Source organism: Artemia franciscana, chromosome 4 (assembly GCF_032884065.1).
Source record: "Artemia franciscana chromosome 4, ASM3288406v1, whole genome shotgun sequence".
In the NCBI taxonomy this organism is placed as follows: domain Eukaryota; kingdom Metazoa; phylum Arthropoda; class Branchiopoda; order Anostraca; family Artemiidae; genus Artemia; species Artemia franciscana.
In genome coordinates, this window is record NC_088866.1 from 7,889,853 (window position 1) to 7,961,941 (window position 72,089).

Below are 72,089 nucleotides of genomic sequence, written 5' to 3' on the forward strand. Positions count from 1 at the left end.
TTTTTAATAATGCTAGTAAATCCTGCTCTCCCTTCATGGAAATTTTCTTCTCCCATTACAAATTCTCGAAGGAAAGTTCCCCCAGCATATCCCCCTCTTCTCAACCCCTCCCCCAAACCAAAAAAATCCTCCTGAAAACGCCTGTATACTTCCCATTAACCATTACTATATGTAAGCACAGGTCAAAGTTTGTAACTTGTTGCCCCTCCCACGGGGACTGTGGGGGAGTAAGTCGTCCCCAAAGACATAGTTATAAGGTTTTTCGACTACGTTGAATAAAATGGCTATCTCAGAATTTTGATCCGTTGACTTTGGGAAAATAATTAGCGTGGGAGGGGGCCTAGGTGCCCTCCAATTTTTTTGGTCACTTAAAAAGGGCACTAGAACTTTTCATTTCCGTTAGAATGAGCCCTCTTGCAACATTCTAGGACAACTGGGTCGATACGATCACCCCTGGGGAAAAAAAAAAACAAACAAAAAAACAAATAAACACGCATCCGTGATCTGCCTTCTGGCAAAAAATGCAAAATTCCACATTTTTGTAGATAGGAGCTCGAAACTTCTACAGTAGGGTTCTCTGATACGCTGAATCTGATGGTGTGATTTTCGTTAAGATTCTATGACTTTTAGGGGTCGTTTCCCCCTATTTTCTAAAATAACGCAAATTTTCTCAGGCTCGTAACTTTTGATGGGTAAGACTAAACTTGATGAAGCTTATATATTTAAAACCAGCATTAAAATGCGATCCTTTTGATGTAGCTATTGGTATCAAAATTCCATTTTTTAGAGTTTTGGTTACTATTGAGCCGGGTCGCTCCTTACTACAGTTCGTTACCACGAACTGTTTGATTAAATAAGGCGTGGCTTCTTGACTTAGATATAAAGAATTGTCAATTCATTCATATCAGCAAAATGAATCCTTGTCAATTCTATTTTCTTTGAAGCCATCCAATCCTCTTTGTAAGTAACGAGTGAGCTTTTTATTCACAGTGAACTAAATTTCAGCACCCATGCTTAGAAATCTGTGGCTAGTTAAGTATAACCTTTCCAATCGGTCTCCAAAAGCCATAAGCCATCCATGTGACGACTTGTTGGTTTTAAGCTCGAAGATAAAATTTTTATATCCTCCTTTTATTAAAAAAAAGCATACAACAGTTTTGAAAGACGTGCCACCAAACTTATATCCAGGGGGTGGAAGCCTTTTTACCCTTGAAGACTAGCTAAATTAGTTCTCCAAACACTTGTACAAAGAAGAAATAGATATGATGCCATGCAGCCAATAATAACCGATGACCTTTGCAAGAAACGGACAATCAAGATAAACTAATAGTTTTCCCGATGTTGAATTTTATTCAAAGGAGTTTTGATACGGGAATTAATAAATTGACATTATACGTTATGGTTCGGCCTCTTTTGATAGCACTGAAATTTTCAAAGTGAAGTAAGAATTTAGCAAATGACTGGGTATTTAAGTGGTTTGGAACTATTGCAAAACTAAATAATCTGAAAACATTTTTTACCCTTTCAGCAAATGTCAAGCTAATACTACCTAAGTCCCCAATTTCGTAGTTTACCGCCCAACCGATGTACCCTATATTCCGGAAGTGGCTTACTCTCACCTTTCATCTAAAGGTAATACGTGGGAGCAACTTCTTTATGTCGTTTCGACTCAGTTGGCTGGTTACGTTGAATACTTTCCTAAACTTTCATCAGCTGCGATGGTGAATTCTGTAGTCTCTGATGACGTTACTGTTGCAATAAAAAAGTTACCTGCTGAAGTGAAAAATCCAGCAAGGTGTAAAAAGTTACTTGATAGCATTTCTGGTCATGAGTCAATGACTAGTGTTTAGGCAAATTGGGAAACATTAGTGATTAAGCAATATAAAACCGTCTCCAAATGTCTGTGTAATGTCTTACAGAACATATTGGAAAACGCTACAGCAAAAGTCACCGTTTGAATGTACTTTGGCTTGCTGTCTATTTCGACACTTACTTTGATGTTTTTCTTTTTAAAGAATGGCCAGGAGTCGAAGAGACTGTGAGGTTCAGAAACTCTCGTTCTGTAAAGAAAAAGTTTTGCTTATGCTCAATCGCTGGAGCTGTTACTAAGAGATGGTGTGAAAGTCAAAAAATTTTGTCTACAAGTGACAATCATTACAATTATGGGTGGCATAAATAAAGTGAAAAAAATCATTGAAATTACAATCTAAAATATCACAGCAATGGATTTATTGTTGCTACATCCAATTTTATTTATTGGAATTTTTTGAGTATATATAGGTTAGAAAAGCTATAATAGTGAACAAAAATATTGCATAACTGTAAGAAATATATGATGGCAACAAATTTATTTTCTATAAAAGAAAAAAAAAGAGGAAACATGGAAAGGATTTACATTTCGATTATCTCAGAATAGAACAATCATCACTGATAAAAGAAAAAAAAAGAATTAGACAAGAAGTAGAGTAATTTTTTTTTTGAATAATATACCTATCTATAAAAAACCCTCTTTCAATGATCATTTTCGGCAATATTTAAGAATACTTGTGCAGGACACCCCTAGTTTTTCGCTAAAATAATCTAGAGTTCTTTTGTAGCATAGTTGAAGCTCTTCTATAGTATTTTCATTAGCTTTTCTATCTTCAGCTTTGAACACTTCTCCGTCTACCCGATTCTATCACCAACATAAAAACACTGTATACACAAATACGATGCTATTTCAAAAAGAAAAAAATCGATCAAATTAAAATTATGCTTTCTTTCTAGCATAAAGAAGACACAATTTTAAAAATTACGAGCATAAATGCACTCTTGTAAGTAATCAAACTGAAAGAATCGATTTGCCAATTAACTGCACTATAATTATTTTTGAAGTAAGAGACTATTTATTTATTTTATAATTATTAATCTATTAATTTAGCAGTATAGATTAAAGAGTGCTCTTTAATAACTCTAAGAACGTGAAGTAGTAAGTATATGATAAGCTATAAGAAAACGATATAATAAAGTTCTACTTAAACAAGTTTTTCAATTATTGTTAAATTAAAGGAAAAATAAAATGTCCTGGATTCTTTATTTTTTACTGTTTGTTGAATCTAAAAGCGGTTTCTTAGCTTAGGAAGACCATACAATGAACAAAAGGAGCATACAGGCCATACAAGGAGCAAAAGGAATATACAGGCCCTATTAGGATCAAAAGGAGCAAACAGGTCATAAAGGAGTAAAAGAGCTTGGATGAGCAGTAAATTCTTTTAGTGAGGGGAGAGCAAAAAAGATAATTTATTCCAAAAATGTAAAGAGTTCTGTTTCTTTTAAAATTTGAGAAGGGGAGAGAAAGGAGCAAAAACAAGAATTTCACAGATAATTTAATGAAATTAAGATTGAAAACCCTTGATTTTTATTTGAATTTTAGAATTACTTGATGCCTGTTATGTTGCAGCGACTTTTTATGTAAAAATAAATGCCATTACACAAAAAGACGGCAACAGCAAACAGTTTTCCATAGAGTTCGTTATAAATTACTGCTCAGCTCTAAAATTCAACATAGAAAAGGAAAAGGACGTCAATCGATTGGACATAAAAGACAAGGAAAGAAGTGATAAAAAAGAAAAAAAGAACAGCTCTAAAACTTAAAACCGGCCCTATATATGGAGGACACAATTAAAATCTGCGTTTGTTTTAGCCATCCTTCGTTTTTTGTTCTACTAAGATGTCCTCACTAGAGGATCATTTGTTGATACTAAACAAGAATGGAGGACAATAAAATCGTCAAAAAGATCTTATTGTCTTTTGCTAGGCAAAAACAAAGCATTGGGCAGCAAACAGATGTTTACTGAGTTAAGTAACTGGTAGATGAAACCGAGAAGCCATAGAAAAGTACATTATAATCTGTATTTAAGACAAGAAAAGGCTAAGGAATTCCGGTCAGGTTAAAAAGCTTAAAAAAGATACAAAATGTCAAACATAATGTCAACTCATCATATAAGGAACGAAAACCGCATAGTTAAAAAGTGGGTAAGAATTTTGCATCGTCAATACATTTAACACAAACAAAACTTAACCTGTGATACCATAAATATTAATTAGCACATTTTCAAAATGGAACAAAAAAGCACCATTAAGTAACAGCATGAGTTCATTTGATCTGCAAAAAAAAAATGTCGTTAGTCATTCGCTTGGACGGTAAAAGACTAGAAACGAATTTTAGCAAAGCAGGTTCAAAAATTATATCGATTCCACAAGGTTCATTAGGAATTACTTCTCAGCTCTAAAATTCAACCTAGAAAAGAAGCTCATTTTGGCCATCCTTCGTTTTTGGTACTGCTAAGATGTCCTCGCTTTTATGCTTATGATGTGTTTTATTTTAGAAACGTTTAGACGCACGCTGAAATAAATCAAAACGAACATTGATCATGAATATTGTCAAGAGGTAGACAAATTAATATCTAAAAAACGGCTCAGATTATTAAGTTAGACTTTTCAGGGTAAGTTTTGGCAGATTTTGAACTCAAAAGAAGATGCTAAGTGTATACTTTTAAAATCGTTCGATATTTCAAACAACTTCTTATATTTCAAAAGTACAAGAGAAAATATTACAAGAGTAAAAAGGAAGATGGTGTAGTAAAGCTGACTAATTAAGTAGGAATTTGATTTTAGTAAAAATGTTAAGACACAAAATACAAAATGCAGCATTTTGAAATACCACTTTTTATTTTGATATAAGCGCACATCCTTGTAAGTATAGGCTTGTAAAGGAAATTGAGAAATAACCGCTTCTTTGCTTATGAACGTATGTAATCTGAAATGACACGGTTGACTTATGATATAAAAGACACATTTTATGGGATCAAGCAATTTTTTCTATTTAAATTATCGGACTGACCTCTGTTGAGTTTAATTAGGAATACCTTGGACATTTGTAAGTGTTTTGATGTTTATGTTTTGTAACTGGAATATTATTTTTGTTTTAAACTGTGGGACGTTTAGTCCCAGTGCCGTATATATAGCCATTTTCCTTATGCCGTTTGTATTGAGTTAAATAAAGTAATTGTATTATACCAAACTTCTCTATGAAACATTATTTAAGCTTCTCGTCAATTCCCAGTAGGGACTCTTCAGTTAATAGGTCAGGCCGTCCCTATGGAAACACTAGCCAAATTTTTATCACCTTAGGATCTTAATCACAACCCTTCCAAGGGCAAGGTTAACAACCGTTACAGTAACAGAGAAAAATCTATCACAAAAATTACTTCGTATATTCGCAGAAATTACTTCGTATATGATAGGGCTGCTTCTTCATAAACAACCCGCTTGACTCTTAACTCTACTTTTTAAAACAGTAAAAAACTTTAGCGTAAAGAGCGGAGCGTTGATGAGGAAGCATCTCCTTTCATATACGAAGTAATTTCTGTTCGTTTTAAGTCTTAACGTCGCTCCTTACTTTCCGTTAAAAAAACTTTTTTTTTTTTTAATTTAATTTCTGAACGTTTTTGAATCAATGCATGTTTTGATTTTGGCTCTCCGCAGATGAATAATTAAAGCGAAATTTGCATAGTTTTTTTTTTCGCTAAATAGCTTTATCATAGTTTTGATCGAATGATCTTGAGAAAAAAAGGAGTGGGGGAGGAGGCCTAGTTGCCCTCCGATTTTTGGTTACTTAAAAAGGCAACGTGAACTTTTAATTTTTTTATGAATGTTTTTATTGGTAAAAGATATACGTAACTTACAAACTAGCTTACGTAGCGAACTTCTGTATTCTCATGTTTTTAATTACGTATACAAAGGGGTTCACCCCCTCGTCAGAACCTCGCTCTTTACACTAAAGCTTAAATTTTGTACCAATTTCTTAAGAATGACCCCTGAATCACAAAAGTCGTAGAATAAATAGTTGAAATTACTAAAAATACTTTAGCTTTAAAAAGAGCGAGGAATTAGGAGGAGGTGAGCCCATCATATATGTAATAATTTCTGTTCGTCTTAAATTTTAATGCTTCTTCTTACTTTCAGTCGAAAAAACTTTTTCATATTTATTTTTGCATTGTGTACTTTTAAATAACGCTAGATAATCTTGCGCTCCCTTCATGAAATTTTTTTCCCCCATGACAAAATTCCTCCAAGGAAAGTTCCCCCAACATATTCCCCTCTTTTCAACACCTCCCTCCCCCCCAACCTAAAAATCACCCTGAAAACATATATATAACAAGACATAGTTATAAGGTTTTCGACTACTTTGAATAAAATGGCAATCTCAGAATTTTGATCTGGTGACTCTGGGAAAATAATTAGTTTGGGAGGGGCCTAGGTGCCCTCAAATTGTTTTTTGGTCACTTAAAAAGGGCACTAGAACTTTTCATTTCCGTTAGAATGAGCCCTCTTGCAAGATTCTAGGACCACTGGGTCGGTACGATCACCCCTGGGAAAAAAAACAAAAAACAAACAAACAAACAAATAAACACGCATCCGTGATTTGCCTTCTGGCAAAAAATACAAAATTCTACATTTTTGTAGATAGGAGCTTGAAATTTCTACAATAGGGTTCTCTGATACGCTCAATGTGGTGGTGTGATTTTTGTTAAGATTCAATTACTTTTAGGTTTTTTTTCGCCTATTATCTAAAATAAGGCAAATATTCTCAGGCTCGTAACTTTTGATGGGTAAGACTAATCTTGATTAAACTTATATATTTAAAATCAGCATTAAAATGCAATTCTTTTGATGTAGCTATTGATATCAATATTTCATATTTTAGAGTTTTGCTTACTATTGAGCCGGGTCGTTCCTTACTACAGTTCGTTATCACGATCTGTCTGAAAGGTTCATAGATAAGAGTGTTTCTGAGAGGCTAAGAGCGGAGGTAGTTACTTTTACAACTCAACTAGTATTCAGGAGTATGCAGACAAGATTTGTCGGCCTTTAAGCTTATAGCTATGAAAAAGCGGAAGTGAAATCTCAAGCAGGCTATAAGTTTGGCAGAAACGGAAGCAAAAATTAATGAAGTTATGACAAAAATTTTATCAGATGTCAATAAATAACACGGTAATTATATATTACTTTAACCATGGAAGAGGGTAAAAACGTGTCAAATTTGGGGAGACAGATCGTGAACCTAAGAGGCACGAAGGGGGCCAAGGGTCATCTTCTAAGGAAATAGCCGACCGATTCCACGACCTTGAATCCTTAGCGGCATGGAACTATAGAAAATATGGGTGTCCACCACCACGGACAGTATGATAATCAATAATGATAGGTAAAAGACATATAAAAGTAATTATACACTCCGTAGAGGTCAGAAGACTAACGGACAATATAGAAAAGATTTCGTTGGCATTATTATAGCAAACCAAATCACCATGCGGCAATTTTTGGCATAGAGCCAACATAAGGAAGGGCCAGCATATAAAACGAGACACCAGTTCGGAAAACAGAGTGGTACAAATTTAAATAATGATTTACTATAATGGTTAATGATAATGATTTAATAATGATTAATGATAATAATGATTTACCGATTTTACGCTGTTTTAAAATTGAGTGTTTCCAAAACATACCGTGTTTGCTTGATACAGGTGCGTCAAAACGTTACTTAGAAAGAAGGTTCTTAAGAGGTTTCCTTCTATTGTACAAAATCTCTGTTTCTGTTAAGCTGTTATTAAGCTGTTAAGTTTCTGTTAAGCTACATTATCACAGATGCTATATATGCTAGAGTGTATAGATATTCAAAGCTTACTTATCTAGATGCTCCCAACCGACTTTTACCCAAGTAATCATTTATTGTTGTTTCAAAAGAATACCATTTGAAAAAAAATTGAAAATAGGTATTAAAAAAAGAAAGAAAGTAAAAAGTGTTGAAAGTCTAAGTAAAACAAGCCAAATTTCAAAATTATTCACTCACCGTAAAAAGACGTTCAAAAATTACTTATGAGTAGCTAGGGTGTCAAATCATGCAAATAGAAGGGGGAGGGGGGTAAAATTTATTATATAAAATATAGGGAGGGGGTGGACAACTATGCTCTACCCTTTTTTCACAGAGCTGAAAATATTTTGGTTGATAAAACCACTTTATCAAACTACCAAACTTTGACAACAAAGTAAAATGAAATAATATTATAATGTGCCCTAAACACAATGTGCAAAAACAGCTACTATCCATCCCAAAAAATTGCTGCCCCATGACCCTTATTTCTTAAATAGGAATTGTAAATAAGGAATAGAAGAAACAGAAATAGGAAAAATAAGAAGTCGAATAAGAAATAAGAACATGAAAAATCCTATACCTCATTACATAATAATATTTTCCTATACCACATTACATGAATAAAACCTCAAAATTGACGTCTAAGAGAATTTCTCTGTGACCAAAAGAGGAAATGGTAATAGAAAATGAGAGCAATAAGCAGCGCTATCTAGCTAAAAAAAAAATCAACATCATACAAGTTTCATCAAAATACTTTTTTTTAAAGTAGTCTTTCCGGTTTGCCTTAACCTTGATCAAGGATGATGGAGGTATTTCTCCAAGAAATAGACCCATCTGTGCCGCGTTTGTTCTTTAACTAACATAGTCCTTCCCAAATTTACTTCTTCAACCGCCCCTTTTCATGAAAAAATATAACTCAGGGCCCCCCTGCGGATTATTTATTTTCAAATTTTAATAGCAAATAAACAGAAAAGAGTAAAAAATAATAAATCTAACTTTTTCGTAAATCATACTAAAGAAAGGAAGAAATTAGAAAAGCTGATGCTATTACTACAACAATTTTTATTAAAAAGTATAACAAAGTGTCAAAATTATCTACAATGAGATTTGTTTTTCGACAAAATCTTTAAACTAGCTGTCGAGCTTAGAATAGAAAAGTAATGCAAAACAGTTCAAATATGCAAAATCGTCTCATTGAGGAAGATGAAACTTGTTTGCTGCTAATTTAGTTAGCCTTGGGGCAATAGTAGTCTTACCTATTCTGAAAAATCCTTTTTTTTTCCGTTTGAAAAACAGACAATAAAATATAATTACAAAAACAAACAAGAAGCATTTTCTCACCTCATCAGAAATTATTAGTCCATTATAAACATGAAAAAAAAATCTAAAATTTGTAATTTCATATGCTTAATAAGATTTATTATTTAAATCTGTATTGTTTAGGATAAAACTAATTTATTCATCTGGTTGCATATTATTTTTTTGGGTTAGAAAAGGTGTGAAAAATAGCAACAGACAAAAGTGCTATAATAAAGATATGATGGAAATTGTCAAACGAATTTAGGTTGAGTAACAGAGGAGTCTGAAGTTATTATTATCTCACCATTATTTACTTTTAAAAAACCAAAACATTTGTAAGGTTTCACCCTATGGGGTGAGTATTCGAATACTAGTGCTTTGAATTATTGTAGCGTGTCACTAGTATTCAACGTGGGAATAGATTCATTTTTCTATCTACTATGGCAACAGTTTATCTGTTTCCTAAGGCCTATTATAAGTCACAATCTCTCAAGACAAGGAATTTTATTTTAGAAGGAGTATGTTAAAACAGGTAAAGAAATATAAAGTGGAAAGGAGTTGAGCTGGAGAGTTCTTTCTGGTTGATGAAAAGTACTTGCTTGGGCGAAGAAGCATAAACCTGGAAATAAAAAACTTACGTTAAATCTTGTAAATACAAACGACAGGCTGTCCCTCGTATTAATTGAAAAGCTAGTATCCTAGAAAAAATGCTGATCCAAGAAGAAAGTAGATAAGCCAAACAAAAGTAGCAGGGTTGTTATATCTATATGTCGTCCAGAAATTGTGAATCAGAACTCCCCGAATATTGTTCTAATATTCGCTTTTAAGGGCCGTCATCTTCAGTCCCGTTTTGTAATAAATTAGAGATTTGAGTTTGACCGTATGTAAAGGTTATGTAACGGTTGAGGAAAACAAAATTGTAAAATAAAAGCAGATAAACAAGAATTTGAGGATGCCCGTTTTTTGTAATAAATTCGAGATTTGAGTTTGACTGTAAGTAATTTCGAGGAAAACAAAATTGGTAAATAAGAGCAGATAAACAAGAATTTGAGGATATCAGCCTGTCGTATAGCTATGTCGTAAATTGTATGCCATATTACTGAATATAATATAAGGCAATAAATAAATAATAGAAAGGGACTTCTCACACATTTCTTAAAATAAACTAATAGTTTTAAAGGAAAATGGAAAAATAAAAGAGGCTTAAACAATGAATAAAACGCATCATAATTATGATTTAAAAACTAGGCTTTTTTAACCTAAACTTTAATTTACGATTTTTTATGGGGTAGCCAAACTATTTTTACTATATTTTGATTAGCGTTTTTTGATAACCAAAAAACGCTAAAGTTTTTTAGTTCTTTGAAAAAGTCGTCTTGCTGCTCTAATTAAACGACCCCAGTATTTCAGGAGTCATTCTTAAAGAATTGCGAAAAAATTCAAACTTAAGGGTAAACAGAGGTTTTGAGGTGGCAACCTCCTTCGCATAGAGAAGAATTTCGATTTGTTTAATTTTTAATGTTACTTCTTACTGTCAGTTGAAATAAACTCATTTTTTTTACTATATTTTTGATCATTTTTAAAATATTTTCAGAAAATGTGACCCCATCTCCACGCAGGAACCCCCTTACCATGGAAGTATCCTCTAGATAATTCAATCCCAGTGAAAATTTACCCCGGACAGTTACTTTTAACCACTCTTGGCGTAAAATTGAGACGGAAAAGAGAAAGCAAGACCTATAAAAAGAATTTTGTATAAGAATTCTGGCAAATTCTCTTGACAAGTTCACTCCCTGGAAACTTACCTTCTTATGGCATATTCCCCTGCGGAAAAACCCCCAGCAGACAATTCGTCCCCTCTCCACCTGAAAATGTATGCATGTATCTTAATAACAAATACTATGCGCAAACAATAGGTAAATATTATGACTTAAATACTTTCCATGGGGCTGTACGGAGAAGTTCAAGTTATGCCCAAAGAATAAGCTATTAGGTCTTTCAACAACGATGAACAAAATGACTATCTCAAAATTTTTATAGGACGATTTTGGGAAAAAAGTAGCGGGGAGATGGGCTAGTCGCCCTTCAATTCATTTGCTCACTTGAAAAAGGTACTAGAACGTTTAACTTTCACTCGAATGAGCCCTTTCCCGATATTTTAGTACCACTGGGTGAATACGATTACCCCTGGGGAAAACAAACCAAAAAAAAAAAAAAACTAAACACACTTCCGTGATTTTCTTCTGCCAAAAATACAAAGTTCCAAATTTTTGAAAACAGGAGCTTGAAACCTATCCATTAAAGGTGTCTGATACGCTGAATCAGAGAGTGTGACTGTGTTGCGAGAGCAACACTTTGGTTCTGTCCCGGTTTTCTTTTTTTTTTCCTATGCCGCCGATCTCAACTTACTCTTGGAAACTGGTAAGAGTTTAACCTGTGCGGTTTTTACGGAAAGTGTGCACCTCGGGCGGGAATGATGAATATGACATTACATTTTGGGAAGCTCTGCAGAACTCTTGCCTGGGGCCAAAAGGGATGGTTTCTGCTTCTCCACCAGCCAGAGCTTATGGTGTGCGAAGTAAAGTGGAGTTATATAGTCTATGTCAGAGAGAAATATCTGCAGTTGTGCAATCAAGCTTTCGTTTCATCAAACCATGTTTCTGCTTTAGAGTGGAAAGCTCCATTCTAGCTGGCAAGCAGGCAGGCGCCAATTTCAAATTGAAGATTGACTAAAATCTGTAAGTGTTAAATATATGTGGCAGTTACCCGGCCACACAGCCAATATATCTTCTTTGAGTGATAAATAGAAAAATTTACAGAAGCTAAAATGGGGCATTTTCCCACGGGTCCGAAAGTGGTGCCATCAAATGTTTCTACCCATTTCTGGTCGTGATTTCAGCTGAGTTTATCATTCGGTTTTTTGGACTTGGGATTGGCGTAGAGAAATGTTATCAGAAAGGCACATTAGGCACATGTAAAGTTTATTAGGCACATTATGTGCCTAATAAACTTTAAAAGTTCTCTCATTGCTAAAGAAATTGGAGTTTATCATTATCTCCTTTCTAAGTTGAGAAAAGTTGAAAGTTAAGTCTAAGTTGAGTTGACGTTAGAAAGTTAGCCTACGGCAAAAAAAAATCAACTTTTGAACTAAGACAGATCGAATATTTTTTCGACGGCAATCGATAGCTTTTGATGAGCTGATCAAAGTATATGGCATTCATTTTTTGGTACAAAAATTCCTTCATGAGGTACACCAGTTTGAAAGTTTCAAGGGGTTGACAACTTCTGTAGTAAGGTACACACTGAAACAAAATCTAGACCGATACAAATTGTGAGACATATAGAGGACTCGTCACCAACAGGCGGCTGTTAGGTATTAATCACCTTCGGCAAAGAGGGGTTAGCAACTTTTGCTAGTTGGTGTATCTATTATTTGCTTCCAGTGTATTGGATGGTAAAACCAATTTGGTTCCAGTGGTAAGACATGTAGGTAATAATCTGCTGTTAGGCTACAGTCAACTTCAGCGATGAGGGGTTTGCAACTATACTAGCTGGTGTACCCATTTATTTGTTTCCGGTGAACTTGATGCCTATTATGGGAGAGGGACTTGTAAGTAAGAATCTGTTCACTTTGGGCTAGAAATTTGTGCAAATTGGTGCACATTGTATTCGATCTCTTTAATTCTGACAGAATTAAGTGTTTACGCAACGGGTACAAACAATAACATAAAATAATGATATAAATTCGTAATAATTAGTGTTATCTATGGTATTTTAATCCTGAAATTTACGGATAGCTTTATAATACCAAATAGATTATATAAGAAAATATTCCAAGTTTTCATCAGTCACGATGTCTACGATTGAAAAGGATAAAGTTCAACTGGCTGCAAAGTCAATTTAGTCCCTTTTTTCGATACTATTGTTGTTGTTTTTTCAACGCTGAGGAATAGCCTTTGATCATGTGATTACTGATCGATAGCGAAGAAACAAAATCAAAGTGTAGCTCTCACAACACTTAAGTCGGCAAAGCCGGACAAAGGTTGCTGCAACACTTCACGTTGCCCGGGCAACGTAGGTCTAGTTTTTATTAAGATCAATTGATTTTTAGGGACTGTTTCATTGTTTTTTCAACAATCAAGAAAATATTCTCAGGCTTGGAATCTTTGATGGATAAGACTAAATTTAATGAAATTTTTTATATTTGAAATCAGCATAAAAATTGTTTCTTTTGATATACATTTTTTGATCAAAATCCGTTTTTATATAACCGTTATTTAGAGTTTTGGTTACTATTCAGCCGATTCTATGATTTTTAAATGAAGTGTATTTTATGGTGGAAATAACAGTTTTTAGCAGTTCCTAGCCATTATGAGATGGCCTGAACCGTAATTTAAGGGCTTAGAAACCTATTTTTAAGTACGTTTTGTTTAGAATGTATTATATGGTAGAAATAAAACATTTAGCATTCATTAGTCATTACGAGACACCCTGACCCTCTAAATTAACCGCCGATAAAGTTATTTGTAAGTACCATTTGTTAAAAATGAATTGTATTTTATGTTAAAAATGAAGTTTTTTTTAGCAGTACTTGGCCATTATGAAATAACCAGAACCCTAGAATAATGGCAAATATACTTATTTGTAAATACTATTTGTTTAAGATGAAGTGTAATTTATGGTAGAAATTACGATTTTTAACTGTTCTTAGCTATTATGAGATAGCCAGGTCCCATAATTAAGGGCTTATAAACCTATTTGTATATTTGATTCATTCAGAAGAAAGTATATTTTATGAAAGAAATAAAAAAAATTAGATATCCTTGGCTATTACTATATAGAAAGACCCTTAAATTACGGGTCTATAAACTTATTTGTAAGTACAATTGTATAATTGAAGTATTTTTTCTGGTAGAAATAACAATTTTTTTAGCAGTCCTTAGCTAATACGAGATAGCCAGGCCCATTAATTAAAGGCCTATAAACTTATTTGTAAGTATGATTTATTTACAGTAAAGTATATTTAAGGTAAAAAATAAAGATTTTTAGCCGTCCTTAGCCATTAAGAAATAGCCAAGTCCATAATTTAAGGGCCAATAAACTTATTTCTAAGTACAATTCAGTTTTTGGGCCTTTCAACTAGGATGAAGAAAATGGCTATCTCAAAAAAATTATCGCAGCATTTTGGAAAATAAAATTTGGCAGGGAGGTTGCATAATTGCCCAATAATTTTATTGGTCAATTAAAAAGGGTAGTAAAACTTTTCGGTTTTCTTGAAAAAGATTTTCTTGTCATACATTTGCGGTGGCCATCTTATTACCCCGTATTATATTCTGCTGCCTATCTGATTTGAAAGTCGTGACCAATCGTAGTAGTTGCGATAATATATCTTACACAATTGATTTTAAGCGTTGATTGGGTTAGTTTTCGATGCTTGGTTCTTTTTCAAAGTCAAACATGGACCTCATGGTTACCTCAACAACACCACCTGATACTGAAAAAGTGCCAAATCATGGACAGTGCAATAGATTTTATAGATATCTATAACAATCTTAAAGGATTGATTTACCTGTACTGCTTTCTGGAACTGTAGTAATAAAGAACAGTCTTCAAATTAAAAACTTCGGTTTGAGGAAAACAAACTCGATTCTACATTTTGAGTAGTAGGTGGGGATGAGTAAAAGAAGGTAGAGATAGGAAAGAGGTCCGAGTAGAATCATTCTTTAAATAATTTCATCTTGTGACTGACAAACGAAGCAACAACATGATTTAAGTTAAAGTGGAGGAAATTAGCTCAGTATATGAAGTTATCTTTCTTAGGCCACTTTTTTAAGAAACCTGACTAAAAGCTTGCACACAGACGCAAATCGTCAATCAGATTGTTCTTGTTATAATTTGTAGGCATATACACGTTAATTACTGCATGAGCTTCAACCTTTGCTGAATCAACCTTTTAATCAGGGTTCCTTAAGTAATTACAAATACAAACAAAAAGTTTTTTTAACTGCAAGTAAGGAGCGACATTAAAACTTAAAATGAACAGAAATTATTCCGTATATTAAAAGGGTGGTTCCTTCCTCAACACTCCGCTCTTTACGCTAAAGTTTGACTCTTTGTTACAACTCTACTTTTTAAAACAATAATAAATACATAAATGATGAAACCTAAATATTTTAAATCAGCAAAATCAGTATATTTTAAAATTTTCAATTTATTTTCTTGACTCAGGATGCAATTTCTTGGTTGAGTAGACTTCACGAAGAGCAGAAGAGCTAGGATGAGCAGTAAATTCGCTTAGCAAAGGATGAGCAAAAATATAATTAGTTCAAAAATGTTAAGGGCTGGATTTCTTTTAAAATGTGAAAAAGAAGAAGAAAAAAGGCACAAACAAGAATTTTACAGAGAATGAAACGAATTTAAGGCTGAAAGCCCTTGATTTTTATTTTAACTTTAACATTACAAGAAGCCTGGTCTGTTGCAACACCTTTCTCTGTGAAAATTAAGGCTATCACACAAAAAGACGGCAACAGTGTACAGGCTTACACAGTTTGTTTTTTACTGCAAAATTTACTGCTCAGCTACTGCTTGGCCTAGAAAAGAAAAAGGACGTTAATCGATTAGAGATAAAAGACATGTAAAGAAGTGATAAAATAAATAAATAAACAAAGACCAGATCATTACTTTAAAGGAGCAATTAGAATGGGTCATCGGGTTAAGATCATAATTCTGACCCGGGTGCAAGGAAGACTACAACCGCCACTAATCATTTTTAGGCAATCTTTTCAATTAACCTATTATTATGCTAAAAAAACTGTCATTGTACTTTCTCCTTCTTAATTAAGCAGAATAGATAGCCTAGATTTTATTTACCCCTTGCTGGTGAATCAATCACCTATACTCATCTCTATTTTCCACTGAACCATGGCAAACTTTTTGAGCGGTTTTAAAGTTTCCCTCCTTCAGTGATACAAAATAGTTGGTCATTATTTTAGAGAATTATAGAAAATAAAACTTGAAGAAGAGGACTAGAAATGGTTGATTCTCCGGATGTCAGTTTTTGCATGGCGAATTGAAAGTTGAATACGTTGATAAGTGGGCTCTAGAATAGTAAAGCAAGGAACTTATTTTGATATTTTTTATACTTCAAATAAAACTACCATGGCTGTGGAATCGGTAAATTATGAATATAGGTTCCAATTTTATTGAGTTTTCAATTGTTATTTTTAAAAGACAGACTCTGACTTTCAACCCTGAATATTTTTGGGACAAAAATCATATCTAACTTGTAAAAAAAATTTGTAGCACAGAATATTTCAATACAATTTTTTCTTTTACAATTCTATGTAATGTTAGAGATAAGATATGAGGGTAAAACTGTGAATACAAGTTCAAAGTTTCTGAATGTCAAAGTCGAACACCAGCTTCAGCCAACTTACCCTTTGGGTGAGCCATTTCTCCATAAGGTACGAAATATCAAATTTTATAAGCATTTGATTCAATTTCCTTCAACACGGGGATTCCCAGCGGCAATAAGTGAGCAAAGGAATGTCAGGTCGTCTTAATGGAGGTTGGGTTAATAAACACTCTAAACGATCACAAATAAAGTGCCAAACTTACAGTAATCACTAGACGATTCTCGGCGATTACCTCCCCCCTCCGCCGCGGAAAATTGACTTTTCTAAATTTGAGAATTCTATTTGATTTTTTTTTTTTTTTTTTTTTTTTTTTTTTTTTTTTTTTTCGTTGATAAGTCTTAAGGAAAGAAATAAAGAGGAATTAAAAGAACACATCATAATTATGTTAAAAACTTAAATGAACAAAATAAAATATGTTAAAAAGAAAACAATCAAAAATGGGGTTTTTAAAGACCCAATGAAAATACTGAAGAAAACACAGAAAGCTAATATTTCTAGAGATCAACCGCCTCTCTATTCTTCAGCACAAACAAAATAATATGATAAAGGAAAACACAAAAACCAAAAAAAAAAAACGCGGAAATTACAAGAAAACCATTGAAAAAGAGTCTAAAAGAGGTGCACATGAAATGCAATGGTTAAAATCAGAAATCAGGTGACCTAGTTCTCAAATTTATTCAATTGCTGATTCGTTTGTTTGAGTGAATTAATTTTAGGATTTTGTGCAAATCGCATATATTGGCGAATCATTCACTTTATTGTTGCTAAGTATTAGATTTCGATTCTTATAATTTTAGGTCTTTTATTTAATTTTTTGGCGGTTTTCTTCATTAGTTTTGTGGTACTTTCCGCGTTAGTTTTTTTGTTTTGCTTTTTCCTTGATCATATTATTTTGTTCCCACTGAAAAAAGAAGCGGTCGTTCTCTTGAAACGTTCGCTTTCAGTGTTTTCTTCAGAATTTTCATTTGGCCGGTTAAAAACCCCATTTTTGATCGTTTTCTTTGTTTACGTTAAGGCAGGTCGATCTGGTTTAAGAAATTAACAACAACATATGGGCGAAAATTCATCAAACTTAACCTAAAAACATATGACCACAAAAATTTTAGGAAAGTTCATCTCTTTTGAAAGCAAAGTTGGCTATGGGAACCTACAAATTCTTATTGTTTAAGTTTTTGCAGACAAAACGTTTTCAAATTTTACAAGCTAGTTTTTCTAATCTTCCAAGTGTAAAACTACCACAAATCACCATTAATAAATGAATGAAACCCAAAAGATCCAAAAATTACATTAGATATATTACTCAAAGTCAAGACGAGCAAATATTAAAAGGAATAGGGCTGATAATGTCCGCCGTTCTTACTAGACAAATGACCCAGATCTACAACCAGTTAGATGTCTTTATGAATCGTGAAAATTCCAATATGCCCTCCCTGGCCCCTAATGTAGATGACCTTGAAAAGCCATCCTATGCAGTTATAGTGAAAAGCCTCCTCATAACCTAGACAAGCCCGGTCTTAGAAAGGAATTTTTTGAAGAAGGTGCGTAGGAATACTTGTGATAAAATTGTCGAGCTAAAGCCGAATGAAGTAAACTGGCATGTCCTCACTGCTTTAAAAGCTGATGCAGTAGTTGTGGTATGGGCACTCGCGAGCAGTAGCCTGAACGTCGAGGCCAAGACTAAAAGTAGTGCCTACTTAGTAATCATCAGAGGTATCCCGGTTGACTTTTGAGAAGATGATAAACTATCGCTAAGTTCAAAATGCATTATTACCGAGCAAATTGGTCACTCCTGTTTGTTCTAGTTACAGTTCGAGTCAAAAGTGATCTAATGAATATGGTTGTACATCCACAAGCGGTTGCTTTCGAGAAAATCCGGCTTTCAGAATTTTTGTTTCTTCCTCCAAGATGTTACAAATGTCAAGCCTATTAGCATATTTTTGGCACGTGCAAGCTATCTTGTTTTTGTTAAATTTGCAGCGAACGAGGACACTCTACTTCTAAAGATGATCTCTGTTCTAGACCGACAAAATGTGCACTATGTAAGTCTACTGATCATCCCTGCTATGGCTACAAGTGTCCCATAGCTAAATCTCTGCTAAAACAGATTTCGAAATAATGCTGCGACCAACTTCGATTCTATCATGGAAAATTAAATAAAAAAAAAAAAAGTATTTTATTACTGCGAGTAAGGAGCGACATGAAAACTTAAAACGAAAAGAAATTATTCCGTAAGCAAGAGGGCTGTCCCCTCTTGCACACCTCACTCTTTACGCTAGTGTTGGACTCTTTCTCACAACTCTACTTTTTAAAACAAAAAAAACTTTAGCGTAAAAAGCGAGGTGTTGAGGAGGGGATAGCCTGTTTCATATACAATATAATTTCTGTTCGTTTTAAGATTTAATGTCGCTCCTTATTTGCAGTTGAAAAAACTTACTTATTTTTTATATATTCAAATTCTGAACATTTTTGAATTGATGTAAGTTTCAATTTTTACTCACCATACATGAAGAATTTTGTCCGAATTCTTTAAGAATGACCCTGAATAAAAAAAGCCGTAGAATAAATAGTTGAAATTACTGCAAATACTTTATCGTAGAGAGCTAGGTATTAAGGAGGAGACTATCCCCCTTCTATAAGTAATAATTTCTGTTCGTTTTCAGTTTTAATGCTGCTTCTTACTTCCAGTTGAAAATACTTTTTATTATTTATTTTCTCATTGTTTTTATAAGTAATACTAGAAAATTCTCTCCCCTTATGATAAATTCCTTCATGGAAAAATCCTCCCACGTAACCTTTATCCCCCAGACCTACTCCCACCCAAAAACACGAAAAAGTCCCCCTGAACACGTCTGTACACTTCCCCATAACCATTACTATATGTAGACAATGGTCCAAGTTAGGGACTTGCAGCTCCTTCCCGGGGTTGTGGGGGATTAAGTCGTCCTCAAAGACATAGATATTACGTATTTTTACTATGCTGAACAAAATGGCTATTTCCAAATTTTGAGCCGGTGACTTTGGGATATCCTTCTAAATGTCAAATTTTATTGAGATCTGATCATCCGATTTTCTAATTTTCCAGAATTAACCCCCCCCCCACCCAACTACCTCAAAGAGAGCGGATCTGTTCCGGTTATGTCAATCATGTATCTAGGACTTGTGCTTATTTTTCCCACGAAGTATCATCCCGATCCCTCCACTCTTAGTATTTTCCGAGATTTTAGGTTTCCCCCTCCTAACTCCCCCCCCCCAATGGGACCAGAACTAGTCGGGATTTATAATAGCAGCTCTGAGACACGATATCCTTATAAACATCAAATTTCATTAAGATCTGATCAACCGTTCGTAAGTTAAAAATGCTTCATTTTTTTCTATTTTTTGCGAATTAACTGGCCCCCCAATCCCCCCCCCCAGATGGTCAAATCGGGAAAACGACTAATTTTAATTTAATCTAGCCCAGTCCTTGATAAGCCTGCCAAATTTCATCGTCCTAGCTTACCTGGAAGTGCCTAAAGTAGCAAAACCGGGACCGACAGACAGACAGACCGACTGAATTTGCGATTGCTATATGCAATTTGGTTAATACCAAGTGCCATAAAAACAAATAAACATGCATCCGTGATCTGTCTTCTGGCATAAAAAAATTCCACATTTTTGTAGAAAGGAGCTTGGAACTTCTAGAGTAGGGTTCTCTGATATACTGAATCTGATGGTGTGATTTACGTGAAGATTCTATGACTTTTAGGGGGTATTTTCCTTTATTTTCTAATATAGGGCAAATTTTCTTGGCTTGAAACTTTTGATGAGTAAGACTAAACTAGATAAAACTTATACAGATTTAAAATCAGCATAAAAATACAATTCTTTTGATCTAACTATTGGTATCAAAATTCTGTTTTTTGTAGGGTTTTGGTTAATATTGAGGTAACTCCTTATTACAATTTGTTACCACGAACTGTTTGATGTAAATGGAAAAGTTTCTGATAAAATTCCTGTTTTGACCAAGTTGCTCAAGGAATATGATATTATTTGCCTCCAAGAACATTTTTCGTCAGCAGACAAAAGGGAATTGATCAAAATCTCGTCGGATAGCTCTGTGTTTTTCTCTGCGGCAAAAATAATGGCAGCGTGTGGACGCCCCTTCGGCAGTCTCGCAATTTTGACTCGTTTACCATGTAAATTGATCAGAAGAGGTGATCATATTCTTGCATTACCATATCTGAATATGTCAATAATGACTGTTCATCTACCAACAAATTACTGCAACGAGAAATCCGACGCAAAGTTTATGAGGGCTTGCAAGAAAGTGTGTAAGCTGATCAAGAAAAACACAGAATCCGCAGTCACTTATTCAATATTAACAGGTAACTGACAAAAGGCTCCCCAGAAGCCAGCTCCTTTGGAGCTCCATTCCCCCTTCGTATTATTTAGTTGATATTCCCCCAGCTCTTCCACTTTGAACCTCAATCATGTTATCTTTTCACTTACCATTAAACAAGCCGCTGTACTTCGTGAAGGCTACTATTCTGGCCACTTACCTATTTGTCTGACAATTGAGTGCAAAGTCGAAACCCACAAGAGGAAAAGTGGTTTTATGTTCAAGACGGGATTCACATTGATTGTCAGCTATTCATGTAAGTGTGACTCGTTACTCAACAAAGTTAAAATTTCTTCTCACCGACTTAAGTTAAGAATACAGGTCTTATATTTGTGAGTGCGAGATCGAAATACAGCTTTCGATCTTTAATTTTACTCTTCTTGCAAAAGCAGTTAATTTATTTTGGGATAAAAAATTATTTTGAAATAGGGAATTAAAAAAAAAAAATTCGGAAAAGGAGTTTTCTAAAGAAAAGTAAAGGCCATATTAAACTTAAGATCAGATGAAATAGAAATCTACAATAACTCAAACTCAAAACGACAAAAATTACTATTAAAGAATCAATGAAACCCAAGACCAACAGAAATTAAATCATAGCAAACAATCATACAAAAGGTAATAATATAAGTTAGTGAATAAATTTTAAAACGAGAGAAACTTAAATTGAATATGCAAAGCAAGCTTGAAAAGAACAAAAATCTCTACAAACAAAAGTTTTCTTTTTGCCTCCTTCTCTCACTGTAAAAGTCTAAAACCTACTGCGTCTTCGGCGAATAAACTTTTAATGTTAATTTAAATAACGATTAGCATTCCTGAGTCAGCGTTAACGGCAAGTTTTTCTAACGAGATAGTTTTTTTTTTAATGCATCTCTAAGATTTTGGCCACTATGGGGTTTCTCTGTACTAGGTTGCATCAATTGTTGCCACCATTATCTTCAAGTGAGTTCGGACTCAGAGCATGCTAGTGAACCAAATTTCAAATTATTCAAAGAATACCGCAAGAAAATTTGAATTCTAGAAAAATGGTTGGACAAATGGGATCAAAGCACAATCGAAAAATTAAAAACTAAAAGAAAATATACCCTTCTGACGGGAATGCAGCACCCGTAATCCTTTACTATTTATGCTGAATGTAGTGGCGTTTTAAAGAACAGTGATAAGCACTTCTGGGCATAAAATTTTCACCTAAATAATTACGAGCATGAATGGACTCACTTAGACGCATTAATATGCAACTCGCGGTAGAGCTGAAATCAGCGAAGCTTTTGAATCACAGGCCAAAAATTTGAATAAAATTACAGATTGTTTGGGAAACGCGATCCTTCCTATGGTGGGTTCGTTTTGGCAATGAAGTACCTGTTAACTTACATTTGAATTCTCTTTTCAATGAATCAGAAAGAAAATTGGTCTAGAAATTGACTTCCTCCCTTTTCCCTGTCCATAAAAGTAAACACAAGAATATTATTTTTCATTTTTCACTCAATATTAGTCCAAACTTAGACGGAGGTCACTCAGCCTTGATATATTACTGATTTGACGAGAGTTGGGCTGAATGTGGTCGATTTGAATGGGGGTTGACTCAGACAGGTTTGGCTTAAATGGTAGTTGAGCTGAATGAAGATTTAGTAAAGTGAGAGATGAATTGTGCAGAAGGTGAGTAGAATGGGGGTTGAGTTACACAAGGATTTAATTATGTGGAGTTTGAGCTGATTTAGGATTGAGCTGAATTTGGTAGAGTTACACAGACGTAGAGTTGAGTGAGTGTTGAGTTCCTCAAGGATTTAGTTTTACCGCGTTCAGTTACATGAGGGCTCAATTAAACGGAAGTTGAGTTGCACAAGAGTTCAGCTGCGTGAAAGTCCATTTAAACGAAGGGTTGAGCTTGAAGAGGGTTTAGCTAAGGAGAGGTTCAGTTGCACGAGGATTCAATTGTATAGGGGCTCGGTTGCGTGAATGTGAAAAAATACAGGGGTTCATTTGCTCCTGCGGTCAGATGGCCGAGGGTTCAGTTGCAGTTGCAGTGGAACCTGTAAAGTATTGTTTTCAGAAAATATTTTCTATTAATATAAAACAAAATTAAAGGATAAGTAAAAAATAAACCCCATGTAAATGGCCGTTTAAGCCTTCTTCAGGTGAATACACGATGAATTTTGAAAAAATAAATTAAGAAGAAGAGGCGCTCCTAACGAACTGTTGAAATTTCGCACTAACGGATGGTTTTTCATTGTTTTTTTAATTTATCAAATTGTTGGGCATTCGTAAATTGAGATTCAAATATCTAATTTTACGATTAAGTCTGTAATATCCTTCTGCAAATTTTGTAAAATCTGAATTTTGTAAATGTTCGTTAAGTTTTGCAAGATCTTGAAAATCTAAGGGAAAGGTATATTCGTCTATAAACGACCCAAACCAGAACCGATTTATCAAAAATTTCGTGGTAACGAACTGTAGTAAGGAGCGACACGGCTCAATAGTAACCGAAACTCTAAAAAAAGAATTTTTATAACAATAGTTACATCAAAAGTAAGAGAACCTACAGTACAAGTTTTAGGTTCCTATCAACAAAAATGTAAAATTTTGCATTTTTTCCCACAAGACAGATCACGGATGCGTGTTTAATTGTTTAGCTTTTTTTCCCGGGGTGACCGTATCTACCCAGTGGTCCTAGAATGTCATGAGAGGAATCATTCTAACGAAAATTAAAAGTTCTAGTGCCCCTTTTAAGTGACCAAAAAATTGGAGGGCACCTAGGCCCCCTCCCACGATCATTTCCCCCCAAAGTACCCGGATCAAAATTCAGATATAGCCATTTTATTCAGCATAACAAAAACTTAATTTGTCTTTTACAATTTTAAACTAAATTAAAAATTAGTTAATTAGTAAGTCGTCTTTGGGGACGACTTACTCCCCCGTAGTCCCCGTGGGAGGGGTTGCAAGTTACAAACTTTGACCAGTGTTTACATATAGTAATGGTTATTGGGAAGTGTACAGACGCTTTCAGGGGGAACTTTCCATGGAAGAATTTGTCATGGGGGAAGAAACTTTCGATTTTATTTCGAAAGAAATTTTATTAATTTCAACTATTTATTCTACAGCCTTTGTTAGTCAGAGGTCATTCTTGAGGAATTGGGACAAAATTTAAGCTTTAGTGTAAAGAGCAAGGTACTGACGAGGGGGTGAATTCCCTCATATACGTAATATAAACATACAAATTTAGAAGTTTGTTACATAAGTTAATTCGTAGGTTACTTATATTTTTACTAATAAAAACGTTCGTAAAAAATCAAAAGTTCTAGTTGCATTTTTAAATAATCAAAAAATTGGAGGGTAACTAGGCCTACTCCCCGCTCTTTTTTTCTCAAAATTGTCTTTTCAAAACTATGAGAAAGCCATTTAGCCATAAAAATAAATTAATATGCAAATTTTGTTTTAATTATTCATGTGCTGAGAGCTAAAATCAAAACATGCACTAATTCAAAAACATTCAGAAATTCAATAAAAAATCAAATTTTTTTAACTGAAAATAAGGAGCAATATTAAAAATTAAAACGAACAGAAATTACTCCGTATATGAAAGGGGCTGTCCCCTACTCAACACCCCCCTCTTTACGCTAAAGTATTTTACTGTTTAAAAACGTAGAGTTGAGAGAAAGAGTCAAACTTTACCTTTGATATATACTACCTGACAATTTACTACGTTGACAACATGACATATGCTAACAACTAAGCTGATTAGAATTTCAATTGTTTGGTTAGATTTGGTTAGTTAGAATTAGTTGGCTTATTAAAATTTGGTTAGAAATTCTTTGCTTAATTACAAACCACATGAATGTTCCCTATCTAACGGATACCTAGTCAATTACTCCTGGTACTTTATTTACCAAGTCAATAAAGTTGAATCTGGAAATTTCCTAGAGAGAGAGAGTAAATAGTACCTGGAAAAAGCTAAAAGGAACTTCAATCTTTATGTCTCTAGGTGGACCCTGCACAGTTCCAGGGGATCCACATTTCAAAATGTTGGAAACTGTTAAAGTGACCATCTTTATCCTGTCAGCTGTTTGAATATTCGAAGGAACATTTCTTGTCCCAAGCTGACCTCTAAGGACTCCACCACCTAAAATGAAAGTCATGAATACTTTTTTTTTTTAATTTTACATTCTAGGCAGCTGTAAAGGATCCATACACCTAATCTTCTTATTAATATATTGCATTTGTTTTTTGAAAGTTAAACAACTATAAAAGAACACTATCTGATAAGATTGAGAAAACTATTTTGGAAATTACAATGTTTTATATTCTACCCAGAGACTAGACTACTTAGACTAAACTCAGACCTTAACTGATTCTGCCATGATTGTTTAGGCTATAATTTCCTTATTTTTCTTCAAGTTTTTAGCAAGGCGGTGTTATTGCATGTGAACTTGAAAGAAAAAAAACTGGAAATTAGATTCAAGACCAACTCATCTATAAGGGAAGACGACATGAGGGACTTGTCCGAGAAATACTTTAGGACTGTTTCAGAAAACAAAAAATGACTCCAATAGTAAAACACCTTCTTAATGCCTTCATATGATAGGATACTTATTAATACTAAAAGCTTTCACAGGTCATAGTTAATACAGAAATATAACACTCTATTGATGATAAACAAATGCAAAACCTAATCCAGATTGAAGCATAAATAAATTACAGGAAATGGTCCTTATATATCATAATTGTACCCAACTAACTGTTCCCATCATACTTCCGTCCAAAAACACCTTAATAACATTCGAATCCTCCTATACACTGTATCTATCCAATGAAGATAGTTGACCTATCTTCACTCTTGAAGATATCATGACAGGGGAGTTAAAGGTCTAAATCACGGTTAAAGCTTTGATTTGACACCTATTCTTAAAGAGATTGTTTCCAAAATCAGCAAAACGTCATTCAGATCTTAAAATAAAAAGAAAGAGTAGCTTTGATTAGCCAATCTATGACTCAAAGGAATTCCCTGGCCCATGATTAGTCCAATGAACCCTTTGGGAAAATTAGCAGTATAAAAATAAGCCCCATTTTCGGTTTGAATATCCCCCTCCCGTGCTCTGTGAAAAATGTTCCAATTCCTAAGGACCAGGTCAATGGGGACATATTATATGGTGTATGGTTCCGAAATGCTGACAAAAAACTCTTCGTTTTTTAAAGTAGTTTTGCATGGTTTTGTAGAACTTTTGTATACCGTTTCGTATTAGATACTTTTAGAAGCATTTGATGTTATATTTTATAGCTTATAACAGCTGAAATTACCACTGATGATCTTTTAATATCTTTTAATTTACAAAGTAGAATAACTGTGTTAGAAACGACTGACATTTTTTCAACTCAGTTTTCAATTTCATAAAAATCTTAATATAAAGCAGGTATTCAATACTAACGTTATACAAGTGTCACTATTAATTAGTGACTGAATCACACCAGGAAAAAACTATTTCAAAATTTTGAATCAAATCCTACGGCAACTTCATTTCAATTTTCTCTTAAATACAGACGTACATATTTCAAATCCTTAGAGACGAAGGAGGTGTTTCCAGAGAGGTTTTCCTGAACGAGGGAAGACTAAATAGTATATATATATATATATATATATATATATATATATATATATATATATATATATATCTATATATATATATATATATATATATATATATATATATATATATATATACTGACATTTATTCCTTAAAGTGCAACATTTAAAATCTATTTTGATTTTAGTGAAATGCCAATTCTATTCTTGAGAAGGCATGATGGCTGTCGACCCTACTAGTATTAAATTGTGTTGGGAGAGCAACACTTTGATTTTGTCCCGTTTTTTTTTTTCTATGTAACCGATCTCAACTTATTCCTGGAAACTGGTAAGTTTCCTGGAAACTGGTTATGGAAAGTGTGGACCTCAGGCCGAATTAATGAATATGACATTACATTTTGGAAAGCTCCACAGAACTCTTGCCTGGGGCCAAAAAGGATGGTTTTTGTTTGTCCACGAGCCAGAGCCTATGGTGTACAAAGTGAAGTGGAGTTATATACCCTATGTCAGAGAGGAGTATCTGAAGTTGTGCAGCCAAGCTTTCGTTTCATCAAAACATATTTCTGCTTTCGAGTGGAAAGCTCCGTTCTAGCAGGCAAGCAGGCAGGCACCATGTTCAAATTGAAGATGGACTAAAATCTATAAGTGTTAAATATATGCGGCAGTTACCCGGCCCCACAGCCAATACATCTTCTTTGAGTGATAAATAGAAAAATTTACATAAGTAGAAATGTGGCATTTTCCCATGGGCCCGAAAGTGCTGCCATCTATTGTTTCTATCCATTTCTGATTTCAGCTGAGTATCACTCGGTTTTTCGAACTTGGGATTGTGGTAGAGAAATGGTATCAGATGTGCCTAATATACTTTGAAAGTTCTCTCATTGCTAAAGAAATGGGAGCTTATCCTTTGCTCCTTTCTCAGTTGCGACGTTAGAAAGTTGGCCCACGGCAAAAAAAAATAATCAACTTTTGAACTAAGACAGATAGAATTTTTTATCGACGGCAATTGATACCTCTTGATGAGCTGATCAAAGTATATAACATCCATTTTTTGGTACAAAAATTCCTTCATGAGATATACCACTTTTAAAGTTTCAAAGGGTTGACAACTTCAGTAGTAAGGTACACACTGAAAAGAAATCTAGGCCGACACAAATTGTGAGACAAATAGACGACTTGTAAGCAACAGTTGGCTGTTAGATAATAATCTCCTTAGGCAATGACGGGTTAGAAACTTTTGCTAGTTGGTGTATCTATTATTTGTTTCCAGTGTATTTGATGGTAAAACTAATTTGGTTCCAGAGGTAAGATATGTAGGGGACTTGTAAGTAATAATCTGCTGTTAGGCTACAATCAACTTCAGCGATGAGGGGTTTGCAACTATGCTAGTTGGTATACCCATTTATTTGTTTCCGGCGAACTTGATGCCTATCACGGGACAGGGACTTATAAGTAAGAATCGGTTCACTTTGGGCGAGAAACGGCCGTTAACTCATAATCATCTTCGGCAATGAGGGGTTCGCCACTTTTGCTAGTTGGTGTACCTATTATTTGTTTCCGGTGTATTTGATGGTTAAACCAATTTGGTTCCAGTGTAATAAATGTAAGTAATAATCGGCTGTTGGTTTCGTAATAATTAATAGAATGTCATCTAAGTATTTTGATAGTGAAAAATTAGAGATAGCTTTATAATACCAATTAGATTATATACGATATTGTTCCAAGTTTTCATCCGTCACGATGTCTAAGATTGAAAAGGATAAAGCTCAACTGGCTGCAAAATCAATTTAGTCCCTTCTTTCGATACTATTTTGCTGTTGTTTTTTCAACGCTGAGGAATAGCCTTTGATCATGTGATTACTGATCGATAGCGAAGAAACAAAACCAAAGTGTTGCTCTCGCAATACTTTAGCCGTTGAAGCCGGACAAAGGTTGTCGCAACACTTCCCGTTGCCCGGGCAACGTAGGTCTAGTTTTTATTGTGAATTTCCTTTCTTGAAGGGTTTTGATCATTTAGGAGATTTTTGCCATTTCGTTTGTTGGTGAGACTTGAAAATTAGCAAGATATAGAAGGGAGGATAGTGAGTCAGAACATATTAGGAAAGAATCTGGAGTTTCAGTATTTCTGTTATGGCTATTTCAATTGCTTTAATTTCAGCTTGGAAAATTGAGGACTCATCTGAAAGTCTTTCTTTTATTGAAAAATTTCTATTTTCAAACCAGACACCCTGTCCTATTTTGTTGCCTTGTTTAGAACCACATGTGTAGATTTTCGGAAAAATTTATCTCATTGATATATTGCAATGTAAAGTTTTTTTTTAGGTATAGTGGTTGTTCATCTGTTTTCTTTTGGATGTGTAGTGAGGTGTCAATACAAGTGAGTCCATTCAAAGGTTTATAGTGTTCAATTTTACAGAGTAGGGGATTAAACTGTGTAACTTTTCGATATGAAAATAATTACAGGTAAATTATTTGTTTGCACATCTGGAAAAAAGTTTATTTGTTCTATGATATTTGTTTTGATTAGGTAATTACTAGTAGTGGTTCTTTTCTTTATAATGTAACTAGCTGTTGGGGTGGCGCTTCGAGCCACCCCAACACCTATTTGGTGGGGGCACTTTGCCCCCCCCCCCTCCCCGCGCGCGTAAGTCTATGCGCCATAATAGTTACGCGCCATTGCAGTTGTGTCCCCACCTGCGATATATATATATATATATATATATATATATATATATATATATATATATATATATATATATATATATATATAATTCAACTACGTAAAATTTGCGAATATACAACCTTCTTCGCTGTCCCATTGTTTGTGCATATAAATAGATTGTCAGGTTTACCGACTCTTGAACATGCAACATATAATTGTCCATGGGAAAAACAATCTGTATTCAGATCTATACCTCATTATTCTAATGATTGCCCTTGAGCTTTGTTGATAGTGATTGCTAATCGAACGTTCCCTGTGTCCCCATCGTCATTTATATATCCCCCCTGTGCCCCCCGGCGTCCCCATTGTAGTTGTGTCCCGGTCATCATTTATATTCCCTGTGTCCCGGTGTCCCAGTCTGTAATTTCTCTTTGAGTGTCCCGGTCGTCATTTATATTCCCTGTGTCCCGGTCGTCATTTGTATCCCGGTCTGTAATTTCTCTTTGAGTGTCCCGGACGTCATTTATAGTCCCTGTGTCCCGGTCGTCATTTGTGTCTCGGTGTCCCGGTCTGTAATTTCTCTTTGAGTGTCCCGGACGTCTTTTATAGTCCCTGTGTCCCGGGCGTCATTTGTGTCCCGGTTGTCCATGGGAAAAACAAGATAGAAAAATTATATTTGCTCAAAATGTCTTTAAAATTTTATAAGGAACCTTAGACATGCCGACAATTTGGAAAGTTAACGAAAGGGTAAGATAAAGAGGAATTACAATCTTTAACTAATTTTTCAGAAAAAGCACTGTCTATTCAATGTACCTAAAGCATAAGAAATACATCCTCTGTGTCGGCAAATTTTCAATCAAAGTGGGTAGCACCACAGGGAACCCCCACAGCTGTCACATTGCTTCTTTATTACTTCCTTTGCAAAGATTTTTTACATTTTCCAACCAGGTATGCTCCAATATTTTCAGGGACTGCAATCTTCTAGACTTTAAAAAGAATTCTGTTCCATTTGATCGGAAAAAACATATTATCGTTTTCTAAGGATGCCAGTTTCATTAAAAATCAACATCTCTATCTCCGGTGCAAAACAAGAAAAGTTAAATTATTTTCCTAAGATTTCTGTAGGTCAACTTTTCATTTTCTGTCATTTTTTTTTCAGATGGCAACATCCAAGCTCAACAAGTTATGGCAATAGCGACAAATCAATTATAAATAGTTTAGCCAAAGAACTAAATAAGTTTATGACGGACAACAAACTGCGATTCTTTAAGGTATTCTTTTAAAAGTGATTTATTCGAATAAATCAATACTAAAAGTAAAAAAAATGTAAAAGTAAAACAGACAAACACAAAATTGCTTACAACCCATTTCGAAGTACTAAAATAATTCTGCAAAAATTTTTTTTTTTTTTTGCATAGATAGTTTGTCTGATTGTCAGTATATACTCATGACACTGACACAGATAAGCACACTCTCAGATAAACACACGAAGAGACAGGAATGTGTTTAAAAAGAAAGAAAAGGAGAAAAGAAGAAAATCAAATGACATACTTCTACCTGATTTACTTGTTTTGGTTGATTTTGGCCGCAAAAGTAGCCGTTTTAACAATGATCCCTGTCGGAAATCTGCCTTTTTCCTGGAAGATTTCGGCACTGTGCAGAATCCGAGATTACTTTTTATTGCGGTTGGCGCTTGTTGAAGTGTAGGCGCTAGAAAAAAAGAAGCATTATACAAAAAAAATCTCTGAGCAAAATAAAACAAAAATAAATAAAAAATAAGAGAAGATATGAGACAGTATTTTGACTCTTTTGACTCAAACAGACGAAATACAGAAAAATATCGAGATACACATATTTAAATCAAGATCCATTTAATTATATCAACACATATCAAGAGAGGGGCTGTAACTTTCCCAAATAAGGTTTCAGACCATGATGATATCAATGGTTTAATGTTTCATTTTCATGCGACACCAATTTCGAGGAGTTTCAGGCTCTTTTTTGAAAGTCTTATACATCTGTTTTCTAAACAAATCTTACTATTAAGATTAATGGAAATAATAGTTACCATTCGTGAATAAGTAACAAAAAAAACAATTTTTTTTACTGAGCATGATAAATGGGTATTGACTCATGATATTTACATGATGATGGGTATTTACCTGATATTGCAGAAAGGCAACGTTCCAGAAGGAGACATGCAAGAAAAAAAAGAGGCATGTTTAGATTTCTAATTTTATGCTCTTTTTATGGCCAAAGTTGCATTGGTGAAAATTTACCACAGTACTGATGTTTCCATATGTATCGTTAGGACACATAGGCAATCGAACTAAAAAAAAACACTAATAAAATAGAATTTTTAATTTAAAAATGCAGAATATTAACATTAATAAGATCAACATGTTTCTTTCTATTATTATTTACATCTTAATTCATTTAAAATTGTATTTTTAATCCCAATATTATACACAACATCCAGAACTACCACTCATGATCAACTGGATATCTGGATAACTGGACGATTCTGTCAATCACGTATCAAGGACATTTGTTCATTCTATCCACCAAGCTTCATCCCGATTCCTCCACTCCAAGTGTTTTTCCAAAATTTCCCCCTCCAATTCCCCCCAATGTCAAAAGATCTGGTCGGGATTTGAAATAAGAGCTCTGAGATATGAATTCCTTCTAAAAATCAAATTTCATTAGGATCCGATTATCTATTTGTAAGATAAAAATACCCCAATTTTCATGTTTTCCAAGAATTCCGGTTTCCTCCTCTAACTCCCCCGAATGTCACAGGATCTGGTCGGAATTTGAAATTAGATTTTTAAAGCACAAGATCCTTCTAAATATCAAATTTCATTAAGATCTGGTTACCCTTTCGTAAGTTACAAATACCTCAATTTTCAAAATTACCCCCCCCCCTCCCAATTCCACCAAAGAGAGCAGATCCGGTCCAGTTATGTCAGTCATTTATCTTAGACAGGTTTCTATTCTTCACATCCAGTTTCATCCTGATCTCACCACTTTAAGTATTTTCTAAGATTTCCGGTCCCCCCAACTGCCCCCCCCCATTACACTTGATCCGGTTGAGATTTAAAATAAGATATCTGAGTTACGAGGTCCTTCTAAATATGAAGTTTCATGAAGATCCGATCACTCTTTCGTAAGTTAAATATACGTCATTTTTTCTTATTTTTCAGAATTACCCCCCCCCCCCCTCCGATTGATCGGATCTGTTCCAATTATTTAAATCACTTATGCAAGACTTCTGCTTATTTTTCCAACCAAGTTTCATTCCAATCCCTCCAATCTAAGCGTTTTCCATCATTTTAGGTTTCCCCACCCCAAACTTCCTCCAATGTCACCAGATTCGGTCAGGATTTAAATTAAGAGCTTTGAGACACAATATCCTTCTAAATATCAAATTTCATGGAGATCCAATCACCCGTTCGTAAGTTAAAAATACCTCATTTTTTCTAATTTTTCAGAATTAACCCCCCCCCCCAACTACCCCAAAGAGAGCGGATCCGTTCTGGTTATGTCAATCATGTATCTAGGACTTGTGTTTATTTTTCCCACCATGTTTTATCCCGATCCCTCCACTCTAAGTGTTTTCCAAGTTTTAGATTTCCCCGCTCCCAACTCCCCATCCCCGTCACCAGATCCGGTCGGGATTTAAAATAAGAGCTCTAAGACACGATATCCTTCCAAACATCAAATTTCATTGAGATCCGATCACCGTTCGTAAGTTGAAAATACCTCATTTTTCTAATTTTTAAGAATTATTCCCCCCCCCCAACTACCCCAAAGAGAGCGAATCAGTTCCAATTATGTCAATCATGTATCTGGGACTTGCGCTTATTTTTCCCATCAAGTTTCATCCTGATCCCTCCACTCTTAGTGTTTTCCAAGATTTTAGGTTTACCCCCCCTCCAACTCCCGACAATGTCATCAGATCCGGTTGAGATTTAAAATAAGAGCTCTGAGACACAATATCATTCCAAACATCAAATTTCATTAAGATCCAATCACCCGCTCATAAGTTAAAAATACTTCTTTTTTTTCTATTTTTTGCGAATTAACTACCCTAATGCCAATTTCCATCAAAACGAACCTGAGCTGAATTGGAGTTTAGCAACAAAATATTTTCAAACAGTTCGTGGTAACGAAATTGTCGTAAGGAGCGACCCGGCTCAATAGTAACCAAAACTCTAAAAAATTGAATTTTGATATCAATAGCTACATCAAAATTGCGGAGGGGTTGTCCCCTCCGCAATCCCTCGCTCTTTACGCTAAAGTTTGACTCTTTGCCACAATTCTACTTTTTAAAACAATTAAAAGCTTTGGCGTAAAGAGCGAGGGATTGCGGAGGGGACAACCCATTTCATAAACGGAGTAATTTCTGTTCGTTTTAAGTTTTAATGTCGCTCCTTACTTTCAGCTAAAAAAATTTGTTTTTTTTATTTAATCTTAAATAAGTTCGGAGACCAAGCAGGCAAAGCAAGACAATGCAAGGCAACAGGACAACAAAAGAAAGACAATTAGAATTCAAAGCACTGACCTTTCTTTATTATAGCTTTCTTAGGCAAAATTGGTTGAATGGAAACTTTTTTTTGCAAAATTATTATTTTCTTTTTTGCTTTGGATAGCTTCGTTTTTTTTTCCGTGTCCTTATTCTCCCGTATTGTCAAATAGAGACGGGTCAGAAACTTTTATATCTGTACGATTTTTTTACATATTATTTTTCCTTATTTGAGTTCCAGCAATTTCAATTTAAGAAACTTTCAGCTATAAAAATTAGTTTTTTTTTATTTAATCTTAAATAAGTTCGGAGACCAAGCAGGCAAAGCAAGACAATGCAAGGCAACAGGACAACAAAAGAAAGACAATTAGAATTCAAAGCACTGACCTTTCTTTATTATAGCTTTCTTAGGCAAAATTGGTTGAACGGAAACAATTTTCAAATCCGCTTAGTTGCTAAGAAAAAAAAATAAAATAAAAAATCAGAAGCACGAAGTCTTTTCCTGAAAAAGCCTCATTGAAATCATGGCTCAAATAAGATTTTTTTTTGCAAAATTATTATTTTCTTTTTTGCTGTGGATAGCTTCGTTTTTTTTCCGTGTCCCTATTCTCCCATATTGTCAAATAGAGACGGGTCAGAAACTTACATATCTGTACGATATTTTTACATATTATTTCTCCTTATTTGAGTTCCAGCAATTTCAATTTAAGAAACTCATTTATCGACAGCATGAGAAAATATAAGAAAACGTGGTAGTTTGCAGCCAGTTGAAAAGCAGAATAAATTTCAAAAGCAAAGGCAATTTTCACATTCAGCCGTGTCTTCAATAAAGTTTTTCAGGCAAAGCTGGTGTACTTTTTTAATTTTTCAGGGCAACTACAATGAAAAGGCCTTAACTAATTATGGTGTTTGAAATGGAAAAAGGAAAAATTATGAACTTGTATAAAGCTAATAGATTGGTATTATGTGATATTTTTTAGGTAATTGGGGGACCACTGTTAGTTGATGGGTTGAAAATTGGATTGAATCAAATTTTGAATGAGGGTATATTTGTTTTACGTCTACTGGACTGCCCTTCTAAAGAGCCTTTTGTCAGGCACGTGACAAGATCAGAAGAGTATTATATTGTAAAGTATACTGTAAATACTTAGTTCAGTAAAAAAAAAAGCAAGCAAGCAAGTTCTATGGACCTATCAAGATAGAGCGGTAGTAGGCCTTAAAAATTTTGTCAAAGATTGAGCAAAGCACTAGGTATCAGTCAAGGGCCAACTACAATTAGTGTTACAAGGATTGTAGACAGGCAGATACACAGAAGAAATTTCTCAGCCGAAAGCACAGAACAATTTTAAAGAATTAACTTATTTATCTTGTGGATTGAAAGTATAAAACTTTATAGTTTTAAATTTGGCAAAAATTTCTCTAACGGAACAAGGCACACCATGTCAATGCAACTGATTTTCTAAATATTTCTGGCAAAGCAATCTCTCCGAACATCCATATCTTACTTAATATTTTAATCACTATACCTGTATCGACCAGCACAACAGAGCGCTCCTTTTAAACTTCGGAGAATCAAGACACACCTAAGAAACGTGACGTCTGAAAGTAGGCTAAATGGCTTTGCCAATCTCAATGTCCACAGGGAAATTCTAGTTGACACAGACAGTGTATATATCCATACTGACGAAGACTCAATTTTGTTTTGTAAGACAGCTAATATAGGAAGATTGTGTCAGAATGAAACGTAAAATCGTATTTAATCTGCTGGGTTTTATCAATCATTCTTATAGTCCCTACTCGAAACTTGCATCCAAAGAGCTAAAATAAACTTTAAGTAATGCCTTAAATTACCGGTTTTTCTGAGGATTTTTGAAGTTTTTTGTTGATTAGCCCGCACTAGACATCACCACCCTTACTTACGGCAACTTACGTTCATTCTAAGCTTGCTTTCATTCACTCTTTTCATTTTTCTTTATTTTAAGTTTCCTTCTCTTATGGATTTCTGCTTGATTTATCAAAATTATTTTGCTCAAACTAAGAGTTTATGCAAAATCTTTTGGATTTTACTTTTTGGTTCTCGTTTGGTTTGAACTTTTTGCTTTTTATGCAAAACTTCCTGTTTTCAATAATATAATTCAAAAGAGGCCATTAACCATTTTTATTTAAAGGGCAGGTAATAATCTTGTCAACAGAAAAAAAAAATCAGCTTATGTAATTTAAAATGCATTATGGTGCAAACATTAAATATTAGTGGAGAACACTTTCTTTTTGATTTTTTCAACTTTTATCATGACCACATTTATGGACAAGCAGGGCTTTACCGTATGCAAGGTGCAATACATTAAAACAGATTGGACTAATTGACAGTGTTTTCAGATCGACGCTGTTTTGAGGTAAAGAATTCTCTATACTTTTTTACTGATACTGACTAATGTCCTTAGAAATGGAGACACAACCTAGGTTTCCCGGTACCCACAGGTATATCTTGTGGAGACATAAAAGTTATCTATTGCCAAGAGGGTCAGTTTCCAAAAATCAAAGACAGAGAGAACACACACAAAAATCAGTTAGTCAGTCAAAGATCGTGCAACACCCTGGTTTCATCTTTGGAGGTAAAGCTATAAAGAATATTGATTAATCCCATCTCCTCAAAAATATATTTTCACCATCCATTCACACGGTAGATATTCTCGAATGGGTTTGTTCCTTCTGGGTAAGAAAGCATGGTGAAATTATACCTTCTATGGACACAATGCCATCCATCTCAATTATACTTCTCTGCAAATTCTACACAAAGCTTGTTCCCGAAAATGAATGCCCGTGTTCTGCAGAGCTCATAGAAATCTGTTTATACTCCTCCAAAGGATTAATAATACGGCTTCTAGAGATATAACAGGGTGTCAATTGATATTCTTCTGAGTACCCACCATTCTTACTAGCTATATACTAGTATCGCCGTTACGGTAGGTAAAGAAACACCTCACAAGGGATAGTCAATTCCTATGTTTAGACAGCCTGATTGCATTAGTCATTACTAAAAAAATACTACTGTTGCCAACAATCTATGAAAAAAGGTTGAGCCTTATATCTCGAATCGGCAAAAAAATTGTTATAAAGGGTATTTTCAATTTCAACAGCAGAAAGAACTTGTTTCCCTAAGAGTAAGCTTATGAAAAATGATGTTGCACTTATGCTACAAATAATTAACGCTTAATGCTATAACCTCTTTTGTTCTAGAGTTACTTTCGATTTACAATTAACTCAAAATCTATTATAATCAAATTTTCACGAGTTTTAGAGACCAAAAGCGTTAAGTACAGGTCTCCCCCACAGTCAAAAGTATAACGTCTTTTCAACAATCAACGGTTTAAAAGGCGTTTTATATATTTTTTTTGCTAATCTTCAACATTTTGTAAAATGTCATAAAATATATGCCATATTTCCACGACCTTACTGCATAGTTCTTTTGAAGGACGATAAAAATTCTTCTTTAATAATTTTATTAGGTTCTTAAAAGTTTCCTCTAGGCTTCTCATACAAGCCTAGATACTCATGAAAACGCCCAAAGGTTTTTTGGGGTTAGGATGCTCATCCATAGACCAGAAGCTATCGTCAACGCAAAAGTACTGTATACACTGTTATTTGATTTAAAAATTCAATGCATGAAAACGATGCATTTTCGCGAAAGAAAAGACACAATTTTAGAGATCAGAGCGGGCATAAGTCGAATCCTCTAAGTTAACAATCTTAAACCAAACAGACTAAATTGAATGAAGAAATCCAGCACAAAAAGAAACGGAAAAGGCCATTAATATGAGTTGTGCAACCCTCATTTAACTCCCCAAAACAATTAGTAGCATTGCCTCTTCAATGAATACGCAATATATTTTCAATTGGAATTATTCTTTACCCGATGGTCAATATATTTGAAAGAATGAATTATTTTAGTCATTTTATGATTATTATTACTTCGCCATTAGTAAGCATATAGATACAGTAAACCCTGGCATTGGGGTTTTTGGACAAGCAAGATCCTCTTTCCTACTTTTATCAGGTTCACTCTATATATAAAAAAGTCCTAGCTACATTTTTTAAGTTTAGCATTAATCCGCAAATATAAAATGGCGGGCCCAAAATAGGTCTGTCGAAACTGTTTTTGAAACATAACCACAATATCACTTTTCCTTCATGGCATCCCCTTCTTAAAAGGGGATGCTTAAAGTTGAAAGTATACAATAGTTGTTCATGTATAGTAAGTGCTCTTCATAAATTGTTTTGATAAACATAGTTATGTATTTATTTTAATTTTCTCTATCTTGTACTCCGTCCCTATGAACTATCCCTAGCTCTAAGAACAACAAGCAGTTTGCAAGAATACAAAGAAACAATAATTTATTGATTAAATTCATATTAAAATATAAAATAAAAAAATGTTGTTGTATGTTGAGTCAGGAAGAGGTTCTTTGGCAGGAGCAAAGGCCACATAGTTGCACAGCTTCAGTGAGCAGTAAATTCGTTAGGTGAAGGATGAGCAAAAAATTGAAGCAAAATTGATTAAAAAATTTTTGAGGGTTCTATTTTTTTAGTAAAATATAAAAAGGGGAGCAAAAAAAATATACGCGAATTTTACTGAGATTCTATTTAATTTGAGGTTTAGAACCCTTGTTTTTTTTTATTTAAACTTTAAAATTATAAGAAACCAGTTCTGCTGCACTGTCTTTTTATGTAAAAATAAGCGTCTATACACAAAAAGACGAATGCAACAGAGAACAGGCTTATACAGGGAGTTCCGAAATTTACTGCCCAGCTACTTCATCTAGAAACTTCATCTTCATCTTCAACTTCATCTTCATCTAGAAAAGAAAAGTCAATCATTTGCAGACAATAGACAATATGTTTTTCCGAACTAAAAAATTTATAAAAGGATAAATTTCGAAGACTGGCTAAATACATTACAAGAGCGAAAACCTCAAGATGGTTGCGATGTCTGATCAGACCTTTTTTCTTCACATGTAATTATGCTGGCTATTAACAAATCCTTTTAAACTTTCCTGGAACATTTTGTGATATAAGAAAAGCACAGATACAAATGTGTTCCTTAAAACTGAATTAGTCAATACAAGATAAAATGCTAAATGTGAAAATGAGCACTACCTAAGGAGGGGCGGGGGTAGCATGGATTAGTTTTAGGCGGAAAAGAAATTTTCCGGACAAAAACTTTCATGGGTAGATAAGGTGTGATTTAAAAAAATTACATTTTCTAAGAGCCCCACGGAGATAAAACCATCAAAAAGGGATGAAGAACTAATATATTATACAATATATATATATATATATATATATATATATATATATATATATATATATATATATACATATATATATATATATATATATATATATCATGAAAAGAGAAATCACCAATGCAACAGCACAAACACACACACACAAAAAAAAAAAAGAAAAAAAGAAAAAAGAAAAAAAAGAGAGACAGAAAGAGAAAAGGAAGACTGTTTTCCTAAATTAGTGATTAATATAGACCAGCACTTGAATGAGGCCTTAATCCTACTCATCCATACAATCACATAGGTCAAACAGCATAGCCATACACAATCAACCATAAAGAATAATCCGTGGACAGGCAGTCATGTCGTCAATAAGTATAAGTCGTCATTTACCAAACAATAGAAAAAAAAATATAAAAAAGACAAATAATTCAGAGGCAACAACCCAACACAAGGGCTCATCAGGAGAATACACTTGCCTATATAGGGTTTCGCCACTTTAAATTCTCTACCAAGCACAGTGTTGTGGCTACCACAGAAGATCCATGGCATCCCCGTGTCAGGTATCACCCCCAAAATACATGCCTATGAAAAAAAAAAAAAAAACAGCAAATGTAAAACAACCAAGTAACACCAAAACAAGCTTATCCTGTTAATATATCCCTCTTTTTAGCAAGAATAGGTAAACTAAATATAATAAATTTTTACCAAATCACAAATATTAACACATTGCAAAAAACCTGAATGAACTAAACAATTATAGAATTGATCTTTACCATGTGGCTAATTTTAAAAAAAAAATCCGCTCAATTAGAAACACAATTCAAAAAAAAAAAAAAATCAAAAAAATGCAATTCAAAAAAAAATAAATAAATATATATATATATATATACATATATATATATATATATATACAGATATATGTACATATATATATATTTATATATACAATGGGAGGACTTAATGTTTTTATTACATACATGAGGGGATTCCCCCCCCCGTCAGTACCACGCTCTTTACACTAAAGCTTAAATTTTGTCCCAATTCATTAAGAATGACCCCAGAATCACAAAAGCCGCAGAATAAATAGTTGAAATTGCTTAAAATACTTTAGCGGAAAGAGTGAGGTATTAGGAGGAGGTGAGCCCCTCATATGTGTAGTAATTTCTGTTTTAAGTTTTAAAGCGGCTCCTTACTTCCAGTTGAAAAAACTTTTCATATTTATTTTTTCATTGTTTTTTTTTTAAATAATGTTAGAAAATCCTGCTCTCCCTTCATGAAAATTTTCCCCCGTGAAAAATTCCTCGATGAAAAGTTCGATCGAAACAAAAAATGGTTAAAAAATCGGTGGATTGAGAAAAAAAAATGACATTAGCCTTGGAACATACAGAACTTCACTAACATCTATTAGAGTTCATATTCAATTTGACACATACCTTGAACTGTTTTACCAAGATAGTCTCCTTTCCTTTCATTGAGAATCACACTCTGATATATTTTTCCAGTGGTGATATTGTTTTTTCTGTGAAGAGTCACGTCCAAAAATCGTTCATGATTGCCAAGATCTAAGTCAACTTCACCACCATCGTCAAGCACAAAAACTTCACCTAGGATGAGTATGAATGAATGATAGCATTCATTTATCCAACTTGGAACAGGTTTAAATTAGCTGTTCTCAGTATACATAATCAGATAAATGAAAATATTTTCTCTTTAAATTTGTCCTTAAATCAAACATTAAGATTTTTGTTCTTTAATCATTAAATAGCCAAAAAAAGCGTTGGGGCAAGAATACACTTAGTCTTGGATTGTTTTTTTTGTAGGAAAGGAGTGAGTCTTTTTTCCAAAAATGGGAGCCTATGAACATAAGTATGTGCAGAGTGATCCTCAAGGAGACGATCAAAGAATTTACAAGTCAAATATATATGAGAAAAGTGTTTTCCGATTTTTTCTTCATTGGGGAGAGAGGAGCCTTCAGATGAGTATGAAAGGGCTTACCATATGGGGAGGTCGTCCCCCTTCCTTTATTTTCGGACATGTAGGTGCACACAGAAGTAAGCCGTTACAGTAGGGCATTAGAACGTTTACCCTTGAGACATGTCAAAATTATTAAAAATATGTTCTTTAATTATGCTACTTTCTGGGAGGATGGGGCATATAGAAGAATAAGAAAGTAAGAATTCATCCCCTTGCCTGTCTTTAACGGTCAAGGAGATGAAATTCTGGAACCCAATGAGCAAGAATATAACAGAAAATATCCGCCTTTATCAATTATTCCTTTTTATAGGCTAACCTATAGCTTCAGCTACTTTCCATCAAATACAGCACCATTTACCTTTTTTCTTATATGCTCTATAGCATTTATGCTTTACCTCTGTCTTCAAGTTTCTAGAGTAATTAGAGAAATTTCAGATTATAATCCCCCTAAGCTGAGCATTGAACAGGGTAGCAAAGCTGTAAAGAAAAACTTGTTCCTATCTAAACTTGTTCCCTTTTCTTTTATACTTCTTGATATACTTACTTTTTATTATGTTTTTTTATTAATCTAGGTATCTTAGTTTTCAGTTTTTGGGGTTCTTTTTCATTTTTTTTTTTACCCGGCTTATAATCTTAAAAACGATGTTCTATTTTCAAAAGATTTATGGTGTGATTTAAGCCTTGAGTTGGATTTAGTCATATTTCTGTTGGTTGTTGGGTTTGTTGACCAATGCTGTCTCTTTTTTTTCAAAAAGACCTTGCCACAATACCTCTTGAGAACAGAGACGATGTAGGTATATGCCTCCTGGGCCTCCTTGCCAGAAAAAAGTAGTCAAGTAACAGGAGAAACGTAACAGGGAACTAATTGAAGCTGTTAATTTAGATTCATAAACATTTGTTTAGCAAACTGTGCATGGATGATGGAATAGACGACAAGTGAGGAAGCAAGTCAATAAATCCACTTAAGGGTAACGCAAAGCCTTTTTTTTTTAACCAAGACAAAAATACAGCCATTTTATCGTTATTAAATATTTGAAATAATTGAAATACTGTCTAAAACAAAACCAAGACCAAAATATAGCCATTTTATAGATATTTTACAACTGATGTTACTTTGCTAAAACAACAAGAGCTAAGAGCTCATATGGCACTTGTGACGAGGCGAGAAGAGCTAAGAGCCAAGAGATCATATGGTATGAGCTCTAACAAAATTCTATGAATCAAGATTTTTAAAAAAGGAAAATAAGAGGCTTAATGCCGGTCAAGATTTAAAATAAGAGCTCTGAGTCAAAAAGTCCTTCTAAATATCAAAATTCATTAAGATCCGATCACCCACTCGTAAGTTATAAATACCTAATTTTTTCTAATTTTTCCTCTCCCTTTTGCCCCCCAGATGGTCGAATCTGGGAAAACGACTTTATCAAGTCAAATTGTGCAGCTCCCTGACACGCCAACCAATTTTCATCGCCCTATCACGTCCAGAAGCACCGAACTCGCCAAATCACTGAGCCCCTCCCCCCCACTCCCCCAAAGAGAGCGAATCCAGTACGATTCTGTCAATCACGTGTCAAGGACATTTGTTTATTCTATCCACCAAGCTTCATCCCGATTCCTACACTCCAAGTGTTTTTCCAAGATTTCCCCCTCCAAATCCCCACAATGTCAAAAGATCTGGTCGGGATTTGAAATAAGAGCTCTGAGACATGAATTCCTTCTAAAAATCAAATTTCATTACGATCCGATCATCTATTCGTAAGATATAAATACTCCAATTTTCATGTTTTCCAAGAATTCCGGTTCCCCCCTCCAACTCCCCCGAATGTCAAAGGATCTGGTCGGAATTTGAAATTAGAACTTTAAAGCACAAGATCCTTCTAAATATCAAATTTCATTAAGATCTGGTCACCCTTTCGTAAGTTACAAATACCTAAATTTTCAATATTACCCCCCCCCCCCCCAATTCCACCAGAGAGCAGATCCGGTCCAGTTATCCAGTTGAAGCACCAAGCACCCTGAGGTGATCAAGGCTACACATAATCCTCCTCCATCCATGTCTATTCAAATCCCTCTGCTTTACACCCTCCCAGGAATTTCCCATAAATCTTTTTTTTACAACATAATTCCACTGCAACCATGAATGACCTGCTTTCTGCTTAGCCCTAGACAAACACCTAAAACAAGAACAATATAGAATTTCTCAAGATAGTGGGAAACAAATTACAATGAATATTTTGGCCCCATGTCCAAGGGCTGTCTTCAAAATATAGGACTATAAGAAGAAAAAACTTATAACAGGTTTAGTGTTTTTCCCTAAACTAATAAAGTAAAATATATCATTATATTGGGGAGCAGCTACACTAACTACTCCCCATAAGCAAGATGTATATAACAATGAAGACCACACTGCCTTTCCATCATGAACATCTAAAACAAGAACAACAACAGGGAATTTCACATACTAATCCTGTTGAAGTTTTTTCTTCTGATACACTTTTGTATTGCTGAAGATGGCCCTTGGACATACAGCTGAAATATTCATTCTTGTTTGTTTCCTACTGTCTTGAGAAATTCCCTATTGATCTTCTAGTTTCAGATGTTTGTGTTGCTAAGGTGGTGGTGGTCTTTTACATTTGCTATTTACATCTTACTTATGCTATTTACATCTTACTTATGGTGAGCAGTTGACCAATGATCAATTTTACTTTATTAGTTTAGAAAAAAACCATTATCCTGTTGTAAGTTTTTTTCTTCTTATATATTTTTGTATTGCTGAGATGGACATTGGACATGGGGCTGAAATATTCATTCTAATTTGTTTCCTGCTGAAATATTCATTCTAATTTGCTCTTCTTGTTTTAGGTGTTTGTGATGAAAATGCAGTGTGGTCTTTGTTGCTATTTATTTAGGTCTAGATCAGGGAGTCCCAAAATTATTTGAACAATAGACTCCTTTCCAGAAAAAATTACTTGGTGCCACCTGGATTTTGTATTTATTTTAATAGCAATTAATAAGGGATACAAATATAATTGTATCTGTGAGAAGAGGAATTAATATGTAAAAGACTACTTTTTATAATTTTACAATATAAATCATCAAATGTTTTGGGAATAAACCTTTCTATCAAATATAAGTCAATTTCTAAATTTGTTAAGTTAGAATAAGTTAAAATAAATTAAGTGATGAAAAAATAACACCAAAACCATGTTAACAAATGATCAAAATTTATAAATCTTAACTTAAATTTTTATTTTATCTGTAAACATGTCATAAGGGTTCCCAATTAGCCTATTTTCTCTTTTCTTTTAAACTTTCACTACCCTCTAAAGATTATCATTGCACCCCAAATGCACCTGTGCCCATTACCAGGATTCTGGTTTCCTCCAACAACCCCACTGGGTAGCAGTATCCACTTTGAGAATGACTGATATAAATAAATTTTTGATGTATTCTTTAATTTATTTTTGACCCCCACCCATGAAAAAATCCTTTTGTACCCAACCCTCTCCCTCCCAAGTGCAGGTAACTATTTTACAAGCCAGAACTTTCTTATTAAAATAAATCACAAAACCTCCTTTTTTTCAAAGTGGGTGGTCAACTGGCCATAGCTTTAAATAGATCTGCTTAATTGAAATGCAACAAAATTGTTTTCAGCTTCATAACTTTGCTCAATTCCATTTTATAAGGTTTTTAAGATATGCAAACACATTTCCTAAATTTAAAAAAACAACTAAATTAAATTTAAAAACATTATCCTGTTGTAAGTTTTTTTCTTCTTATATATTTTTGTATTGCTGAGTATGGGCCTTGGACATGGGGCTGAAATATTCATTCTAATTTGTTTCCTGCAGAAATATTCATTCTAATTTGCTCTTCTTGTTTTAGGTGTTTGTGAAGAAAAGGCAGTGTGGTCTTGGTTGCTATTTATTTAGGTCTAGATCAGGGAGTCCCAAAATTATTTGAACAATAGACTCCTTTCCAGAAAAAATTACTTGGTGCCACCTGGATTTTGTATTTATTTTAATAGCAATTAATAAGGGATACAAATATAATTGTATCTGTGAGAGGAGGAATTAACATGTAAAAGACTACTTTTTATAATTTTACAATATAAATCATCAAATGTTTTGGGAATAAATCTTTCTATCAAATATAAGTCAATTTCTAAATTTGTTAAGTTAGAATAAGTTAAAATAAATTACGTGATGAAAAAATAACACCAAAACCATGTTAACAAATGATCAAAATTTATAAATCTTAACTTAAATTTTTATTTTATCTGTAAACATGTCATAAGGGTTCCCAATTAGCCTATTTTCTCTTTTCTTTTAAACTTTCACTACCCTCTAAAGATTATCATTGCACCCCAAATGCACCTGTGCCCATTACCAGGATTCTGGTTTCCTCCAACAACCCCACTGGGTAGCAGTATCCACTTTGAGAATGACTGATATAAATAAATTTTTGATGTATTCTTTAATTTATTTTTGACCCCCAGCCATGAAAAAATCCTTTTGTACCCAACCCCCTCCCTCCCAAGTACAGGTAACAATTTTACAAGCCAGAACTTTCTTTTTAAAATAAATTACAAAACCTCCTTTTTTTCAAAGTGGGTGGTCAACTGGCCATAGCTTTAAAAAGATCTGCTTAATTGAAATGCAACAAAATTGTTTTCAGCTTCATAACTTTGCTCAATTCCATTTTATAAGGTTTTTAAGATATGCAAACACATTTCCTAAATTTAAAAAAACAATCATTGATAGGGCTCAAAATTCAACTCAAATAAGAGGAATTGCATTTTCAGAACTAAAGGCAGAGAAAAAGCAACTAGGCTAGTAGCCTAGTTGCTACTATTAAGGTAAAATTATTAATTAAGTCAAATTAATTAAGTGAATTAAGGTAAAATGTTGTTTTGTCAAAACCTGTCATGTAGGCAAATTTCAGGGCCCTCTAGAGGGAGAAGGAGTGGAGGTGGGTACTTTAAAATACCTTCCCAGAACATACTTTAGCCTGTAGACCCATCCCTGAAAGTTTCATTTCCTAACCCAAACCCTTTCTGAGATAGCAAGAAGTCCATTAACTAGAATTTTCCCATATAGGCTAATTATACACACCAAAGGCCTGAAGCTTTTGTTAGCCTAGTTTTCCATTAGATGGAGTCTGACCTCTGTTAATATAGGCTAATCATACACACCAAAGGCCTTAAGCTTTTGTAAGAAGGTACAAAGAGCTTTATACTTACCAATTTTATTTATGCTGAAATTGCAGCCCAAGTGCAGACAAAATGTCGGAGAGTTTGATGATGGTGATAGAGGGAATAACCGACCAGCGTTGCAACGTCTTCTATCTATGAATATGTTCCCTGAGTATCGTAGAAGTCACACTTTAGCCCTGTCTTAATTGATGTATCGGCTTGCCTATAGTTGGTAGATTAAATAAGGCGTGGCTTCTTGACTTAAATATAAAGAATTGTCAGTTCATTCATATCATCAATTTGAATACTTGTCAATTCTATTTTCTTTGAAGCCATCCAATCCTCTTTGTAAATAACGAGTGAGATTTTTTATTCACAGTGAACTAAATTTCAGCACCCATTCTAAGAAATCTGTGGCTAGTTAAGTATAACCTTTCAAATCGATCTTCAAAAGCCATAAGCCTTCCGTGTGATGGACGTGTTGGTTTTAAGCTCAAAGATATAATTTTTATATCCTCCCTATATTAAAAAAAAAGCATACAACAGTTTTGAAAGACGTGCCACCAAACTTATATACAGGGGGTGGAAGCTTTTCCACCCTTGAAGACTAGTTAACCTAGTTCTCCAAACACTTGTATAAAGAAGAAATAGATGTGATGCCATGAAGCCAATAATAACCGATGAGCTATACGAGAAACGGACAATCAAGATAAACTAATAGTTTCCCCGATGCTGAAATTTGTTAGCAAAGCAGGATCAAAAATTATCTCGATTCCACAGAGTTCATTAGGAATTACTTCTCAGCTCTAAAATTCAACCTAGAAAAGAAGATCATTTTGGCAATCCTTCGTTTTTAGTACTGCTAAGATGTCCTCGCTTTTATGCTTATGATGTGTTTTATTTTGTTGTTCTAAAAATATAGTTTTAACTGAAAAAACGCCTTACAAGCCATAACCAGATAGATTAGTAACTACAGATACAATTTCAATCAACCACATAGAATGTCAACCACGACAAAAATGGAAAGGATGCCAACTTGAAACCTTAGAAAATTTGCCTGATTTCGAACAAGGTGGGAAACAACCCTAAAGCATCAAGTGATCCTTATAAGAATCACACTATCAGACCCAGGGTATCAGAGAACCCTCTTGTAAAGGTTTCAAACTCTTATATGCAAAAATGTGATTTATTTCCCGTAGAAAGATCACGGAAGAATGTTTACTAGTTAATGTTAAATATGTTTGCTATTCATACTACAACTGTTGCTACATTGCAAGCAGAGGGTATTAAGCTGAAGCTTTCTAGGCTGACAAATTAATGTCTCAAAATTGGCTCAGATTATTAAGTTAGACTTTTCAGGGTAAGTTTTGACAGATTTTGAACTCAAAAGAAGATGCTAAGTGTACACTTTTAAAATCGTTCGATGTTTCAAACAACTTTTTATATTTGAAAAGTGCAAGAGAAAACATTAAAAGAGAAAAAAGGAAGATGGTGTAGTAAAGCTGACTAATTAAGTAGGAATTTGATTTTAGTAAAAATATTAAGACAAAAAATACAAAATGCAACATTTCGAAATACCACTTTTTATTATGATATAAGCGTACATCCTTGTAAGTATAGGCTTGTAAAGGAAATTGAGAAATAACCGCTTTTTTGCTTATGTACGTATGTAATCTGAAATGACACGCTTGACCTATGATATAAAAGACACATTTTACGGGATCAAGCAATTTTTTTCATTTAAATTACCGGACTGACCTCTGTTGAGTTTAATTAGGAATACCTTGGACTTTTGTAAGCGTTTTGATGTTTTATGTTTTGTAACTGGAATATTGTATTTGTTTTACACTGTGGGACGTTTAGTCCCAGTGCCGTATATATAGCCATTTCCCTTATGCCGTTTGTGTTGAGTTAAATAAAGTAATTGTATTATACCAAACTTCTCTATGAAACATTATTTAAGCTTCTCGTTAATTCCCAGTAGGGAATCTTCAGATAATAGGTCAGGCTGTCCCTATGGAAACACTAGCCAAATTTTTGTCAACTTAGGATCTTACTCACAACCCCTCCAAGGGCACGGTTTACAACCGTTACAGTAACACAGAAAAATCTACCACAACTGGTGGCTTGCGGAAGAACTGGGTCGAAAAGACTAAATAAAGTTGTAGATAAAAACGTAAATGACTCTACCAGAAGGCAAATTGACTTCACAAACAACACTACTTGACATTGCAAAAAATATACCAGAATACGCGAGAATTTGTGATGTGGATAAATTCATCGAAAAATTGAGAATCTTTGACGATTTAACAGAAATAATTGACGATTAAGTGATAATGCGTAGCAGTTAGATTAAGGGGAAGTGTGCTAAAATATTTTGAATCAATTAAAGAAAAGAAGCAAAAGACATTGAAACTGTAATTGAATCCTTTAAAAATTAAATTTAAAAAAAGGAGTTTTTTAACGAAAAGTAAGGAGCGACGTTAAGACTTAAAACGAACAGAAATTACTTCGTATATGATAGGGCTGCTTCCTCATCAACACCCCGGTCTTTGCACTAAAGTTTGACACTTTCTCTTAACTCTACTTTTTAAAACAGTAAAAAGCTTTAGCGTAAAGAGCGGAGCGTTGATGAGGAAGCATCTCCTTTCATATACGAAGTAATTTCTGTTCGTTTTAAGTCTTAACGTCGCTCCTCACTTTCCGTTAAAAAACTCGTTTTTAAAAAAAAAATAATTTCTGAACGTTTTTGAATCAATGCATGTTTCGATTTTGGCTCTCCGCAGATGAATAATTAAAACGAAATTTGCATATTTTTTTTTTGCTAAATGGCTTTATCATAGTTTTGATCGAATGATTTTGAGAAAAAAGGAGCGGGGGAGGAGGCCTAGTTGCCCTCCGATTTTTGGTTACTCAAAAGGCAACGTGAACTTTTAATTTTTTTACGAATGTTTTTATTAGTAAAAGATATACGTAACTTACAAATTAGCTTACGTAGCGAACTTCTGTATTCTCATGTTTTTATTACGTATACAAAGGGGTTCACCCCCTCGTCAGAACCTTGCTCTTTACACTAAAGCTTAAATTTTGTTCCAATTTCTTAATAATGACCCCTGAATCACAAAAGCCGTAGAATAAATAGTTGAAATTACTAAAAATACTTTAGCTTTAAAAAGAGCGAGGTATTAGGAGAAGTTGAGCCAATCATATGCGTAATAATTTGTGTTCGTCTTAAATTTTAATGCTTCTCCTTACTTTCAGTTGAAAAAACTTTTTCATATTTATTTTTTCATTGTAAATTTTAAAATAATGCTAGATAATCTTGCGCTCCCTTCATGAAAATTTTCTTCCCCCATGACAAATTCCTCCAAGGAAAGTTCCCCCAACATATTCCCCTTTTCTCAACTCCTCCCCCCAACCTAAAAATCACCCTGAAAACGTCTGTACACTTTCGAATAACCATTACTATATGTAAGCACTAGTCAGTTTGTTACTTGTGGCCCCTCCCACGGGGACTGTGGGGGAGTAAGTTGTCCCCTAAGACATAGTTATAAGGTTTTTGACTACTTTGAATAAAATGGCAATCTCATAATCTTGATCTGGTGACTCTGGGAAAATAATTAGCTTGGGAGGGGCCTAGGTGCCCTCAAATTTTTTTTGGTCACTTAAAAAGGGCACTAAAACTTTTCATTTCTGTTAGAATGAGCCCTCTCGCAAGATTCTAGGACCACTGGGTCGATACGATCACCCCTGGGAAAAAAAAAAAAAAAAAACGAACAAACAAACAAATAAACACGCATGCGTGATCTGCCTTTTGGCAAAAAATACAAAATTCTACATTTTTGCAATAGGGCTCTCTGAAACGCTGAATCTGGTGGCGTAATTTTCGTTAAGATTCTATGACTTTTAGGGTTTTTTTTTCGCCTATTTTCTAAAATAAGGCAAATTTTCTCAGGCTCGTAACTTTTGATGGGTAAGACTAATCTTGATTAAACTTATATATTTAAAATCAGCATTAAAATACAATTCTTTTGATGTAGCTATTGATATCAAAATTTCATTTTTTAGAATTTTGCTTACTATTGAGCCGGGTCGCTCCTTACTACAGTTCGTTACCACGATATGTTTGAAAGGTTCATAGATAAGAGTGTTTCTGAGAGGCTAAGAGCGGAGGTAGTTACTTTTACAACTCAACTAGTATTCAGGAGTATGGAGACAAGATTTGTCGGCCTGTAAGCTTATAGTTAGGCAAAAGCAGAAGTGACGAAACAATACAAAAGTATAAGTACAAACTTTTACACAAGGGATACCAAAAAAACTGCTAAGACTAATATTATCACGTTAGCCTGAAAATCTCAAGCAGGCTATAAGTTTGGCAGAAACGGAAGTGAAAATTGATGAAGTTATGACAAAAATTTCATCAGATGTCAATAAATAACACAGTAAACATATATTACTTTAACCATGGAAGAGGGCAAAAACGTCTCAAATTTGGGGAGACAGATCGTGAACCTAGAAGCACGAAGGGGGCCAAGGGTCATCTTCTAAGGAAATAGCCGACCGATTCCACGACCTTGAGTCCTTAGCGGCATGGAACTATAGAAAATATGGGTGTCCACCACCAGGGACAGTATGATAATCAATAATGATAGGTAAAAGACATATAAAAGTAATTATACACTCAAGAGAGGTGAGAAGACTAACGGACAATATAGAAAAGATTTCATTGGCATTATTGTAGCAAACCAAATCACCATGCGGAAATTTTTGGCATAGAGCCAGAACTTAAGGAAGGGCCAGCACATAAAACGAGACACCAGTTCGGAAAACAAAGTGGTACAAATTTAAATAATGATCTACTATAATGGTTAATGATAATGATTTAATAATGATTAATGATAATAATGATTTACCGATTTTACGCTGTTTTAAAATTGAGTGTTTCCAAAAGATACCGTGTTTACTTGATACAGGTGCGTCAAAACGTTAATTAGAAAAAAGGTTCTTAAGAGGTTTCCTTCTATTGTACAAAATCTCTGTTTCTGTTAAGCTGTTATTAAGCTGTTAAGTTTCTGTTAAGCTACATTATCACAGATACTATATATGCTAGAGTGTATAGATATTCAAAGCTTACTTATCTAGATTGTCCCAACCGACTTTTTCCCAAGTAATCATTTATTGTCGTTTCAAAAGAATACCATTTGAAAAAAGAAATTGAAAATAGGTATTAAAAAAAGAAAGAAAGTGAAAAGTGTTGAAAGTCTAAGTTAAACAAGCCAAATTTCCAAATTATTCACTCACCGTAGAAAGACATTCAAATATTTCTTGTGAGTAGCTAGGGTGTCAAATCATGCAAATAGAAGGGGGGGGAGGTAAAATTTATTATCAAAAACCTAGGTGGGGCAAAATTTATTATATAAAATATAGGGAGGGGGTGGACAACTATGCTCTACCCTTTTCTCACAGAGCTGAAAATATTTTGGTTGATAAAACCACTTTATCAAACTACCAAACTTTGACAACAAAGCAAAATGAAATAATATTATAATGTGCCCCTAAAAAAATAATATTTTAAATCTATTAAGAGCAAAATTTCACTGTTATTTTATATTAAATTTTGTAATAAGTACAAAAGATAATATTTGTAATCCAGTTCAGTTCCTTTCTTTATTACAACAAATATTTACAATAGCACTATAGGCTCCATGGCCCATAGTAGGGGGGCTAAATAACACAAAATCTAAAACAAATAAACAAAAGAATTCACTTCATTAAGTTTATACAATAATAAAAAAAACTCAAGCAACAAGAGAAGACATCACTCCCGTATCGATCCCAACATTTAAAACCTATCGATCCTTTGACCCCATCCAGTGCATAGGGCAAAAACAACTACTATCCATCCCAAAAAATTGCTGCCCCATGATTCATTGTTGAAAAGCATTTCCCTTGTTGAAATAAGGAATAACCCTTATTTATTAAATAGGAAATAGAAATAAGGAATAGAAGAAACAGAAATAGGAAAAATAAGAAGTCGAAGAAGAAATGAGAACATTCAGTTCTGGAAAAGGAAAAATCCTATACCTCATTACATAATTTTATTTTCCTATACCATATTACATGAATAAAACCTCAAAATTGACGTTTAAGAGAATTTCTCTGTGACCAAAAGAGGAAATGGTAAGAGAAAATGAGAGCAATAAGCAACGCTATCTAGCTAAAAAAAAAAAAATTAACATCATTCAAGTTTCATCAAAATACTTATTTTTTAAAAGCAGTCTTTTCGTTTTGCCTTAACCTTGATCAAGGATGATGGAGGTATTTCTCCAAAAAATAGACCCATCTGTGCCGCGTCTGTTCTTTAACTAACATAGTCCTTCCCAAATTTACTTCTTCAACCGCCCCTTTTCATGAAAAAATATAACTCAGGGCCCCCCTACGGATTATTTATTTTCAAATTTTAATAGCAAATAAACAGAAAAGAGTAAAAAATAATAAATCTAACTTATTCGTAAATCATACTAAAGAAAGGAAAAAATTAGAAAACTGATGCTATTACTAAAAAATTTTTAATATAAAGTATAACAAAGTGACAAAATTATCTACAATGAGATTTGTTTTTCGACAAAATCTTTAAACTAGCTGTCGAGCTTAGAATAGAAAAGTAATGCAAAACAGTTCAAATATGCAAAATCGTCTCATTGAGGAAGATGAAACTTGTTTGCTGCTAATTTAGTTAGCCTTGGGGCAATAGTAGTCTTATGACACCTACCCTATTCTGAAAAATCATTTTTTTTTCTGTTTGAAAAACAGACAATTTTCTCACCTTAGCGTTTTCTCACCTCATCAGAAATTATTAGACCATTATAAACATGAAAAAAAATCTAAAATTTGTAATTTCATATGCTTAATAAGATTTATTATTTAAATCTGTATTGTTTAGGATAAAACTAATTTATTCATTTGGTTGCATATTATATTTTTGGGTTAGACAAGGTGTGAAAAATAGCAGCAGACAAAAGTGCTATAATAAAATTATGATGGAAATTGTAAGACGAATTTAGGTTGAGTAACAGGGGAGTCTGAAGTTATTATTATCTCACCATTATTTACTTTTAAAAAACCAAGACATTTCTTAAAATAAACTAATAGTTTTAAAGGGAAATGAAAAAAAGGCTTAAACAATGAATAAAACGCATCATAATTTTAATTTAAAAACTAGGCTTTTAACTTAATCTAAACTTTAATTTACGATTTTTTATGGGATAGCCAAACTATTTGCTTAAAATGAAGTGTATTTTATGGTAAAAATCAAATGAAAAAAACAAGTTTTTTCAACTGAAAATAAGGAGCAACATTAAAAATTTAAACGAACAGGAATTAATAGGTATATGAAGGGGATTGTCCCCTCCTCAACATCTTGCTCTTTAAGCTAAAGTTTTTTAGTTCTTTGAAAAAGCGTCTTGCTGCTCTAATTAAACGACCCCAGTATTTCAGGAGTTATTCTTAAAGAATTGCGAAAAATTTCAAACTTAAGGGTAAAGAGAGGTTTTGAGGTGGCAAGCTCCTTCACATAGAAAAGAATTTCGATTTGTTTAATTTTTAATGTTACTTCTTACTGTCAGTTGAAATAAACTTGTCTTTTTACTATATTTTTGATCATTTCTTAAAATATTTTCAGAAAATATGACCCCATCTCCACGGAGGAACCCCCTTACCATGGAAGTATCCTCTAGATAATTCAATCCCAGTAAAAATTTACCTCGGACAGTTACTTTTAACCGCTCCTCGCGTAAAATTGAGACAGAAAAGAGAAAGCAAGACATATAAAAAGAATTTTGTATAAGAATTCTGGCAAATTCTCTTGACAAGTTCACTCCCTGGAAACTTACCTTCTTATGGCATATTCCCCTGTGGAAAAGCCCCCATCAGAAAATTCGGCCCCTCTCCACCTGAAAATGTATGCATGTATCTTAATAACAAATACTATGCGTAAACATTAGGTAAATCTTATGACTTAAATACCTTCCCATGGGGCTGTACGGAGGAGAAGTTCATGTTATGCCCAAAGAATCAGTTATTAGGTCTTTCAACAACGATGAACAAAATGACTATCTCAAAATTTCTATATGACAATTTTGGGAAAAAAGTAGCGGGGAGATGGGCGATCCGCCCTTCAATTCTTTCACTCACTTGAAAAGGGTACTAGAACGGTTAACCTTCGCTCGAATGAGCCCTCTTCCAATATTTTATGACCACTGGATGAATACGATTACCCCTGGGGAAAACAAAAAAAAACAAAAAAAAACTAAACACGCATCCGTGATTTTCTTCTGCCAAAAATACAAAGTTCCACATTTTTGAAAACAGGAGCTTGAAACCTATGCATTAAGGGTGTCTGATACGCTGAATCAGACAGTGTGACTGTGTTGCGAGAGCAACACTTTGGTTCCGTCCCGGTTTTCTTTTTTTTCCTATGCCACCGATCTCAGCTTATTCCTGGAAACTGGTAAGAGTCTAACCTGTGCGGTTTTTATGGAAAGTGTGGACCTCAGGCCGGAATGATGAATATGACATTACATTTTGGGAAGCTCTGCAGAACTCTTGCCTGGGGCCAAAAGGGATGGTTTTTGCTTCTCCACGAGCCAGAGCTTATGGTGTGCGAAGTAAAGTGGAGTTATATGGTCTATGTCAGAGAGGAATATCTGAAGTTGTGCAGCCAAGCTTTCGCTTCATCAAAGCATGTTTCTGCTTTTAAGTGAAAAGCTCCGTTCTAGCAGGCAAGCAGGCAGGCACCACTTTCAAATTGAAGATTGACTAAAATCTATAAGTGGTAAATATATGCGGCAGTTACCCGGCCCCACAGCCAATATATCTTCTTTGAGTGATAAATAGAAAAATTTACAGAAACTAAATTGTGGCATTTTCCCACGGGTCCGAAAGTGCTGCCATCGATTGTTTCTACCCATCTCTGTTCGTGATTTCAGCTGAGTTTATCATTCGGTTTTTTCGACTTGGGATTGGCGTAGAGAAATGTTATCAGATGTGCCTAATAAACTTTAAAAGTTCTCTCGTTGCTAAAGAAATTGGAGTTTATCCTTGTCTCCTTTCTAAGTTGACAAAAGTTGAAAGTTAAGTCTAAGGTGAGTTGACGTTAGAAAGTTGGCCTACGGCGAAAAAAAAAAAAAAATCAACTTTTGAATTAAGACAGATCGAATATTTTTTCGACGGCAATCGATAGCTCTTGATGAGCTGAAGAAAGTATATGGTATTCATTTTTTGGTACAAAAATTCCTTCAAGAGGTACACCAAAACCAAGGTTTGAAAGTTTCAAGGGGTTAACAACTTCACTAGTAAGGTACACACTGAAACGAAATCTAGGTCGATACAAATTGTGAGACATATAGAGGACTCGTCACCAACAGGCAGCTGTTAGGTAATAATCACCTTCGGCAGAGGGGTTAGGAACTATTACTAGTTCTTGTATCTATTATTTGCTTCCAGTGTATTGGATGGTAAAACCAATTTGGTTTCAGTGGTAAGACATGTAGGGGACTTGTAGGTAATAATCTGCTGTTAGGCTACAGTCGACTTCAGCGATGATGGGTTTGCAACTATACTAGCTGGTGTACCCATTTATTTGTTTCCGGTGAACTTGATACCTATTATGGGAGAGGGACTTGTAAGAATCTGTTCATTTTGGGCTAGATCTTCGTACAAATTGGTGCACATTGTATTCGATCTCTTTAATTCTGACAGAATTAAGTGTTTACGCAACGGGTACAAACGATAACGTAAAATAATGAAGTAAATTCGTAATAATTAGTGTCACCTATGGTATTTTAATCCTGAAAAGTTACGGATAGCTTTATAATACCAAATAGATTATATAAGATATTGTTCCAAGTTTTCATCAGTCACAATGTCTACAATTGAAAAGGATAAAGTTCAACTGGCTGCAAAGTCAATTTAGTCAATTTCGATACTACTGTTGTTGTTTTTTCAACGCTGAGGAATAGCCGTTGATCATGTGATTACAAATCGATAGCGAAGAAACAAAACCAAAGTGTTGCTCTCGCAATACTTTAGCCGGTGAAGCCGGACAAAGGTTGCCGTAACACTTCCAGTTGCCCGGGCAACGTAAGTCTAGTTTTTATTGTGACTTTCGACTTAAGTGTAGCTCTCGCAACACTTAAGTCGGCAAAGCCGGACAAAGGTTGCTGCAACACTTCACGTTGCCCGGGCAACGTAGGTCCAGTTTTTATTAAGATCAATCGATTTTTAGGGACTCTTTCATTCTTTTTTCGACAATCAAGAAAATATTCTCAGGCTCGTAACCTTTGATGGATAAGACTAAACTTAATGAAATTTTTTATATTTGAAATCAGCATAAGAATTTTGTTTCTTTTGATATATATTTTTGTATCAAAATCCTTTTTTATATAACCGTTATTTCGAGTTTTGGTTACTATTCAGCCGATAAAATGATTTTTAAATGAAGTGTATTTTATGGTGGAAATAACGGTTTTTAGCAGTTCTTAGCCATTATGAGATGGACAGTACCCTAATTTAAGGCCTTAGAAACCTATTTTTAGGCACGTGTTGCTTCGAATGTATTATTTGGTAGAAATAAAAACTTAGCATTGATTGGTCATTACGAGACACCCTGACCCTCTAAATTAACCGCCGATAAAGATATTTGTAAGTACGATTTGTTAAAAATGAAGTGTATTTACGTTAAAAATGAAGTTTTTTTTTAGCAGTACTTGGCCATTATGAAATAGCCAGACCCCTAATTTAATGGCAAATAAACTTATTTGTAAATACTATTTGTTTAAGATGAAGTGTAATTTATGGTAGAAATTATGATTTTTAACTGTTCTTAGCTATAATGAGATAACCAGGTCCCATAATTAAGGGCTTATAAATCTATAAATTAAGGGCTTATAAATCTAGGGCTTATATATTTGATTCATTCAGAAGAAAGTATATTTTATGAAATAAAAAAACTTAGATGTCCTTGGCTATTACTATATAGAAAGACCCCTAAATTACGGGTCTATAAACTTATTTGTAAGTACAATTGTATAATTGAAGTGTTTTTTTCCAGTAGAAATAACAATTTTTTAGCAGTCCTTAGCTAATGCGAGATACTCAGGCCCATTAGTTAAAGGCCTATAAACTTATTTGTAAGTATGATTTATTTACAGTAAAGTATATAAGGTAAAAATAAAGATTTTTAGCCGTCCTTAGCCATTAAGAAATAGCCAGGTCCATAAATTAAGGGCCAATAAACTTATTTTTAAGTACGATCTGTTTAAAATGAAGTGTATTTTATGGTAAAAATTAAATAAATACAATTTTTTTCTTCACAAAAACTGAAAGTAAGGAACAGCATTAAAACTTAAAACTAACAGAAATTATTGCGTAAATGAAGGGGGTTGCCCCCTCCTCACAACCTCGGTGTTTACGCTAAAGTTTTTTAGTACTTTTAAAAAACCATTTTGTTCTAATTAATGTTTTTGTGTTTCAGGAATCATTCTTAAAGAATTGGGAAACAATTCAAATTTTAGCATACAGATGGAGGTCCTGAGGAGAGGGCAACCCCCAACATATTAAAAATTATTACTGCTTGTTTTAAGTTTTAATGTTGCTCCTTACTTTCAAGAGAAAAAATTTTTTTTATTGAACTGGTTATTTTTAAATAATTCCAGGAAATCTGATCCCACCTCCACGGACGGAACCCCCCTTACCATAGAAATATCTTATACATAATTCAATCCCGGTTAAAATTTACCGCAAACAATTACTCTTAACCACTCCACGCTTAGGATTGAGACGGGAAAAAGAAAGCAATACATATAAAAAGAATTTTGTATGGGAATTCTGGTAATTTTCCACAGTCTATAATTTCCCTTGACAAGTTCACTCCCTGGAAACTTCAACCCCATAGAAAATTTCCCCGTGGAAAAAAAACCAGCAGAAAATTCCCCCTCCCCCCTGAGAATTTATGCATGCATCTTAATAGCAACTACTATTGGTAAACAATAGATACATTTTATAACTTACACCTTTACCCAGGGGCTGTGGAGGGGGCGGGTCATGTTATACTCAAGGGCATAGTTTTTGGGCCTTTCAACTAGGATGAAGAAAATGGCTATCTCAAAACATTTATCGCAGCATTTTGGAAAACAAAATTTGGCAGGGAGGTTGCCTAGTTGCCCACCAATTTTATTGGTCAATTAAAAAGGGTAGTAAAACTTTTCGGTTTTCTTGTAAAAGATTTTCTTGTCATAGATTTGCGGTGGCCATCTTATTACCCCGTATTATATTCAGCTGCCTATCTGATTTGAAAGTTGTGACCAATCGTAGTAGTTGCGATAATAATCTTACACAATTGATTCTAAGCGTTGATTGGGGTAGTTTTTGATGCTGGGTTCTTTTTCATAGTCAAACATGGAGAATTATTTAAAATATCTGTTACCTCAACAACACCACCTGATACTGAAAAAGTGCCAAATCATGGACAGTGCAATAGATTTTATAGATAGGTATAAAAATCTTGAGGATTGATTTACCTGTACTGCTTGTTGGAACTGTAGTAATAGAAGAACAGTCTTCAAATTAAAAACTTCGGTTTGAGAAAGGAGGTCCGAGTAGAATCATTCTTTAAAAACTTTGATCTTGTGACTGACAAACGAAGCAACAACATGATTTAAGTTAAAGTTGAGGAAATTAGCTCAGTATATGAAGTTATCCTTCTTAGGCCACTTTTTTAAGAAACCTGACTAAAAGCTTGCACACAGACGCAAATCGTCAATCAGATTGTTCTTGTTATACTTTGTAGGCATATATACGTTAATTACTGCATGAGCTTCAACCTTTGCTGAATCAACCTTTTAATCAGGGTTCCTTAAGTAATTACAAATACAAAAAAAAAGTTTTTTTAACTGCGAGTAAGGAGCAACATTAAAACTTAAAATGAACAGAAATTATTCCATATAATAAAACGATGGTTCCTTCCTCAACACTCCGCTCTTTACGCTAAAGTTTGACTCTTTGTTACAACTCTTTTTAAAACAATAATAAATACATAAATGATGAAACCTATATATTTTAAATCAGCAAAATCAGTATATTTTAAATTTTTCAATTTATTTTCTTGACTCAGGATGCAATTTCTTGGTTGAGTAGACTTCACGAAGAGCAGAAGAGCTGGGATGAGCAGTAAATTCGCTTAGCAAAGGATGAGCAAAAAATATAATTAGTTCAAAAATGTTAAGGGCTGGATTTCTTTTAAAATGTGAAAAAGAAGAAAAAAGGCACAAACAAGAATTTTACAGAGAATGAAACGAATTTAAGGTTGAAAGCCCTTGATTTTTATTTTAACTTTAACATTACAAGAAGCCTGGTCTGTTGCAACACCTTTCTCTGTGAAAATTAAGGCTATCACACAAAAAGACGGCAACAGTGTACAGGCTTACACAGTTTGTTTTTTACTGCAAAATTTACTGCTCAGCTACTGCTTAGCCTAGAAAAGAAAAAGGACGTTAATCGATTAGAGATAAAAGACATGTAAAGAAGTGATAGAATAAATAAATAAACAAAGACCAGATCATTACTTTAAAGGAGCAATTAGAATGGGTCATCGGGTTAAGATCATAATTCTGACCCGGGTGCAAGGAAGACTACAACCGCCACTAGTCAATTTTAGGCAATCTTTTCAATTAACCTATTATTATGCTAAAAAAACTGTCATTGTACTTTCTCCTTCTTAATTAAGCAGAATAGCTAGCCTAGATTTTATTTACCCCTTGCTGGTGAATCAACCACCTACACTCATCTCTGTTCTCTACCGAACCATGGCAAACTTTTTGAGCGGTTTTAAAGTTTCCCTTCTTAAGTGATACAAAATAGTTGGTCATTATTTTAGAGAATTATAGAAAATAAAACTTGAAGAAGAGGACTAGAAATGGTTGAGTCTCCGGATGTCAGTTTTTGTATGGCGAATTGAAAGTTGAATACGTTGATAAGTGGGCTCTAGAATAGTAAAGCAAGGAACTTATTTTGATATTTTTTACACTTCAAATAAAACTACCATGGCTGTGGAATCGGTAAATTATGAATATAGGTTCCAATTTTATCGAGTTTTCAATTGTTATTTTTAAAAGACAGACTGACTTTCAACTCTGAATATTTTTGGGACAAAAATCATATCTAACTTGTAAAAAAAATTTGTAGCACAGAATATTTCAATACAATTTTTTCTTTTACAATTCTATGTAATGTTGGAGATAAGATCTGAGGGTAAAACTGTGAATACAAGTTCAAAGTTTTTGAATGTCAAAGTCGAACACCAGCTTCAGCCAACTTACCCTTTGGGTTAGCCATTTCTCCATAAGGTACGAAATATCAAATTTTATAAGCATTTGATTCAATTTCCTTCAACACGGGGATTCCCAGCGGCAATAAGTGAGCAAAGGAATGGCAGGTGGTCTTAATGGAGGTTGGGTTAATAAACACTCTAAACGATCACAAATAAAGTGCCAAACTTACAGTAATCACTAGACGATTCTTGGCGGTTACCTCCCCCCTCCACCGCGGAAAATTGAGTTTTCTAAATTTGAGAATTCTATTTGATTTTTTTTTTTTTTTTTTTTTTTTTTTTAGTTTCGTTGATAAGTCTGAAGGAAAGAAATAAAGAGGAATTAAAAGAAAACATCATAATTATGTTAAAAACTTAAATGAACAAAATAAAATATGTTAAAAAGAAAACAATCAAAAATGGGGTTTTTAAAGACCCAATGAAAATACTGAAGAAAACACAGAAAGCTAATATTTCTAGAGATCGACCCCCTCTCTTCTTCAGCACAAACAAAATAATATGATAAAGGAAAATACAAAAACCAAAAAACAAACGCGGAAAGTACAAGAAAACCATTGAAAAAGAGTCTAAAAGAGGTGCACATGAAATGCAATGGTTAAAATCAGAAATCAGGTGACCTAGTTCTCAAATTTATTCAATTGCTGATTCGTTTGTGTGAGTGAATTAATTTTAGGATTTTGTGCAAATCGCACATATTGGCGAATCATTCACTTTATTGTTGCTAGGTATTAGATTTCGATTCTTATAATTTTAGGTCTTTTATTTAATTTTTCGGCGGTTTTCTTCATTAGTTTTGTGGTACTTTCCGCGTTAGTTTTTTTGTTTTTGCTTTTTCCTTGATCATATTATTTTGTTCGCACTGAAAAAAAGAAGCGGTCGTTCTCTTGAAACGTTAGCTTTCAGTGTTTTCTTCAGAATTTTCATTTGGCCGGTTAAAAACCCCATTTTTGATCGTTTTCTTTGTTTACGTTAAGGCAGGTCGATCTGGTTTAAGAAATTAACAACAAAATATGGGCGAAAATTCATCAAACTTAAGCTAAGAACATATGACCACAAAAATTTTAGGAAAGTTCATCTCTTTTGAAAGCAAAGTTGGCTATGGGAACCTACAGATTCTTATTGTTTAAGTTTTTGCAGACGAAAGCGTTTTCAAATTTTACAAGCTAGTTTTTCTAATCTTCCAAGTGTAAACCTACCACAAATCACCATTAATAAATAAATGAAACCCAAAACGATCCAAAAATCACATTAGATATATTACTCAAAGTCAAGACGAGCAAATATTAAAAGGAGTAGGGCTGATAATGTCCGCCGTTCTTACTAGACAAATGACCCAGATCTACAACCAGTTAGATGTCTTTATGAATCGTGAAAATTCCAATATGCCTTCCCTGGCCCCTAATATATATGACCTTGAAAAGCCATCGTAAGCAGTTATAGTGAAAAGCCTCCTCATAACCTAGACAAGCCCGGTCTTAGAAAGGAATTTTTTGAAGAAGGTGTGTAGGAATACTTGTGATAAAATTGTCGAGCTAAAGCCGAATAAAGTAAACTGGCATGTCCTCACTGCTTTAAAAGCTGATGCAGTAGTTGTGGTAAGGGAACTCGCGAGCAGTAGCCTGAATGTCGAGGCCAAGACTAAAAGCAGTACCTACTTAGGAATCATCAGAGGTATCCCGGTTGACTTTTGAGAAGATACACGATCGCTAAGTTCAAAATGCATTATTACCGAGCAAATTGGTCACTCTCGTTTGTTCTAGTTACAGTTGGAGTCAAAAAGTGATCTAATGAATATGGTTGTACATCCACAAGCGGTTGCTTTCGAGAAAATCCAGCTTTCAGAATTTTTGTTTCTTCCTCCAAGGTGTTACAAATGTCAAGCCTATGAGCATATTTTTGGCACATGCAAGTTATCTTGTTTTTGTTAAATTTGCAGCGAAGGAGGACACTCTAGTTCTAAAGATGATCTCTGTTCTAGACCGACAAAATGTGCACTATGTAAGTCTACTGATCATCCCTGCTATAGCTACAAGTGTCCCATAGCTAAATCTCTGCTAAAACAGATCTCGAAATAACGCTGCGACCAACTTCGATTCTATCATGGAAAATTAAATAAAAAAATAACAAGTATTTTTTGACTGCGAGTAAGGAGCGACATGAAAACTTAAAACGAAAAGAAATTATTCCGTATGCAAGAGGGCTGTCCCCTCTTGCACACCTCACTCTTTACGCTAGTGTTGGACTCTTTCTCACAACTCTACTTTTTAAAACAATAAAAACTTTAGCGTAAAAAGCGAGGTGTTGAGGAGGGGATAGCCCGTTTCATATACAAAATAATTTCTGTTCGTTTTAAGATTTAATGTCGCTCCTTATTTGCAGTTGAAAAAGCTTACTTATTTTTTTTTTATATTTAAATTCTGAACATTTTTGAATTGATGTAAGTTTCAATTTTTGCTCACCACACATGAAGAATTTTGTCCGAATTCTTTAAGCATGACCCTGAATCACAAAAGCCGTAGAATAAATAGTTGAAATTACTGCAAATACTTTATCGTAGAGAGCTAGGTATTAAGGAGGAGACTATCCCCCTTCTATAAGTAATAATTTCTGTTCGTTTTAAGTTTTAATGCTGCTTCTTACTTCCAGTTGAAAACACTTTTTATTATTTATTTTCTCATTGTTTTTATAAATAATACTAGAAAATCCTGCACCCCCTACATGAAAATTCTCTTCCCTTATGATAAATTCCTCCATGGAAAAATCCTCCCACGTAACCTTTATCACCCAGACCTACTCCCACCCAAAAACACAAAAATCCCCCTGAAAACGTCTGTACACTTCCCCATAACCATTACTATATGTAAACAATGGTCCAAGTTAGGGACTTGCAGCTCCTTCCCGGGGTTTTGGAGGATTAAGTCGTCCTCAAAGACATAGATATTACGTATTTTTACTATGCTGAACAAAATGGCTATTTAAAAATTTTGAGCCGGTGACTTTGGGAGAAATTGAGCATGGGAGGGGACCTAGGCGCCCTCCAATTTTGTTGGTCACTTAAAAAAGGCAGTATATCTTTTAATTTCCGTTAGAGTGAGCCCTCTTGCGACATTCTAGGACCACTGGGTCGATACGATCATCCCTGGAAAAAAAACAAGAGCTAAGAGCTCATTTGGCACTTGTGACGAGACAAGAAGAGCTAAGAGCCAAGAGCTCATATGGTATGAGCTCTAACAAAATTCTAAGCATAAATAGATTGATTTCAAAGGAAAATCAGATGCTTAATGACGGTCAGGATTTAAAATAAGAGCTCTGAGTCAAAATGTCCTTCTAAATATCAAAATTCATTAAGATCCGATCACCCACTCGTAAGTTATAAATACCTCATTTTTCTAATTTTTCCTCTCCCTTTAGTTTATTCCAAGATGGTCGAATCTGGGAAAACGAATTTATCAAGTCATTTTGTAAAGCTCCCTGACACACCTACCAATTTTCATCGTCCTAGCACGCCCAGAAGAACCAAACTCGCCAAATCACCGAACCCCTCCCCCCAACTCCCTCAAAGAGAGCAAACCCAGTACGGTTACGTCAATCACGTATCAAGGACATAGGCTTATTCTATCAACCAAGCTTCATCCCAATTCCTCTACAACAAGCGTTTCCCAAGATTTCCCCCTCCAACTCCCCCTCCAATGTCAACAGATCTGATCGGGATTTGAAATAAGGGCTCTGAGACATAAATTCCTTCTAACTATTAAATTTCATTAGGATCTGGTCACCCTTTCGTAGGTTACAAATAACTCATTTTCCCGAATTACCCCCCCCCCCAACTCCACCAAAGAGAGCAGATCCGGTTATGTCAGTAATAAAGATTTAAAGGAGATGGGAACTTCCGGGGAGGGCGTAAAGAGGGAGGCTTTGAATATATTGGGTTAGAGGAGGAGCATGCATTGCTGTGTTGGCTTCAGGTGGCTTGGTGCTGTGGTGAGTTAATTAGTAGCAGTAGTAGATTGAAATAGTCCTCATTATATACACCTTCTAATGCTTTGCAAAGTACAGAAGGCTGATATTGCTAGCTAAGTCTTTGTCTCTCCACTTAGAAATTGGCTTGATATGGAAAAGTTTTCAATCCCTAGGGAAGATTTTTGCTGTTAAGATCACCTGGAGTATCTTAGCAATAGGTTCAACTTAAAGTTGGGGAGTTTATTAGAGTAATCATGGCCAAATATCCTCTGGGCCAGCAAACTTATTCTCATCAAGTTTGTTTATCCTTTTGCAGACATTTTCAGTGGCTTTAAGAGGGAAAGACATAGAAGTAGGAATCAGGGGTGGTAGAATTGCAGTTGGTGAATTAGGCAGTCATTTTTTCGAGAAAATGACAGAACTGGCTATTATGGTGAATCTCACAAATTCCCACCTTGTTGCCGTAACTGAAGTCCAGACGCAACACCCTGACTCCCTGAAAGCTATGGGCTAAATTTTTTTTTAACTGAGGCCAACCAATCACCCGCTTGGTAAGCGTGGTGGAGGACTTTTCTTGCTGTGCTGTGAGGAACTTAGTCCAAAACTGATCACAATCCCAGCATTGATGATTATGATGAAACCATGTGGATAAGTATAAAACCGAAAGTGCTCCCTCATCCACTGTCTAATATCTTAGTATGTAATTCTTATTGCTCTCCAGGTCAGCACGCAGGGATTAGATGAAAGTTCATTGAAAAACTTCAAGCCAGTGCTGATTTTGCTCTCTCAAAAATTGCCAAACGCTGGGATTTTACTCCTTGGTGATGTCAATGAACTGAAACTCGAATACCTATGCAGGGATCTACACCTAAAGCAAGTGGAAAATATACCCACAACTAAAGGAGGCTCTTCTTTAGATGCATTCTGTACTAACTTGCACAAGTTCTACAGTCAACCAGAAGCCTTACCATTGTTAGGAGGGAGCAACCATCATATTCTCAGAATGCAACCACTGGATCAAATCAAGGTCGAATACAAAGTCACGGAAACGCTGCATTGCCCACTAACCAACAAAGGTATTCTCGGTTTTGGTTCCTGGATTTCTGAAGAGCACTGGTCTGAGGTCCTAGCTACTCCTGATGTCAATTCTAAAGTCCAAATCTTTCAAAGGAAGCTATCTGATAATTATGCAAAATCTTTTCCCCCCCAAAAAACTAAAAAGCATCCAAATGATAAGCCTTACGTTAATGAATCTCTAAAAGCCAAGATCAAAGAAAAAATTCGTTTACTTCGTAATGGTAAAAAAGATGAAGCCAACAATATGCGCAAAATGATAAAAAAAAAAAAAACTAATTCGAAAAGCAGCTGCCATGTACTAGACAAATACTATGAAGGATATTTTAGTTTTAACCCCAAGAAGTTGTATGATCTAGTTAAAAAACTTTCTAGCAAGCAAATTAGTTTTATTGATTTCCAGCTTGATGAGCCTAGTATTAAAACTGCTAATGATCTCAACTAGCACCTCACCAAGATTGTATAGGCATTACCTCCACTTTCCGCAGATACTCTTGAGTCTATTCCCCATAGTCAGGATGAAAACCTACCCCATATATCCCCAAAGGATATTGAAAAGAAGATAAATAATCTAAAAAAGACAAGTATATGCCCATCAGATATTCTGATTGTACATGTCAAAGCCTTCACTGACAAGCTGTCTTTACCACTGGCAGATATTTTCTGCACGATCACTGAAAGTGGATGCTACCCTGACACCTGGAAGCAGGATTTGTGACGCCAATTCAGAAGAAGGGCGCTGAGGAGGGTTTCAATGGGGTTTGACCAATTATGCTCAACTCAGTTTTTTGAAATTATACTAAAGCTTTCTGACTGAGTGGCTCAAATAAAAAATTGAAGAAACTTATTGACCCAAAGCAATTTGTAATCAACGTAGCCTTTCTACTACTCATTATCTTGCAACCTTACTGGACACAATATACAAAAAATTGGAGAACCCTGATGTTTGGCTAAATCTACTTCTAATAGACCTCCAAAGAGCTTTTGATTTGATTTACCACAATGTTTTAGTTAAGAAACTCGTAAGAGAATTTCATGTTAACCCAAACCTTGTTAGAGTAATAGTGTCTTTCCTCTCCAGTAAAACTCAATGTGTAAAGTATAAAAATGTCTATTAAGATCTCCTTCTAGTTTACTGTGGTGTGCGCCAGGGTACCCTCCTTGGCCTGCTCCTGATTACGATAAATGGACTTGCTACTGAAAGCCCTGACTGCTGGAAATTTGTCAACAACATGTCCTTACTGGAAAAATTCCAGAAAAATTTGAAGACCTCAGCCATGGAAATCATGGAAGATATTTCCAGTGACGCTGCACAGGCCAACATGACTGTGAATGCCAAAAAGTCAAATATCATGACTATCAGTTTCTTAAGGAGTACACCTTCATTCAAGCAACCGATGCCTCCGGAGATGTCCATCCAGCAGTGGAAACTGCTTGGTATCACTATCTCAAGCAATCTGGTGGGAGGTCCACGTTACTAACTTCACAAAGCAAGCTAATTTGGCACTTTCTATGCTTAAATTTTTCTTCAAATTTTCTTACCCTGCATTCAACCTTTTAAGAATTTATACAAGTTTCATTTGCCTTGTTCTTGAATATGCTTGTTCGGTTTGGCATTTTGGCATAACTACTTCCCAATCTAATTCAATAGAGTCAGTCCAGAAGTGAGCCTTAAGAATTATCTATGGTCAAGGTAAACTCCCATATCACTTTCTTAGGTATTTCCAGCTCACTACCCTATCAGAGAGAAGAACCCTATTGTGTACCCGGTTTGGTAATAAAGCCATGACAAACCCTGTTTCCATGATTCATTCTCCCCGCTCTTCTCAACCTTTAAGATCCCGACCTCAAAGGCCCAACTCCCAGAAAGTCCCCACCCTTCAACCTCTCTCACCAATCCACAAGAGATACAGGAAGAGTTTCATTCCTGCATTTGCAAACATTATTGATCAGTGAATTTGTTGCATTGACTGTTTTTTAGTTGATGATTGTTTCTTTTTAATCTGACAAGTATCTGTCTGTGTCTGTGTTTTCCCCTTTTTTTTTATTTGGCAAGTTTTATCTGACTGTAATACCTGATGTAAAGCACTAACTTGGTGCCACGTGCTGTGAAAGTCGTTTTTAAAATAAAAGTCTGTCTCTCTCATTTGATTGAAAAACGTGTGGCAAATCTATCATTTGGCTTACTAGGAATATTTTTATACTTGTATTTACCTGTATTAATATGATTCCAGGATTAAACTCTGTTCTAAACATGCTTGTTTTTTTTTTCAATTTATGTGGTGCCAACTTAAATGTCATTTCTTTTTTTCTTTTCTTGTCCAAGGTTTAGGACGATGTTGCAAAAAAACATACAAAACCATGTAGAATCTAATGAGAAATGAAGCAAGAGCCAGAAAAGGCAAATTGTCCAGGCCTCATAATAAAAGAGACAAAGTCTCCAAACATTCTTCCAAAATGACATCCCGAGATTACAAGACCTACTGCAGGACTTTGGACCAGCTCTATCAGCACAGAAGATGGTACAACCCAAACAACTCAAACAAGGACTGCAAGCCAGGCCAGTGGGTCAAAAAATTAAGAAATAAACAACTGACAAAACGAAAGACCTTGAGCAGCAGCTCTGAATATGACAATAGACTTCAAAGCCCAGCTGACAAACTTGACTCTCAAAATAAGCCTACTGACAACACCAGGGAACATGCTTGGAAAAATGACAGTATTGCCCCAAAATTGACAATTATGTACATAAATGCTGACCAGCTTCTAAACAAACTTAGTGAACTACAGGCATTGTCACTACATATCAAGCTATCAGTTATATGTATTGTAGAAATCAAACCAAAAAGAATCATAGCAATCCAGGATAGTGAAATCTTCATTCATGGCTACCGGCTTGCAACAACAAGGATACAAAAATCTGGTTGGGGTGTGCAATTTATGTGAAAGATGGTATTTAATACCAGCAGACCCAGACACATCAGACTATAATACTAACAGACTTCAGACAGTCTTTACAGAGCTCAAATTAAGCACACCAAGCATAGTCATTGGATGCCCATATAGATCACCCTCTCCATCAGCAGAAAATAAGCATGAGTCACTCCAAAACCTGAACAAGATACAGAAAACAATTATACCTTTCAGGCAATTTTAACTTCCCTGAAATCAGTTGGCAACTAAAAGACTCACAAACGCACCCATTTGTCTCACTCTTTGAAGAAAACTTTTCCTCACAACTGATCCCAGAACCAACTTGTTGCAAAGAAAACAAAAAGAAAATATCCTGGACTTCATTGTCACTTGTAGCCAAGAAACTTTAGATAGAGTCATGATACTTCCTCTACTAGGTAAAAGAGACCATGTAATACTTCTGGTCAATTTAACCCTCAACCAAAGCCATCCCAACTATCATCAGAAGAAAGAACTGAAAAAGATTAATAATTGTAAGTTTAAAGAAATGGCCCAACAAATGGACTGGACTGTTCTGCAAATGGTAGAAACTTGCAACAAAAAATTTAAGCTCTTTTGCAATGTCAAAGCACACTGTACAGAAAAGAAAAAACTTCCAGGCACATTGAATGCTGCCTCACACATGGAAAGCTCAAAAGACTAATTAATATCAAGAAAAGGAAGTCAAACAAACTAAAGGAACTCCAAAACCATAATATGGAAATAAAATCAACTAAAAAAGGATACAATTGAGCAAGGAACAAGGTGAGAGAACCAACTAGACTTGAAAAAGAACAAGAGAGGAAAATTGCTGGTGATGCAAAATCAGCCCCAAAGAAATTTTTTAAACACTTAAATACAAAGCTGACTACAAGAAGAGAAATCCCTACCCTAATAAACAAAGATGGCTCATTTGCAAGTTCTCAATCTGAAAAGGTCAATGCTTTCAATGATTTCTTTAGCTCTGTTTTTAAACCGAAACAAACAGACCCTGAACCATCCCATAAAAAAAATGACTTGGAAGTCCTTATCACAAAGGAAGCAATCAAATAACAACTCCAGAAACTTAGATCAGACAAATCCAAAGGCCCAGACAGAATTGAAGTACTATGGCTCAAAGAGTCTAGAATATATTGTTGAGCCTTTGCTAGAAATCTTTTTAAACCTCTTTAGACAAAGATACCATACCATCCAGATGGTCTGAAGCAGTTGTTGTCCCTATCCACAAGAAAGGTTGAAACAAGAATGATCAAAAGCATAAAACGACTGACCTGTGTGACTGGTCACTAGTCACTAAACTTTGTGAAGAATGCATAACAGACAGGATATTAAACAATGAACTACAGAGCAATATGATAAGTCCCAACAATATTGATTCTTACCAAACAGAAGCTGTGCAACACAATCAATAGAAACATTCAATGATTGGAAACAAGCCCTGGAAGAGGGTCAAAGCATCCTAGCAGTCCTATTTGATGTCGAAAAAGCTTTTGAGAGTGTATTGCATGCAAAGCTAATTGATGAACTCCCAACATTACAGATTGTCAAGACAAATACTATCCTGGATAGAATCATTCCCAAGAAACCAAACCCAAAAAGTTAGAGTAGGTGACAGCATCTCAAATCTAGCAAATGTGACCAAGATGATACAAGGTAGTGCGATTGGTCCTCTCCTCTTCGTACTCTTTTTCAACAAAATCAACAGAAATATCATCAGCACTACCAAAATCTATGCAGATGACACAAAACTCTATGGGAAGCTCATGTCATCTCAAGATGTAGCAACACTATAAAAACACATTGACACCTTAAGTGAAAATCTCCAAAGACTAGGTCTCAACTTCAATGTATCAACAAGAGCTAAGAGCTCATATGGCACTTGTGACGAGGTTAGAAGAGCCAAGAACATATGGTTTCATATGGCTAGCTATTTGCTAGAGCTATATCATAGCTCTATCAAAATTCTAAGAATCAATAGATTGATTTAAAAGGAAGATCAGAGGCTTAATACTGGTCGGGGTTTAAAATAAGAGCTCTGAGTCATGAGGTAGTTCTAAATATCAAAATTAATTTAGATCTGATCACCCACTTGTAAGTTAAAAATACCTCAATTTTTCCACTCTCTTCAGCCCCCAAGATGGTCGAATCGGGGAAAACGACTTTATCAAGTCAATTTCAGCAGCTCTCTGACACGCCTACCAATTGTCATGGTCTTAGAATGTCCATAAGCACCAAACTTGCCAAAGCACTGAACCCCACCCCCTAATTCCCCCAAAGAGAGCAGATCCAGTCCAGTTACATCAATCAACAACATTTGCTTATTCTACTCACCAGCTTCATCCCAATCTCTCCCCCCTAAGCACTTTCCAAGATTTCCGTTCCCCTACAACTCCCCCAATGTCAACAGATCTGGTTGGGATTTGAAAAAAGAGCTCTGAGACATGAGTTCCTTCTAAATATCAAATTTCATTAAGATCTGATCACTGATTTATAAGTTACAAATATCTCACTTTTTCTAATTTTTCCAAATTACCCCCCCCCCCCAATTCCACCAAAGAGAGCGGATCCGGTCCAGTTATGTCAGTTACGTATCTTGGACTTGGGCTTATTCTTCTCACCAAGTTTCATCCTGATCTCTGCTTTAAGTGATTTCCAAGATTCCCGGTTCCCCTCTCCCCCCAATGACACTGGATCTAGCCAGGATTTAAAATAAGATATCAGAGTTACGAGGTCCTTCTAAATACGACATTTCATTAAGATACAATTACTCCTTTGTAAGATAAAAATACCTTATGTTTTCTAATTTTGCAGAATTAACCCTCCCCCCCACAACTCATCTAAAGAGAGCTGATCTGTTCCGGTTAGTTCAATCACGTATCTAGAACTTGTACTTATTTTTCCCACCAAGTTTCATCCCAATCCCTCCACTCTAAGTGTTTTCCAAGATTTTAGGTTCTCCCCCCCCCCCCATGTGCCCCCAGTGTCACTGGATCCTGTCGGTATTTAAAATAAGAGCTCTAAGACATGATATCCTTCCAAATATTAAATTTCATTAAGATCCAATTACTCCTCCATAAGTTAAATTACCTCATTTTTTCTAATATTTCAGAATCCCCCCCCCCTAACTACCTCAAAGACAGCGGATCCGTTCCAGCTGTTTCAATCACGTATCTAGGACGTGGGCTTATTTTTCCCACTAAGCTTCATCAGGATTCCTTTACTGGAAGGATTTTCCAAGATTTTAGGCCCCCCCAACTCCTCCCAATGTCACCGGAACTGGTCGGGATTTAAAATAAGAGCTCTGGGACACGATATCCTTTCAAAAATCAAATTTCATTAAGATCCAATCACTCCTTCATAAGTTCAAAATATCTAAATTTTTTCTAATTTTTCAGAATTAAACCTCCCCCTTCCCCCTCCGACTCACCCAAAGAGAGCAGTTCCGTTCCGATTATTTCAATCACGTATCTAGGACTTGTGCTTATATTTCCCACCAAGTTTCATCCTGATCCCTCCACTCTAAGCGTTTTCTAAGATTTTAGGTTTCTCCCCCCCCCCCCCCAACTCCTCCCAATGTTACCAGATCAGGTCAGTATTTAAAACAAAAGCTCTGAGAAACGATATCCTTCCAAATATAAAATTTCATTAAGTTCTGATCACTTGTTTGAAAGTTAAAAATACCTCATTTTTTGAATTTTTCCAATTTAACCATCCCCAAAA

General features: G+C 34.7%; 3 long non-coding RNA genes across 3 annotated transcripts in view; all 3 read right to left on the reverse strand.

Annotated features, from left to right (window-relative positions):
* Window positions 1–9,479: 9,479 nt before the first annotated feature.
* On the reverse strand, window positions 9,480–54,469 carry LOC136025939 (uncharacterized). The gene is made up of 2 exons (XR_010617178.1): window positions 54,379–54,469; window positions 9,480–11,378 (listed from the first exon to the last, which is right to left on the reverse strand). It is a non-coding gene; the product is annotated as an uncharacterized LOC136025939 (long non-coding RNA).
* Window positions 37,955–46,108, reverse strand: LOC136025940 (uncharacterized). The gene is made up of 3 exons (XR_010617179.1): window positions 46,046–46,108; window positions 40,266–40,436; window positions 37,955–38,397 (listed from the first exon to the last, which is right to left on the reverse strand). It is a non-coding gene; the product is annotated as an uncharacterized LOC136025940 (long non-coding RNA).
* A 4,618-nt stretch (window positions 54,470–59,087) lies between the features above and the next one.
* Window positions 59,088–72,089, reverse strand: part of LOC136025941 (uncharacterized) — a 16,364-nt gene continuing 3,362 nt past the window's right edge. The window contains exon 2 of the long non-coding RNA XR_010617180.1: window positions 59,088–59,528. This is a non-coding gene — a long non-coding RNA (uncharacterized LOC136025941). The remainder of the gene's footprint in view (window positions 59,529–72,089) is intronic.